This window comes from Macrotis lagotis, chromosome 1 (genome assembly GCF_037893015.1).
Source record: "Macrotis lagotis isolate mMagLag1 chromosome 1, bilby.v1.9.chrom.fasta, whole genome shotgun sequence".
Classification (NCBI taxonomy): domain Eukaryota; kingdom Metazoa; phylum Chordata; class Mammalia; order Peramelemorphia; family Peramelidae; genus Macrotis; species Macrotis lagotis.
Genome location: NC_133658.1, coordinates 281,424,477 through 281,496,565, shown reverse-complemented (window position 1 = coordinate 281,496,565; position 72,089 = coordinate 281,424,477). Strand labels below are relative to the sequence as shown.

Genomic DNA, 72,089 nt, shown 5'->3' with positions numbered 1-72,089 from the left:
CAGTGGAACAGTGTTTTTGAGATTAGAAGGGAACAGTCCTGAGAAGGACTAAATTAACACAATCACATCTCCAGAAGAAAATACATGTCATATCTCATGGGAAATAAGTGCATTGGGACTATCCTAATCAAATTATCAGAAGACATGGATGACCTTTCAGTGTTGGAAGCATACATTTCCCTCTACATATGTTTGCTGGCTACACATGTCCCCAATATTTGAATTCAGGGGATGCTGAAGTCAGCTTGTACTGGCTTACAAGAGAAAATTATTAAATTTTCAGTGAGCACATTTACATCTTAAAAATCAAAAACAGGGGCAGCTAGGTGGCACAGTGGATAGAGCACCAGCCCTGGAGTCAGGAGTACCTGAGTTCAAACCTGACCTTAGACACTTAATAATTACCCAGCTCTGTGGCCTTGGGCAACTCACTTAACCCCATTTGCCTTGCAAAATCCTAAAAAAAAAAAAAAAATCAAAAAACACCAGAAATCAAGGGTTGATTAATTGTTATGTTGATTGCTTAGACTTAAGAAAGTAAGAAAAAATGTGAATAATGCAGTATAAAATGTAAAAGTATGTTGGACATATATTTTCTGTAGATCTAGCTGTTTAACATATATCAGCACACCCTTGTGTGATCTCTTCTATACCTGAGTCTTAGTCTCTACATGTGTGCCTTCCATATGCTGCCCTGGTCACAGAATTTCATTATAAAAATATTTCTCCACATGTATTTCCTAGGTGTAACTACTTTTCTCACTGATGATCTGTGCATTTATGATAGAATAAGTTCTCTCATGATGTCCAAGTGTGACTTTTCTTACCATGCTATTTCATTAAATATCTTTGCTTTGAACTAACTGTGTCAGTAAACTAGTCAAAGTAAACACGTCAGTTGGTAAGCAATGTTTTTGTGAGTGGATAGAGACTTTCAGACTGAAGATATCTTTCGGGGGTGGGGAGCTCCCATGTAAGAAGAATATAGAAAAAAATGAAGTCTCCTCTGACTTTTTTGAATTCAAAGGGAATAGTGAAGATAGAGGATTTTTCAAACCCTTATTTTATGTCAAAGGACAAAAGATATTTACTGTGCCAGTCAGATAGACACTGGAACTTTTAGTGTTCTTTAGCATGTATGGTGTAATATCCCTGTCTCCCATTTCATGTAACTTTCTTCTCCCCTTGCCCCCCCCCTTCAAAACCCAAAGATTTAGCCTTAGAGTCCAAGAGCATTGAATTCTCTGGAGTCTAGTCAGAACTGGGACTCAGCAGAAGACAATGTAGGGAATTGCTTAAGCTATAATATACAGGCTAGAACAACAAAAAATTATTTTTTAAGATTGCATTTTATGAACACATAAATTTTCGATACCAGAAAATTCTGCTTTATGAGGTATAGAGGCATTTATTTTGTGATGTCAAGTCACATGTTAAGCAAAATTCAAATCTTCAGAGTTTAGTAATACATTGGATAAAAAGAGTGAGGGGTTTAAGAAAAGGGAATATATAATTTTTAAACTTTGATTTTCATAGTTGCCTTGTTCTGTCTCTGGGTCAAGTGATGGGAAGTGGAAGAGGAGTGAAAGAGAGTTTAGGGGACAGAGCCAAGATGGCAGTGTAAAGGCAGGAATTCCCAGAAATTTGTTCCCCAAAAGCTCCAAAAGTCATCAAATTATGACTTTAGCCAAAATTTAGAAGAGCAAAACTCACAGAAATACCGAGTGATACAATTTCCCAGTCGAAGACAACTTGGAAGTTCTGCAGGAAAGTTCTGTTGCACTGGGCTGGGGTGGGGGTGGGGGCGGGGGGCGGGTTGGAAAAAGCCACTGTGAGCACAATCGCAGTGCTGTGCAGCAGGGCCAGGTGCCTAGATCCCTGTGGACACCTTGGGTCCATGGCAGAGGGGGCAGTTTCCAGACCTCCTGGTCCATGGATCACCAGGAACAGCTTGAAGGGATGGTGAGAGAACTCTGCCACATCAGAGTGAATGTCGAGCAAGTGCTGGCCTCAGAGCAGTTCTGTAGAACCTGCAGCAGGAAACAGGGAAGCCAGCCTGCCCCTTCAGCGTGCATACCACAGGGACTGCAGAGGTCTCTCTGCTCTCTCTGGGGCAGGACACAGCAGTTTGTCCACACTCAGATTCAGGTTTCAGTTTGGGCTCCACACCACCATAGATGAGCAGGGACTCACCTCACAGCTGCAGGGCAGAGGGGTGGGCCTATGGTCATCTTCATACCAAAGCACAGGAAAGAGAACTTCTCATAAGACCTTGGAGTAATTAAGGTCCCTGTGGGTTGTCCTAAAAAACTCCAAAACCTTTGGAGTGCAGTAAATCAGTCATAGGCCGAGGAAATGAACAAACAAAAGACAAAGAAGAATTTGACTATAGAAAATTACTTTGGTCCCATGGAAGATTCAGAAGATAACAAAATCAAAGCTTCTGTACCCAAGACCTCCAAGAGAAATAGAAAATGGAAAATGGGCTCAGGCTGTGGATGAACTCAAAAAAGACTTTGAATAGCATTTAAGGGGGGCGCTAGGTGGCGTAGTGGATAAAGCACCGGCCCTGGAGTCAGGAGTACCTGGGTTTAAATCTGATCTAAGACACTTAATAATTACCTAGCTGTGTGGCCTTGGGCAAGCCACTTAACCCTGTTTGCGTTACAAAAAAAATTAAAAAAAAAAACAATTTAGGGAGGCAGAGGAAAAATTGGGAGTAGAATTGAGAGTGATTCAGATAAATCATGAAAACCAAATCAGTAGCTTGGTAAAAAAAAATACAAAAAAATACTGAAAAATAATATGTTAAAAACCAGTTTAGGCTAAATGGAAAAAGCAGCACAAAAGACAAATGAGAAGAATGCCTTAAAAAGCAGAATTGACCAGCTAGAAAAAAGAGATTAAAAAGCTCTCTGAAGAAAATAACTCCTTGGGGCTGCTAGTTGGCACAGTGCATAGAGCACTGGCCCTGGAGTCAGGAGTACCTAAGTTCAAATCTGATCTAAGACACTTAATAATTACCTAGCTGTGTGGCCTTGTGCAAGCCACTTAATCCCATTTACCTTGCAAAAACAAACAAACAAACAAAAAAACTAAAGAAAATAACTCCTTCAAATGCAGAATGGAACTAAAGGAAGCCAAAGACTTCTTAAGAAATCAGGAAGAAATAAAACTATTCCCAAAAACCCCACAAAAATTAGAAGAAAATGTGAAATAACTCATTGGAAAAACAACTGACCTTGAAAACAGATCCAGGAAAAATAATTTAAAAATTATTGGGTTACAAAGGGCAGCAAAAATGTGCATACCCTTTGATCCAGCAATACCAATACTGGGCCTATACTTTAAAGAGATGATGAAAAAGGGTAAAAACATCACTTGTACAAAAATATTCATAGCAGCCTTGTTTGTGGTAGCAAAGAATTTGGAAATCAAGTAAATGTCCTTCAATTGGGGAATGGCTTAGCAAACCGTGGTATATATGTATGTCATGGAACACTATTGTTCTATCAGAAACCAAGAGGGACAGGAATTCAGAGAAGCCTGGAGGGATTTGCATGAACTGATGCTGAGTGAGATGAACAGAACCAGAAAAACATTGTACACTCTAACAGCAGTATAGGGGCAATGATCAACCTTGATGGACTCGCTCATTCCATCAGTGCAACAATCAGGGACAATTTGGGGCTGTCTGTGATGGAGAAAACCATCTGTATCCAGAGGAAGAACTGTGGAGTTTGAACAAAAACCAAGGACTATTACTTTTAATTTAGAAAAAAAAAACTGATATCTTATTGTCTGATCTTGCCATCTCTTTTACTTTATGTTTCTTCCTTAAAGATATGATTTCTCTCTTATCACATTCAATTTGGATCAATATGTACCATGGAAGTGGTAAAGACTGGCAAATTGCCTTCTGTGGGGGATGGGGGAAGGGAAATACGATTGGGGGAAACTGTAAAACTCAAAATAAATAAAATCTTTTTTTAATAAAATCTTTTTTTCAAAAAAATTATTGGAAGGGGCGGCTAGGTGGAACAGTGGATAAAGCACCGGCCCTGGAGTCAGGAGTACCTAGGTTCAAATCTGGTCTCAGACACTTAATAATTACCTAGCTGTGTGGCCTTGGGCAAGCCACTTAACCCCATTTGCCTTGCAAAAAAAAACTAAAAAAAAAAATTATTGGACTACCTGAAAGTCATGACCAGGAAAAGAGCCTAGACTTCATTTTTTTTTTTTTAGTTTTTTGCAAGGCAATGGGGTTAAGTGGCTTGCCCAAGGCCACACAGCTAGGTAATTATTAAGTGTCTGAGGTCGAATTTGAACTCAGGTACTCCTGACTCCAGGGCCAGTGCTCTTATCCACTGCGCCACCTAGCCGTCCTAGACTTCATTTTTCAAGAAATAATACAACAAAATTTCCCTGAGTTCCTAGAAGCAGAAGGTAAAATAGAAATTGAGGGAATTCACTGATTTTCTCCTGAAAGTGATCCCAAAAGAAAACCTTCCAGGACCATTATAGCCAAATTCCCAAACTCCCAAGTCAAAGAGAACATACTAAAAAACTGCCAGAAACAAACAGTTCAACTACCATGGCTCTACAGTCAGGATTACACAGGATCTGGCAGCATCTACACTGGGGGCTTGGAGGGCTTGGAATATGATATTCTAGAAGACAAAAGATCTTGGTTTACAACCGAGAATCAACTACCCAGCAAAACTGGGGAAAAGATGGACTTTCACTGAAACAGGGGACTTTCAAACTTTCCTACTGAAACAACCAAGTTTGTTTTCCAAGTATAGGAACCATAAAGAGGGCAGAGGAGAAGGACTAACTATGAGGAACTTAATGATGTTGAACTGTTTGTATTCCTGCATGGGAAAAAGATACTGATAACTCATACAAACTTTCACATTTATAAGAGCATATATAGACAAGTCACAGAAAGGAGCTAAATACAGTAAAAAGATAGTCAATGGGTAATAAAGAATTGGGAGGAAGAGAAAGAAGAGGAATAAGGGGCTAAGATATTTCACATAAGAGTCAAGAAAAAGCTTTTTCAATGGAGTGGAATGGGGGAAGGTGGGGGGGAGGAAATGAGTGAGCCTTCATTCTCATCAGAAATGGCTCAGAAAGGAAATAGCATACACACTTAATAGGGTATAGAAATGTATCTTACCCTAGAGAAAAAGGAGAAGAAAAGGATGAGATAAGTGGAAATGGGGGGAGGGAAGGGGGGAAATAGATGATAAAAGAGAGGGAAGATCATGGGAGAGGGCACAACACACCACTTCTGAACAGAGACAAGGTGCAAGAAGAGAGAGAGAATAAAATGAAAGTGGGAAGGAATAGAGTGGAGAGAAATACAGCTAGAAATAGCAACTGTGGGGAAAATATTGAAGCAACTTCTTTGGTGGACTTATGATAAAGAAGGCAACTCATCCCAGAGACAGAGCCATTGTAATCTGAACAAAAACTGAAGTGCATTTTTTCCTTCTCTCACTATTATTGAGGTTTTTCATCTTTTTGTGGGGAGAGGGGGGTTTATGTTTACTCTCACAACAAGATTATTGTAATAATATAAAATAAATAAACTAAAAAAGAGAGAGTCTAGGCTGTCTATAATGTCACTTAAGAAATAAGGCAAATCCAGAACATCAGTTTCAGGAAAATTAATACTCTTTCATCATTTGACATTTACCCTATGCCAAGAACTCATGACCTTATTGATTGTTTTGGGGGGAGTAACTGATTCTGGTAATCTCTCTTATAATTCCCTTAAGATAAAATTTTTTGCAGCATCATAAAAATTATCCCAGATATCCATTTTGAAATTCAGAGGGCACCTGACATTTTTAAAAGTTAGAACAGTTATCATTGATTCCTATGGTACTTATGAATGACCTATGAATGTTCCTTTTGCCATTCTAGATTATCCTCATCCCTGATCCTTTAACAGTCCTCTTGATACAGTGGTATGTGAAAAAATGTTTTAACAAATGGATTTGGGAATAAGGGGGAAAGAAATGTATACACATATAACACTTTTATATTTAATCTGCACTATAAACATTTTCACCATAATTTTCCTTAGCAGTCAAACAACAAAAATATCAACCCCTGATTTGAGGCAAAAAGCTGTCTTTTGACTCTTTTTTGCAAATTCCAGAACTTAACATAGTATTCAGTTAACAAATATTTATTGGCTTATTGATTGGAACAGGAAGAAGGCCAGTATTACTGGATTGATGGGTATTTAGAAGAGAGTAAAGTGAAAGAAAGAGTACAAAGGCAGGAGGAAGCTAGGTTATAATGGGATTTGAACTCCAAACAGAAGATCTTGTTTTTGGTCCCAGAGACAAGAGGGAGTCACTGAAATTTATTGACACAGGGTGTGTGTGTGTGTGTGTGTGTGTGTGATTGAAAGGAGGATTAGAGTAAGGAGAGACTTGAGACAAGGAGACCCATCAATAGGCTATTGCAGTAATCTAAGTGCAAGGTAACAATGCCTGCACCAAAATGGTGGCAATGTCATAGGAGAGAAGGGGAAAAAATGTAAAAGATGTTGCAAAGGTGAAATCAATAGGACTTGGCAACAGATTGGATATGGAGAGAGGGATATGCATGGCATCTAAATTTCAGACCTCAGGGATTAGGACAATGTTGTCCTCTCAGTAACAGGGAGGTAGAAGGGAGGGAGGTTCTAGAGGAAAGGATAATGAGCTCAGTTTGGACATGTTGAGTTTAAGACATCTACTGGACATTCATTTGAAGATGTCTGAAAGGCAGTTGGACATAAGAGATTGAAGGTCAAAAGAGAATTTGAGATAGTAGATTTGAGGATCATCAATATAGGGGTGGTAACTAAATCCACAGGAGCTGAGGAGATACCCAAATAAAGTACTACATAGGGAGAAAAGAGAACCTGTGGGTTCTCTATGATCAGAGGGTATGATCTAGATAAGGATCCAGCAAAGGATCCTAAGAAGCAGTAGTCAGATAAGCAGGAGAACGTGGAGAAAATGATGTCCTGAAACCCTAGAGAGAAGAGAGAATCAAGGAAGTGAGACATGACCAATAGTTTCAAAGGCTGTAGAAATGTTGAGGAGAATGAGGAAGGGGAAAAGGTCATCGGATTTGGCAACCAGACATGATTAGCAACCTTGGAAAGACAGTTTGGTAGAAGGTTTGAAGCCAGATTGTAAGACACTAAGGAAATACTAAGATAAGATAGCCTTTTCAAGTAGTTAAGGCTCAAAGAGCAGAAAATAGATGTCATTAGTTAGCAGATAGAAAGATCAGTTGAAGGTTTCGTGTACACAGAAACAGAAGGATTTGTGATTATTTCTTAGTTCTCAACATAGCTTCTTTTTATAGACATTGGTGAATGTTGAAGAAGTATGAAGGACATGAATACATTTTTCATAAATCAAAGGATCACAGATTTAGGGTTGGAAAAGAACATTAGAAGCCATCTGGTCCAAGGCCCTTGATTTTAAACTCCATCTGGGACTGTAGCTTCTGTTTTCCACTAATCATGACTTTTCTTCACCTTAGTGGCCAACAGAAAATTCACCTACTGGGAGATTCAGTAGAGAAACTGTCACCTCACCTTCACCCCTCTGTTCTAATTCTCCTTCCTCCTTCCTCAGAAAATAGTCCAAAAAAAAATCACAGTGCTGTGGACTAGTCTTCTCACTACTAAAATGTTACTCTCTTGGACTCAAAGCTTTCCCTCTCTCTCTCTCTTCACATTAATACTTCCTTTCACGAACAATGGTTCTCTTAGGCATGGCAGCAGCAAATCTTTTTAAAAGTCACCTCAGGGGGCAGCTAGGTGGCGCAGTGAATAGAGCACTGGCCTTGGAGTCAGGAGTACATGGGTTCAAATCCGACCTCAGACACTTAATAATTACTTAGCCATGTGGCCTTGGGCAAGCCACTTAGCCCCATTGCCTTGAAAAATCTAAAAAATAAAATAAAATAAAAGTTACCTCAGGAAGAGGGATCACTCAGATCTGTTTTCTTAAAGGGACAGTTTTCTAGGTAAAATCAAAACTCTTAATGTGCTACTGGTGTGGTTGTTGTGTATTTCAACCATTCTGGAAATCAGTTTGGAATTGACTGAGAAAAAGGTACTGACCTTTCCACATTCTTAGAGACCAATGTATTCAGTGGGAGAGAGCCTTGAATTTGGAAACAGGATTTGGAGAGGACCTGAATCCTATCAGTGTCATTTGGAATCAATGAGACTTTGAACAATCACTCCATCTCTCCTGACCTCAGTTCCCTCACCTTAAAAATTAATGGTTAGATAAGATGACTAAATGACCTTCAAGTTCCTTCTAATTCCAAATCTATTATCCTAAAATTAATCAATCCCAACTGACTTCCAATGAAGTCAAGGATAAAAAAGTTTCATATATACCAAAATACTCATTGTAATCCTTTTTGTGTCAGTTAAAAAATTGAAAATAAAGTGAATTACCACCAATTGGAAAATAACTGAACAAATTGTATTATATAAATGTAAAGGAATAAAAAAGAACAAATATGAGGCATTCAGAGAAACATAGGAAGATGGAAGGAAAATGATGCTGAGCTGAGAGAGGGGAGAATAGAATTATAAGAAAATATGACATGATATATCAAATAGGAACTCAGTATATGAAATAAATAATTGTAATAATGTATCTGATGGGGGCGGCTAGGTGGCATAGTGGATAAAGCACCAGTCCTGGAGTCAGGAGTACCTGGGTTCAAATCCAGTCTCAGACACTTAATAATTACCTAGCTGTGTGGCCTTGGGCAAGCCACTTAACCCCATTTGCCTTACAAAAAAAAAATAATAATGTATCTGATGTCATCAGTAAAAGGCAACTCAACTCAACTAATTGCAATGCTGAGAAGAGTTGTCTATCAAAGTTGATCATTATGCAATGTTGCTGTTAACATGTACAGTAGAGACTTCTGGGGCAGAGCCAAGATGTAGGTGTGAAGCCAGCATGCTCCCAGAGCTTTTCCCTACTAAAGATAAATGAAGCTTCTGCAATGACATTCAAGCTATAGATCCCACCAAGAAAAAGAGAAGATCCAAAGAAGTTTTCAATGGTAGACATTGTGGAGGATCTTCAGTGAAGGTCTGTCTCTTTGGGGGGAAGGGGGAAGTAAAGACCAGGAGGCAGGAGAGCTAGAAAGCCAGTGGGAGGCTTTTAACCAGAGTACAATCCAGTCCCAATAGTTTGACAACATCAGAGGTCCCAGCAGCTAGATAGCAAGTCAGCAGGGAGGGCCCCAACCCCAAATAAAGTTTGAACCCTGGGAACATCAGGGCAAAATACAGGACTGGGTTTAGAACAAACCACTGCTAAGACAGAACCTGGACACAAAGAAGGAAATAAAGCTCTGCAAAGGCAAGGCTTAGGCAACATCTTGGCCCAACAACAAGCCAGGGATCAGCCCCCAGACCCAGAAAAAATAAAGGCTTGGATGTATATTCCCTCTGCCCCAGGAGCAGAGCTAAAATAACAGAGATGAGCAAAAAAGTTAAAAGAGCACTCCCTTTAGAAAACTACTTTTGCAGATAAAGATGATAACAATGCCATTTGGAAGAAGAAATCAGTGAAAAATCACTTACAGGGGAAGTCTCAAAACAGTCTATGAATTGGACTCAAATCTAAAAGCTCATAGAAGAGCTTAAAAAAGAATTTAAAGGGGGGCTGGGTGGCTCAGTGGATGGAGCACTGGCCCTGAAGTCAGGAGTATCTGAGTTCAAATTTGACCTCAGACACTTAATAATTACCTAGCTATGTGGCCTTGGGCAAGCCACTTAACCCCACTGGCTTGCAAAAAAAAAATCTAAAAAAGAATTTAAAAACCAAAGAAGAGAGAAACAAGAAAAATGAAAAAAAAAGAAATGAGAGTCAATGTAAGACAAGTATGAAAAATTGACCAGAAAATTGAACACATTTAAGAAGAAAACACAAAATAAAGAAGAAAATAAAACCTTAAAAATTAGAATTGAACAAATAAAAACCAGTGAATTTACAAGACTATAAGATTTCCATCAAACAAAATAAAAAGGTTGAAAAATTTGAAGTAAACATAAAGTACCTTTTTTTAGGAAATATGAACAACCTAAAATAGATCCAGAAGAGATAATCTATAAATCATCCAACTACCCGAAAACCTAGATCAAAAAAAAAAAACAGCCTGAAAAACATCATGCAGGAAATTATCAGGGAAAATTGTCCAAATCTGTTAGAATAAGAAGACAATATAACCATTAAAAGAATACTCAGAACTCCTACAGAAAGGGACTCCAGGATAAAATCTCCAATGGCTGTTATAGCCAAATTCCAGAACTCTCAAATAAAGGAGAAAATACTGCAAGCAGCAAAAAAGAAACAATTTAAATTTAAATACAAAGGAAACACAATTAGATACACAGGACCCATCTGCCTAACATTGAAGGACCAGTGGGCCTGGAATACCATGTATCGGAAGACAAAGGACCTGGAATTATAATCAAGAATTTACTATCCTGTAAAATTCAGCATATACTGTTAGAGGAAAAGATGGATGTTAAATAAAGTAAAGGAATTCCAGAATTTCCTGACACAAAAACCAGAACTAAACAGAGATTTCAATTGCCAAATACATAACTCAAGAGATGCATAAAAATCAATGTATGACTGTGAGAATTTGAATAAAGGAAAGTTGAGTAATGAGGAATCAATGCCTTCGAATTGTGGTGCTTTTGAGAATCACTTGGAAAGCAAGGAAATCAAAACAGTCAATATTTAAAGAAATTAATTCAGGCTTTTCACTAGAAGATCAAATATTTCAACTGAAACTTAAATGGTTCTGCCACAAAATGAGAAGATGTGACTCACTGGAAAAGACTTTAATGTTGGAGAAGACTGAAGGCAGGATTCAAAGGAGATGACATAGTATCATGAAAACAATGAATATGAAATTGAACAGACTTCAAGAGATAGTGGAAGACAGAAGAGCCTGGTATGCTACAATTTCCCTTGTAGGGTCATGAAGAGTTAGGCACAACTGAACAACTGAACAACAATGGAAATGTCCTAAATTTCTGAATTGCTAAGAGGAGCTGCATCCATTAAAGTTGATCAACTCACAGTGTTGTTAATGTGTACAATGTTCTTTTGGTTCTGCTCCCTTCCTTTAACATCAGTTCCTATAATTCTTTTCATACTTTTCTAGGGTCCAACCATTCATGGGTTTCTTATGGAACAATAGTACTCCATAATATTCATATACCATAAATTGTTCAATCATTCCCCAGCTGGTGGGCATACCCTCAAATTCCAATTCTTTGTCACTACAAAAAGAGCTGCTATGGATATTTTGGAACATGGGAGACTTTTCCCATTTTTATGATTTCTTCTGGATATAGGCCTAGTATTGGAATTGCTGAATCAAGTTGCTGATTTATTTCTCTTTGAGCATAGTTCCATATTGCTCTCCAGAATGAATGTATTAGTTCACAACTCCACCAACAATGTATTAATGTTCCAATCCTCCCACAAATTTTCCAACTTTGGTAATTTTCCCATTTTGTCATCTTAGATAGATGTGAGGTGGTACCACAGAGTTCTATTAATTTGCATTTCTCAAATCAGTAATGATTTGGAACATTTTTCACATGATTATATAAAGCCTTAATATCTTCATTTGAAAACTGTTCATATCCTTTGACCATTTATCAGTTGAGAAATGACTTGTAACTTTATTAATTTGATTGAATTCTTTTTTTTAGGGTTTTTTTTTTGCAAGGCAAATGGGGTTAAGTGGCTTGCCCAAGGCCACACAGCTAGGTAATTATTAAGTGTCTGAGACCGGATTTGAACACAGGTGCTCCTGACTCCAAGGCTGGTGCTTTATCCACTACACCACCTAGCTGCCCCGATTGAATTCTTTATAGATATTTTAGAAATGAGACCTTTATCAGAATCCCTAGATATGAAAATTGATTTCTACCTTTCTGTTTTCCTTCTAAACTTAGCAGTATTGGTTTTATTAGTACAAGATTTTTAAAATTTAATACAGCCAAAATCAACCATTTTTCAATTTTTAAACCAAAGTGTACAATGTTCTCCTGTTTCCGCTCATTTCACTTGGTTTCAGTTCATGTAAGTCTTTCCATGTTGTTCTGAAATCTGTCCACTATATTCAACATGTTTGGCCATTCCTCAATTAACAGGCATCCTCTCAATTTCCAATTCTTTGCCACAAAGAGCTACTATGAATTTTCTTGTACAGGTGGGTCTTTTCCCTTTTTTATGACCTCTTTGGGATATAGACAGTAGTAGTAGTAGTAGTAGTAGTAGTAGTAGTAGTAGTAGTAGTAGTAGTAGTAGTAGTAGTAGTATTTTCTGGTCAAAGGGACCTGCAGTAGAAAATGCCATCCACATCCAGAGAAAGATCTATCAAATCTAAATGCAGATCAAAACATATTATTTTCACCTTCTTAAATTTGTTTTTTTTGTGCTTTTTTTTCCTTCTCGTGTTTTTCCCTTTTGTCCAGATTCTTCTTTCACAGAATAACTAATGTGGAAATATGTGTAACATGATTGTACATGTATAACCTACATCAAATTACTTATTATCCTAGGTTGTGGCAGTGGATAGAGCACCAGCCTTGGATTCAGGAGGATGGGAGTTCCAATCTGGCCTCAGACACTTGCCACTTACTAGCTGTGTGATCTTGGATAAGTCACTTAACCCTGATTGCCTCAGGGCCATCTCCAGTCATCCTGATTCATATCTGGCCACTGGACCCAGATGATTCTATAGGATAAAATGAGGTTGGTGACCTAGTATAGTTCCCCCTCATTCAAATCCAATTCATGTACTGTCATGGCATCACCTCCCTGATGTCATGGTCTTTTTAACAAATGGAGGACAAACATTATCCTAGGGTATGAGAAGGGAAGGGTGAGAGGGAGAAAACTTTACCAAAAATGAATATTTAAAATTATCTTTACATATAATGGAAAAAAATTAAAAAAGAAAAAATTCTATTGCACTGATCAATCTTAGAGACAATAACAAATTATTCTAGGTAAAGAAATGTGAAAAATCATAGGATCATGGATCCAGAGTTGGAAGAAATTTTAGAAGTCAATTCAACTCCTTCTTTTTACAGATGAAGAAACTAAAGTCCACAGAAATTAAGTAGGCAGATAACATCAGATGTGGAATTTGAACTCAGGCCTTCTGACTTCAGAGTTAGGTCCATTGTCTCCCTAACTATTGTTGGAATGTTGATTCATTGTCTCATAGATATTTCCTATCACTATATCCAAAGAAGAAGTTATCTTTTCCTCTAACTCAACTTTCTCCCAAATCTCTTTATATCCATAGAGAGTAACACCATCCTTCCATTTATTAGGTTCATGACCTCAGAGTCATCCTAAACTCTTCCCTATCTTCCCAGTCCTTTCCTCTCCCTTCTTGATTCTTCTTTAATCATGTATTCTGCTTACATGAGTAGCACCCCACTCCATCCCCCCACCATTCTCCTGTAAAATGAATGGTGAGACAGAGAGACTAGTTAAGAAGCTATCCTATCTGGTCTCTATGACTCAAGTCTCTCCCCTCTCCAATCTATGTACCACACTGAAGCCAACATGAAAGTCCTGACTCACAGGTCAGAACATGTCCCTACTATCCATAACAAGCTCCAGAATTCTCTATTGCTCCCAGCAAAAAAATAGAAATTCCTCCATCTGCCATTTAAAGAATTTCACAACTTGACTCCAGCCTATCATCTTTCCAGGATTTATTGATCTTTACTCTTTTTTTTTTAGGTTTTTGCAAGGCAAATTGGCTTAAGTGGCTTTCCCAAGGCCACACAGCTAGGTAATTATTGAGTGTCTGAGACCGGATTTGAACTCAGGTACTCCTTACTCCAGGGCCGGTGCTTTATCCACTATGCCACCTAGCCGCCCGATCTTTACTCTTCTCATATATTCTATGCCTGTGCAAAACTAGCTTCCTTGTTCCTCCCTTGCAGGACTTTCCACCCCCTGCTTCTGGGATACTAATTAGAATACCCTCTTTCTTCCTCTTAGAATCCCTGTTGTTGGGAAATCTGGGACATTAGTACACTGTTGGTGGAGCTGTGAATTCATCCAACCTTTCTGGAGAGAAATTTGGAGCTATGCCCAAGGTCAACAAAAATGAGCATACCCTTTGATCTAGCAATACCACTATTGGCTCTATACCCTAAAGAGAAGATGAAAAAGGGTAAAAACATCACTTGTACAAAAATCTTCATAGCAGCCCTGTTGGTGGTGGCAAAGAATTGGAAATCAAATAAAGGTCCTTCAATTGGGGAATGGCTTAGCAAACTGTGGTATATGTATGTCATGGAACACTATTGTTCTATTAGAAACCAGGAGGGATGGGAATTCAGGAAAGCCTGGAGGGATTTGCATGAACTGATGCTGAAGTGAGATGAGCAGAACCAGAAAAACACTGTACACCCTATCAGCAACATGGGGGTGATGTTCAACCTTGATGGACTTGTTCATTCCATCAGTGCAACAACCAGGGACAATTTTGGGCTGTCTGAAATGGAGAATACCATCTGTATCCAGATAAAGAGCTGTGGAGTTTGAACAAAGTTCAAGGACTATTCCCCTTAATTTAGAAAAAAAGCAGATGTCTTATTGTCTGATCTTGTTATCTCTTAGACTTTTTGTTTCTTCCTTAAGGATGTGATTTCTCTCATCACACTCAATTTAGATCAATATACAACATGGAAATAGAATAAATACTGACAGATTGCTTTCCATGGTGGGTGGTAGGGGTGGTGGGAGGGAAGTAAGATTGGGAGAAAAATGTAAAACTCAAATAAAATCTTTAAAAATAAATAAAATAAAATAAAATAAAATAAATGAATAAATAAAAAGAATCCCTGTTGTTGATGTTGTCTGTCTTGTCAGATGCTTTTTTACCCCATGGACCACAGTACACCAATACTGTCCAAGGCGTTTGGGGGGACAAAAACACTAGACTGGTTTGCCATTTCCTTCCCCAGTAGATTAAGGGTAACAAGATTAAATGAGTTGTCAGGGTCATACAACTGCGAAATGTATGAAGCCAAATTTGAACTTGGGAAGTTCAATTATCCCAGTTTTTGTATTCTATCCACCACACCACCAAGCTACCTACCTTCAGAGCTCAGCTAGTGTAAACACATACATGCAACCTTTTCTAATTCCCAAACTTCTAGTGGCTCCTCACTTACAAAATTTTGTATTGGTCTCCCCCACAGTATTTGACACACACTAGGTGTTTAATAAAAGAATTGATTCTTTGGTTGGGAATTTAGGTGGCTTGGCTGGTCTATTTTATTTAGCTCTTTGTCTTTGTTCAACCTAGAGTTCAATAATTGTATGTTGAGGGGAGAAGAGAATGGGAGACTATCAGGAGACAATCCTGTAAAAAACAAACAAACAAAAAAGGATCAATAAAACTGTTTAAAGACACAATTTCCCAGAGCATGGTCCTTTAATTTGACCATTTAAACAGAATGTTCTAAGACTTTTAAACAAACATCTAAGTGGTTTTCCCCATGTTGGCTATGTACTTGTACCATTGTTGGTAAGAGATTTTTCCCCATCTAACAGTCACTGACCAAGAGGTTTGTAATTAAAAGTTTGTATTTGTTTATGTTTATTTCCTGAGGGGGAAAGGGGATAGATGTGCAAAATGGCCTCCCAAAAGTTGTGACCTATTTTTTCTTTTGTCTGTGGAATGAATTTTATTTTTTATCACTTTCTCTGGAGTTCTATTTTTTTAACCAGCAACATGAATGTTTTTCCTTATTTTAAACACCCACTCTTACACATTCCCACGCACCTTAACGCTTCCCTTTCCTTAGCTTCCTGACTGCTCTTCTTCTGCCCTGGATAGGCCTCCTTTCTCAGAGTACTGTGAAGTGATTTGAAAATTATCATATCCCCTGTTTCTTCTTGAGAAAAATGCTTGACCTAGCTCCTCTTATTCAATTCTGTGAGAGGTAACACAGTTTAACTCAAAAAATTTTAGGCTCCTTCTATGGTCTTGTCCTAGGACCTGGAAATTCAAAGTAGCTGCAACAAAGTCCTTCCTATCAAGAGGCTTAGGATCTAATGGGGGAAGAGGGGAAAAGGAGGTAAGGAGCAAGCATTTATAAGTTCATATAAATATATATTTTTCTTTTTTATAATATTTTATTTTCCTCCAATTATATGTCAAGACAATTTTTACAGTTTTCCCTCAGTCCCCTCCACTCTTCCTAAAATAGTAGAACAGCTAGATTTGCACAGTGGTGAGTAGGATAAAGTCTGAGATTTCTTCAGTAAAATATTGTAGATTGAATTTGGTTAACTATGTGCCCCTCCTCCCTTGACAAAGCAAACTTCTGGGATATTGTTGAAGAGTCAACTGACTTTATCTAATCTGTTGATGTCTGGAGAATCATTCAGTTCCTGGGACTAAAGAGATAATCTGGTTTTGGTTTGAATTTTATGCTCTTTTCCCTAGATTAGTTTGTTTTCTTTGAATTCTATGCCCCTTTCCCTAGGGTAGTTTTCGGGTTTAGAGTGTAAGGCCACATTCCTCATTAAAGAGGGTGGGTCAGTTGGGGGGGGAGGGGATCGAGTTGGGATAAATGTGATTCTTGGGCCTTTTGCTTTTGCCTCAATCTCTCTAATTGATTGTGGCCCATTTCTCGAGAAACTAATAAAGCCTTCTCTTCATACCTTGAGAGATCTCTGAAATTTATTTAAGTGGCATTTGTCCCACACAGTGGTTAGAGCACTGGTTTTGGAGTCAGGAGGATAGGAGTTCAAATTCAGCCTCTGTACTTGACACTATCTGTGTGATCTTGGGCATAAGATTGATCTGATTGCCTCACATCCACAGTCATCTCCAGTCATCCTGATTCAAATCTGACCACTGGACTCAGATGGCTCTGGAGGAGAAAGTGAGGCTGATGACTTAGCACAGCACCCCTCACTCAAATCCAGTTCATGGTCTACTTTGATAATGAATGACATCAGTAAGAAATTGGATATAGGTTATACATGTGCTATCATGTAAAATACATTTCCCTATTACATGGGAAGATGGCCACATTTCTCTCTCCCTCTCCCTCTCCCTCTCCCTCTCCCTCTCCCTCTCCCTCTCCCTCTCCCTCTCCCTCTCCCTCTCCCTCTCCCTCTCCCTCTCCCTCTCCCTCAAAAGGAAAAAACAAAAAAGAATAGGCTGGGTGGAAAAAGAATGTTTCAATCTGCATTCAGAATCCATTAGTTCTTTATCTAGATGTGGATAGCAATTGCCTTTGCACTTGTCTTAGATTATTGTAATGATGAGAAGATCTGTGTCATTCATAGTCGATCATCACACAATGTTGTTGATACTGTATATAATGTATTCCTGGTTCTACTTATCTTACCCGGCATCAAATTATACAAGTTTTTTCCAGATTTTTCTGAAATCTTTCTTACAATATTTCTTATTGCACAGTAGTATTCCATTACCACCACAACCTTGTTCAGTCATTCCCCAATTGATGGGCATCCCTTCAATTTCTAATATTTTGTCACCAGGAAAAGGACTACTATAAATATTTTTGCACATATAAGTCCTTTTTCCTTTTTTATAATTTCTTTGGGATATAGACCTAATAATAACAGATCAAAGGGTATGCACATAGGCATAGTTAATAAATTGCTCTCCAAAATAGATCAGTTCACAACTTCACCAACAGTGCATTAGTATCCCAGTTTTCCCACATCCTTTTTTTTATCATATTATCATTTTCCTTTTTTGTCATATTAATCAATCTGATAGGGGTATGGTGGTACCTCAGAGTTGTTTTAATTTGCATTTCTCTAATCAAAAGTGGTTTAGAGCACTTCTTCCTATGCCTATAGACAACTTTGACTTCTTCATCTGAAAACTGCCAGTTTATAACCTTTGACCATTTATCAATAGGGAAATGACTTGTACTCTTATTAATTTGATTTATTTCTCTATATATCTGAGAAATGAGGTCTTTATCAGAGACACTTGCTATAAAGATTGCTTCCCACCTTTCTGCTTCCTTCTAATCTTGGTAGCATTGGTGTTGATTATATAATAGCTTTTAAATTTAATAAAATCAAAATGATCTATTTTACATTTTGTTATGCTCTCTATTTCTTGTTTGGTCTTGAACCTGTAATCATCTAACTTCTCCTTTAAGAATTTGAATACCATACTATTTGGTACATATATGATTAGTATTGATATTACTTCATTGTCTATAGTACCTTTTAGCAAGATGTGGTTTCCTTCCTTTTGTCTTTTAATTTGTATTATATTTGCTTTTACTTCGTCTACGATCAGAATTGCTACTCCTGCTATTTTTACTTCTGCTGAAACATAATAGATTCTACTCCAGTGTCTCTCTGCTTTAAGTGTGATTCTTGAAACAACATATTGAAGGATTTTAGTTTTTGATCCACTGTGCTATACACTTCCATTTTGTGGGAGAGTTTAGCCCATTCACATACAAAGTTATGATTACCAACTGTATTTTCTTCTATTCTATTTTTCTTCCTGTTTGTCCTCTTCTTTTACCCTTTTCCTCCTTGACAGTGTTTTGTGTCTGTTTTCTGCCTTCCCTAATCTGCCCTCTCTTCTATCAGTCCCCCACCCCCTTTACTTAATTTCCTCCCCTCCTATTTTCCCAAGATAGATTTCTATATTCTACTAATTGTGGTTATTATTGCCTCTTTGAATCAAGATTGATGAGAGTAACTTTCAATAAATGCCCATCATCTCCCGTCCCATCTTCCCCTCCCCTATAATAGGTTTTTCCACATTTCTTCATATGAAATAACTTATCCCCATTCTCTCTCCCTTTCTTCTGCATCCATTGTCTTCCTCTTCTCATCCCCTAGTTTTTTTTTTTAATCATTTCTCAAATCTACCTTATACCCATACTGTCTATGTATATGCCTTCTAGTTGTACTATTGGTGGTACAATTGTTAAGAATTAAAAGTATCATCTTCCCATGTAGGTATGTAAACAGTTCAGCTCCATTAAATCCCATATGTTTTTGTTTGTTTGTTTTTGCTTTTTGCCTTTTTAAGTTTCTCTTGGGAGTGATATTGGGAGTGTCTGACTCTTTTGGAGGCCATGAGGCCTTGAAGCTTTTTGCTGATATCTGGTTTTGCTTGAGGCCAATGGGGTGATATCAGAGATCAAGTTCTTTATTCAATGCTGTTCTTTTCATTATGAAAGCTTGAAATTATTTCATTGAATGATAATTTTTCCTTGAGGTATGCTGCAGAATTCTACTGGGTAGAAGATTCTTGGTTGTATTCCTAGCTCTTTTGGTTTCTGGAATACTAAGTTCTACAACCTCCAATCTTTTAATGTTACAGTTACTAAATTCTTTATAATCCTGATTGTGGTTCCCCATAATTGAATTGTTTCTTTCTGATCACTTGTAGCAACTTTTCCTTGACCTAATTAGTTCTGTAATTTGGTTATACTATTCCTTGGAGTTTTTATTTTGGGATCTCTTTTCTGAGGTGATCAATGAAGTTTTTCAGGGCCTGTTTGCCCTCTGATTCTAGGATATCAGGGCAGATTTCCTTTTTTTTTTTTTTTTAGGTTTTTGCAAGGCAAATGGAGTTAAGTGGCTTGCCCAAGGCCACACAGCTAGGTAATTATTAAGTGTCTGAGGCTGGATTTGAACTCAGGTACTCCTGACTCCAGGGCCAGTGCTCTATCCACTGTACCACCTAGCTGCCCCTCCTTGATAATTTCTTAAAAGATGCTGTTCAGATCTTTCCTTTGATTGTGGGTTTCAGGTAACAATGATTCTGTTGTCTCTCCTGGTTCCAAGACAGTTGTTTCTTCTAATATTTTTTTCATTCTTTTGAAAAGGATTGATTCTTGATGTCTCATAAAGTCACTTGCCCAATTTTAATTTTTAAGGAGTTATTTTCCTTAGTTTATTTCCTTTCCCATTTGGCCAATTCTACTTTTTTAAGCAATTGGATTTTTTCACCAAGCTATTGTTTCTTTTTTGATAATTCTCTTGCATCATTCTCATTTCTTTTCCTAATTTTTCTTCTACCCCTCTTGTATGATTTTTATACTCCTTTTTGAGTTCTTCCATGAGTTTTCTCTGGGCTTGAGACCACTTCCTGTTTTTGTTTGGGGGTTTTACCCGTGTTTGACACTATTGACCTTTTGTGAAAATGTCTTAATCTTCCCTCTCATAATAATAACTCTCTGTGGTCAGATTCTTTTTTCTTGGTTTTTAATTATCCTTCCTGGCCTTTTTTAAATTTGAGCTCTGCTCCCAGGGTAGAAGGGGCACTGTCTCAGGTTTCTTCTGTCAAGGGCTACAGACCTTGACTGTTTAATGGTATTAGAAATGCCCTGAGGCCCAAAGGGATGTCATCTCTGGCATAGTCCTGAGGGGATGGGTTGGGGGTGTCTGGCTCTTTTGGAGGCCATGAGGCCTTGAAGCTTTTTGCTGATACTGTTTTTTCTTGAGGCCAGTGGGATGATTTTGCATTTCCCTGGAGCTACACTGAAGCATGTATTCATGTAACCACTTGTGGCTGCCTATTTGCCCTGGACAATGCCTGATGTTGGCTCTCAGAGCTGAAGTTTTTCCCTTTCCTTGGCAATGCTGTAGCACATGGGCAGGAAGGGAGCTGGCAATTGCCAGCTCCACCACAGTGGGGCTCAAAATAATCTCAATGTTTTGCTGAAGCAGGATTTGCTGCTAGCTTGTTGGGATGCTTTCTTTCTTGAACTGCATTCCCTTTTTACCTGAGTGAAACAGATCTTTTTTTGTGTATTTACCAAGTTTCTTGGACTGTAGACAATTTCATCCCATCTTTTTTTTTGTTAGTTCTGCTGTTCCAGTATTTATTTTGGTTCACTATTATATGGTTGTTTAAAGGTGAATATAGGGAAATTAAGGTAATTTACTACTTACTCCACCATCTTGGTTCCCAGAGTACTACCTCATTTGATCCCCTTAAAAACCATGGGAAGGGGGCAGCTAGGATGGCACAGTGGATAAAGCACTGGCCCTGGAGTCAGAACTACCTGGGTTCAAATCCAGGCTCAGACACTTAATAATTACCTAGCTGTGTGGCCTTGGGCAAGCCACTTAACCCCATTTGCCTTGCAAAATCCTAAAAAAAAAAAACCATGGGAAGTAGAGGTTATTCTTATCTCCATTTTACAGTTGAAGAAACTGAGGCAGACAGAGGTTAAGTGATTTGCCCACAATCCCATAGCTAGGAAGGGTGTAAGATCATATCTGAACTCAGATCTTCCTGTCTTCAGGAACAGGGTTCTATCTACTACGCCACTTGGTTGCCTAGTGTAATAAAGGCCTAGACTCTTTTTGTTTTTGTTTTTGTTTTTTTGTTGGGTTTTTTTTTTAGGTTTTTTGTAAGGCAAACGGGGTTAAGTGGCTTGCCCAAGGCCACACAGCTAGGTAATTATTAAGTGTCTGAGACCAGATGTGAACCCAGGTACTCCTGATTCCAGGGGCCAGTGCTTTATCCACTGTGCCACCCTAGCTGCTCCAAGGCCTAGACTCTTTTAGTAAGTTCCTTGAGATCACAGACTAACTTTTATCTTTGTACTATTGATGACTAACAGAGACTAGACTATGGTAGGTATTTATTTAATAAATGCTTGTTGATTATATCCCATTGTATTCCCAGCATCAAGGAGTAAACATATAATAAATATCTATCTACTCAAATTTCTTTGATTAGAGATCATGGGACTTAAGAGTTGGAAGGGACCTTAGAGATAAGTTAGACCAACCATCTGATTTTTAAGATCAGAAAGCTGAAGCCCAGGGAAATAAATCTTTGGAAGGCTCCTCCAGATCTCACATTCTAAAGGAATGTCAACCAACTTAATAAGTAGCAAAAGTAGGATAAGCACCATTGTCTTCTGACTTCAAAACCCCTGTAGAAAAAGCAAAAGATTTGGGATCAGAAGACTTGAATAATTTAAGTCCTGGTCCTGAAACTGACCAAGGACAAATCATCCAATCTCTCTGAGCTTCTACAAGTTGGAGAGTGAATGGTTAAAAAAAAGTAATAATAATTACAAAATACAATTATGGCAAAATTTAATTACCTTCTTAAGACCTCTCTCATAATTCAAAACTGCAAATTTTAAGAAACTGAAGAATGTTGAACTTTCCCTTCCCATTGAGAGAAAAAAGAACTCACTGTAATTTTTGTGCATTAAGAAAGAGCATTTCTTGATATTTTCCTCTAATGAGGAGGGTATGCAAGCTCTTTATTAAAGCTTACTGAATTCCCAATATGGAAAAAATAAACAATTCCCCAAGCATTTCCAGCTTCTGAATTTCCTGTTGTGTGATAGTTAACTCAAAACCCAAATATGGTAAGGTGACATTCAATTACCTAGAATATATTCTCCTTGGCAACGAGATTTCCTTTGCTATTCTTTTTGGAAACAGCTGCCCTGAAGCAGCATTATAATTTGGTAGAAGAGCCATTCTAACTGACTCTTGGGTTCAGTTGTGTTTGCTTTTTACAAAGTTTTTTTTTTCCTGCAGTCTTTCCCATGTAAATACATAAAGGAAGGTAATACATAAACAAGAATCTAGACAGGAATATTCTACTCAGCCCTTGGAAATATGTCAGTGCTCATCACACAATTCAGTTCTACCACTCCCTGGTTTAACTGGAGGAGGCAACAAAAGAGTTCACCTAACCCCTAAATATCTCCCTTACCTGGAAAGTCACTGTCAGAAATTCTTCTGTTAAATTTATTAGTAGACTAAATAAATAAATAAAGAGACAACAAACTCCAGTCAGGAGTACATACACCAAGTTTTATTGTTTCTGTAAACAGAAATCAGTGTTGGTGATGTCTGGTAGTCTATCTTGGCATTAAAGTCAGCTGGAATTATAAGTGTGTCCTCTTTCAATGTTGATGATGAGAGTCTCAAGGTCTTCATAAAATTTCTCTTTGTCCTCATCAGAGTTCATTATGGTAGGAATATATGCATGATGACATGATACTATTGCAAGTGACATCCCATTGTCATGAGTCTTGTCATTCACTCCTTTTGGTAAATTTACAAGATTGTGGAGTATATTAGCTATGATTTCAAAATTTATGCCAACTTCACAGCACTCCTCTTCACTGTAGCACTTCAGAAAAACAAGTATACAGCTCAAACTTCAGTAAGTTGACCTTCTTTTGCCAACTTTGTTTCACTCAGGGATGCTATTTCGATGTGACCCCTGCTGAGTTCTCCTTCAACAAGAGCTATCTGTCTTTAGGGTCTACTGGATTTGTGCTGTCCATAAACCTGCACACATCCCATGTACCAGTGGTGAGTAGAATTATCTTTACAAAAGGTTGGGGGTTTTTTTAGGTTTTTGCAAGGCAAATGGGGTTAAGTGGCTTGCCCAAGGCCACACAGCTAGGTAATTATTAAGTGTCTCAGATCAGATTTGAACCCAGGTACTCCTGACTCCAAGGCTGGTGCTTTATCCACTATGCCACCTAGCCACCCCTACAAAAGTTTTTGTACATTTCCACCTATTTTGACAATATGATGAGATCCCTATGTGCTGTATTAAGCAGGCCAAGGTGGGTGAAGCAGACAATTTTTAGGGCACTTTTTGTAGCCCCTTTCTCACACCAGGAGGTAAGCAGCGAGGTCTTTAAAAAAGGCTGCTCAGTTTATGACCAAGGAAGAGATGGAGAACATCATTAAAAACAAACTAGATAATTTTGATTACATTAAATTAAAAAACTTTTGCACAAACAAAACCACTGTAGCCAAGATCAAAAGAAATGTTGTAAATTGGGAAACAATTTTTACAACTAGTATTACTGACAAAGGGCTCATTTCTAAAATATATAGAGAGAACTGAGTCAAATTAAAAAAAAAAAGACAAGCCATTCCCCCATTGCATTCAATGATTAGGGCCAACTTTGGGCTATCTGTGATGGAGAATACCATCTGTATCCAGAGAAAGGATTGTGGAGTTTGAACAAAGACCAAAGACTATTATCATTAACTTAGAGGAAAAAAAAAACCTGTTATCTTTTTATATAATTTTGTTATCTTTTATGTTTTATTTTTCTCCCTTAAGGATATGATTTCTCTCTCATCACATTCAGCTTGGATTAATGTATACCATGGAAACAATGTCAAGACTAACAGAATACCTTCTGTGGGGGGGGGGGGGGGGTTGGAGGGAGGGAAGCAAGATTAGGGGAAAAACTGTAAAACTCAAAATAAATAAAATCTTTCTTGAATGACAAAAAAAGAAACCAGGAGGCATGGGAATTCAGAGAAGCCTGGAAGGATTTGCATGAACTGTTGCTGAGCGAGATGAGCAGAACTAAAAAAATGTTGTACACCCTAACAGCAACATGGGGGTGATGAACAACCTTAATGTACTTGCTCATTTCATCAGTGCAACATTTAGGGACAATTTTAGGGTATCTGTGATGAAGAATATCATCTATATCCAAAGACAAAAATTGTGGAGCTTAATACCTTTCATTTAAATTTTAAAATTTTAATTTAAATTTTTAAAAAAAAGGTAAATGATATAATTTTGCTATCTCATGTACATATATGTGTGTGTGTGTATATACATATATATATATATATATATATATATACATATATTTCCCCTTAAGGATATGATCTCTCTCTCTCAACACATTCAATTTTGATCAATGTATAGCATGGAAACAATGTAAAGACTATCAGACTGCCTTCTGTTGGGGGAGGGGGGAGGGAAGCAAGATGGGGAGAAAATTATAAAATTCAATAAATAAATAAATAAATTTTAAAAATTTAAAACAACGCTGAGATTGTAAATATCTGATCAAAACAGAAGAGTCTGGAGTGGGGCTTTCAGGGGGCAGAGAGTAGCTCTAATTTCATTAGTGAAGAGAACTCCCAAGTGAGGAAACTCTCTACCGACACTAGTTGATACCATATCTGCAATTTAATACTGAGTGCCTTAGAACAGAAGTGTTCAAATACCAAGTGTGACAGAACCAGATGAAAATGTAAGTTCTATCCAATTTTAATATGTTAATATAATAAAAATAAAAAAGAAATCTATAAAAAAAAGGCTGCTCAGACTTCTAGGGGACTGTCAAATTCCACTGCTGTTTCAGCCCAGTTAGAAGACTACTCTGCATTGCCTATATGCAATATTGTGACTACAACTCTCATTTTCCTTACGCCTGCTTCTTTATCATTTACCTATTGCCAGAGAATTTTGAAGTAGGTAAAAATGGTAAAATGGCATGGGTGATATCTCTTGCTTCATGTATAAATTGGATTTTAATGAGGGAGAGTTGTGCAAAGTCATCAGCCTCACTCTCTCTTCCACAATCATTGAGTCCAGTGGCAAAGAAGATAAAATCAAGTAGACTGCTGATGGCTTGGGATTCAGTGGATGACCTTAGCATTTTTATATCTAACCAAACTAAGTGCTCCACAGCACTTGCTTCAACTGCCTTCGTGACCCCTGGACCTAATTGTTCTCATCCACCATTCTGCCAAGGCAAGTCTTCACATGCCTAGAGTAGGTACCCTCTAATTAATCAAAGGGTTAGAGACTCCTCAGTTACCCTCAATCTGGTTCAGTCCATCTGCCGAAATAGTATGGCCATTGGATATTCTATAACTTCCTAGAACCACCAATGAGAATTGGTGAATCAGGTGGACACCAATGGTGAAAGCAGCCCTGAAAAGTGCTTGGCAGCCCTCACAGTCTTCTTTGAACACACCCTACATTCCATTTGCAAAAACTGAACTAAGGAAGGGGAGATTTTCTCATATACATTTATTCCCTACTCACTCTTTTCTGACCACTGATTAAGTAGGAGCCTTGGGAGATGGGAGGGGGAGGGGGAATAGAGGTGAAAACATTAAGGAAGGAAAAAAATGAAAAAGATAGTTTAAAAAGAGTAAAAATATTTAGCCTGAATACATTAAAAGAGTGAAGGGTATAAGTGGCAAATACAGAAAGTCTAAGTGAATGCAAATGAAATTAAAAGGGGAAATAGGGAATAGTTGCAAAGGGTATTGTCATTAAAGCATCATTTCTGTGAGTCAAATTATTGCTCTCTTCAGTTGGTTGGGAATTCATTCTAAGGAAAATGTAATGGGAATAACTACCTGGATGTGTCTTATCAGACTGCAAGACATTAATATTTTAAAATTTAAGTAAATATTTACAGTTTGAGGTACACCTAGAACTACTATGTATCTCCTTACAAGGAACACAAAGATGAATAGGGCATGTTCCTACCCTCAGGAATTCTATAGTTTAGTAGATTCTGAACATATGCTGATTATAAGTGGGGGTGATGCTACAATATCTAAAGAAACTAAATTGAATTCTGATTATATTGAAAAGCATAGTGGTATAGTTTTTCTCTGAGACAGGAAGATCTAGGCTCAAATTATGCTTCTAATATAAACTGACAGTGAACTGGACTTGCTCTAGGCAAGTCTCTAGGATTATAAAATGAAAAAAGAAAAAAGTGCTGACCTATATTGATAGGGTGAGTTCACTCACTTGAAAGTTCCTTATGCCCATGAAACCATATCTAATTCAACCTCCTATTCACCTATAATGTCATAAAATCTAAGCAACATTAGGGTATATTGTACATTAAAAATATCCTCTAGGTCAGCTAGGTGGCGTAGTGGATAAAGCACCGGCCTTGGAGTCAGGAGTACCTGGGTTCAAATCCGGTCTCGGACACTTAATAATTACCTAGCTGTGTGGCCTTGGGCAAGCCACTTAACCCCATTTGCCTTGCAAAAACCTAAAAAAAAAAAATATCCTCGAAAGTCTCAGCATGGACTAGAGGTACATTTTTCTTTTTATTTTTTAGAAGTACATTCTTAAAGACTTTGTCAGTGGTATCCAAATTTTGACAGGTCCTACCCAGTGGATAAATCTTTTTCATTATGATCCCACTGATAGTTTTGTGCCTGTCATCTCAATACTTACCTAGTCACCAGATGCTAATGACCAGAAAATTGCTCATTAAGCAAAAATAATGTTCACTGAGTATAAAGTAATGCTCATTTTTGAACTTATAAAGGTAAATGTGTTCAGGAGTATACTTAGTTTCAAATGAAACATGGTTTTGAAAATTATGTATGGGGGGGGCACCTAGGTGGTACAGTGGATAGAGCGCCAGCCCTGGAGTCAAAAGGACCTGAGTCCAAATTCAGCCTCAGACAATAATTACCTAGCTGTGTGACTTTGGGCAAGCCATTTAATTGCATTTCCCTGCCCTTTCAGAAGAACACAATTATACACCCATAAATAAATTAATTGTTATTTGGAAGCATGTTATTCAGTAAGGGTTCTTGGGTTAGTTGGTTCTTATCCTTCATTGTCGAAGACCAAAATGATATCACTAGGTTAGAGACAAGTTACAATATATCTAACTGGCTGATCAATATGAGCTTAGAATGCTCTAATAGGTCCAGCACAAATAGTCTTTGTGAAAACCTGGGGTGGGTACTCTAAACTTGTCCATCTCGCATTGCCTTTGAGCTGCTTCCATTCTGTCTTGCACAACAAGGGCATGCCTGATAAGGGCACGCCATGCCAGTATCTCCCACATTTGACAATCTATTCCAAAGTTTTTTAAGAGAGAGAGAGACCTTCTAAGTGTCCTTAAATTGCTTTTTTCTGACCTCCTATGACCGCCTGCCTGTGTGAGATCTCCAAAAATAGCCATTTTTAGGGGGCAGCTAGGTGGTACAGTATATTGAGCACAGACCCTGGAGTCAGGAGGACCTGAGTTCAAATCCTTCCTCAGACATTTAGTAATTATCTTGCTGTGTGACTGTGGACAAGTCACTTAACCTTGCCTTGCAAAAATTTTCTAAACCTAGGTTTGTTTTTTTTTAATTTTTGGCATTCGAACAATGTGGCCAGCCCATTGGAGCGACATTCTTCTGAAGTAATGCATGAATACTTGGCAGTTTAGTTCAAGAAAGGACCTCTGAGGGGTGGCTAGGTGACGCAGTGGATAAAGCACCAGCCTTGCAGTCAGGAGTACCTGGGTTCCAATCCGACCTCAGATACTTAATAATTATCTAGCTGTGTGGCCTTGGTCAAGCCACTTAATCCCATTGCCTTGAAAAATCTAAAAAAAGCAAAAACAAAAAAAAAAAGAAATCTGATGTCTTATCCTGCCAGGTGATCTTCATAATCTTCCTAAAACTATTTAAATGAAAGTGGCAAGGCACTGATAGACTGTCCAGGTTTCACAGGTATATAACAATGAGGTCAACATAAAGGCTCTGTGGACCTTCAGTCTGGTGGTCAGTCAAATACTTCTCTCCCACACTTTCCTTTGAAGCCTCCCAAACACTGAGCTCACTCTGGCAGTGCATGCATCAATCTCATTATCAATCTGTACCTCCCTAGAAAGTATACTGCCAAGGTAAGTGAACTTAACAACAGTATTCAGAACTTCTCTATCTTTTTTAAGAACTTCTCTATTTGCTGTAACCAATGGTTCCATTTATAAATGATGTGATACTGGCTAATGGAGAACCTGTATTTTCCTGGTGTTAATAATTGGACTTGGTGTCAAAGTTAGTGCAAGTAATAGAGAATCCATCCATGCATTTCAGTTTCAGAGACTGCATTGAATGTACAATCATTTGCAAACAAAAAATCAAGTACCAATACACCCTCCACTTTGATCTTCCATTTACCTAAACACATTAAAACTTCATGGATGCCCCCTTGCAGCAAACATCAGCATTTAATAGAGCATGTCATTCTAAAAAGGAAAATGATCAGTGTTGGAGGGAATGTGGAAAAAAAACTGGGACAATAATACACTGTTGGTGGAATTGTGAACTGATCCAACCTTTCTGGAGAGCAATTTGGAATTATGCCCCAAGGGCATTTAAAATGTGCATACTTTTGATTCATCAATACCACTATTGGGTACCAAAGAAATCACAAAAACGGGGTAAAAAATCCTACATATACAAAAATACTTATAGCAGATCTTTTCATGGTGGCAAAGAATTAGAAATTGTAGAGAAACCCATAATGTGGGGAATGGCTGAACAAATTGTGGTATATGAATGTGATGGAACACCATTGTTCTAGAAGAAATCATGAGGGACAGGACTTCAGAATGTCATGGAAAGACTTGCAAGAATTGATGCTGAGTGAAGTGAGCAGAACCAGAAGAACATTATACACCCACACTAACAGCAACATGGGATGATGATCAACTAAGATGGACTTGATTGTTTCTGCAGTACAATAATCAAAGAAAATACTAAAAGATTTGTAATGGAGACTACCATCCACATCCAGAGAAAGAACTATGGGTTCAAAAGAAGACCAAAGTTTACTATCTTTATTTTTAAAAAAAAGTTGTCTTAAGAATTATATTTTTTTCTCTCTAATTTTTTTCTTCCATTTGGAAATGATTCTTCTTTCACAAAATTATTAATATGGACCTATGTTTAGCATGCTTATAGCAGTAGAGCCTATATTACATTGCTTTCTGTCAGGGAAGCGGGGAGGGAAGGGAGTGAGGGAGAAAAATGTAAAAAAACTGAATGCTGAAAATTACTGTAGGGGGTAGCTAGGTGGCACAGTGGATAGAGAACCAGCACTGGAGACAGGAGGACCTGAGTTCAAATTTGGTCTTAGACACTTAATAATTGTCTAGTTGTGTAACCTTGGTCAAGTCACTTAACCCCATTGCCTTACACAAATAAATTTTTTTTAAAAAAGAAAACTACTGTTACATGTAATTGGAAAAAATAAATAAATAAATGAGGAAAAATAAGATTTGCACAAATTGATGTTGAGTGAAGTAAGAAGAACCACAAGGACATTATACACACTGATAGCAACATTAGGTGATAATCTACTATGATGGACCTGTTCATTTCAGCAGCACAATAATCAAAAACAATTCTAAAAGACTTGTGATGAAAAATATTCATATCCAGAGAAGAACCTGTGGAGTTTAAATGCAGACCAAAGTTTGCTATCTTCAGTTTTTAAAAATTGTCTTGGGTATTATTTTTTTTCTCTCTAATGGTTTTTTTCTGTTTCTATTTGATTCTTCTCTCACAACATGATTAATATGGATATGTTTAACATGATTGTACACAGATAAGCTATATTAGATTGCTTTTTGTCGGGGAGGGGGAAGGGAAAGGAGGGAAGAAGAAAAATGGGAAACCTAAAATCTTACAAAAAATGATTGTTGATAATATAAAAAAATTTAAAAAATAATAAAAAATGATTGTTGAAAACTATCTTTGCATGAAGTTGAAAAAATAAATAAATACAGTATTTATTTTTTTAAATAGACTATGTAATTGTAAGGAGAGGAGACAGGCAGGATGTGAGATTGACAAAGGCACTGTTTGGTGCAAGGTCTTGGACTGATCATAAATTTATCTTCTCTGAGCTAAATATTCACAATCAACAAAAGCAGCGACCCCAAACAAATTGACAACTAGAAGAATTAATGTCAAGAGATTAAGAATGAATTTCTAATCCAGAACAGTTTGTTACTAACTTGGAGGGAAAACTGAATTAACACACAGTTAGTAACAGTGAAGCAGAAAAGCAGTGGGCAACTTTCAGAGATTTGGTGTACAGTACTGCATTTGCTCCTCTGGATCAGAACACTCACAAACATCAAGACTGATTTGATGGAAAATGATAGGAAAATGCAGAAGCTGCTAAATGAAAAAATGAGAACTCCACAGGGTTTACCAGAAGGATAGTTCATCCACTTTTTTTTTTGCAAGGCAATGGAGTTAAGTGGCTTGCCCAAGGCCACACAGCTAGGTAATTATTAAGTATTTGAGACCGGATTTGAACTCAGGTCCTCCTGACTCCAGGGCCAGTGCTCTATCTACTGTGCCACCTAGCCACCACCTAGCTGCCCCCTAGTTCATCCACTTCTAAGAAGATAGCATTTAATTCCATCAAAAGTAAAATACAAATGAAGCCTTGAGAGATGCAGGATTCTTGGCTCAGTAAGAAGGCAGATGAAATTCAGCTTTTTGTAGATAATAACTTTTATTATGTCCTGAAGACTATGTTTTCAGCCATGTTGTCAAACTCTTTCAATGAGAACAAACACAGAATCAAGGTCAGCTACCACACTAAAGGTAAATTCTTCAACATGAAAAGCCTACAAGCCAAGATCAAAGTAGACAGAATATTGGTGTATGATTTTCTGTGTACAGATGATTGTATAGTCAATGCAATAAAGTATGGATTGATTCTCAACTTGTTTGTGCTAATTTTGGTCTAACAATTAACAACAAGAAAATACAGATGCTCCATTAGCCAGTATCACACCGTCTATATGATGGAATCATTGGTTACAGCAAATACAGAAATTCTGAATATTATGGATAAGTTCACTTACCTTGGCAGTATACTTTCCAGGGAGGTACACATTGATAATGAGGTTAACATATACATTAACTGAGCTAGTTCAGTATTTGGGAGGCTCCAAGGAAAAATATGGGAGTGAAAAACTATTAGATTAATTACCAAACTGAAGGTCCACAGAGTCATTGTACTGACCTCGTTGCTGTATACTGTGAAACCTGGACAATCTACAGTGCCATGCCAGAAAAATGAATCACTTTCATTTAAATAGTCTTAGGAAGATACTGAAGATCACCTGCAGGAGAAGATACTAGACACCAAGCTTCTTTCTTAAACTTAACTGCCAAGCATTTGAACATTACATCAGAAAGTATGTTCAAATGGCAAATGTAGACTTGTTAAAAAGTCTATTTTATGGAGAACTCACATAGGGTAAGTGCTCACGGTGTGGTCAGAAAAAACACTTACAAGGACGTTCCAAAGATCTCTCCTAAGAACTTTGGAATTGATTGTGCCATATGGGAGACACTGGCATAGGACCACACTGTATGGCATGCTCTCATCAAAGATGAGCAAAGCAGAATTGAAGTAACTCAAAGGAAACGTGAGATACACAAGTTTAGACTACCCTTTCCAGGGGTTCCCAATGGACTATTTGTGTCCAACCTATGGTAGAGCATCCCAAGCTTGTATTGGTCTGATCAGTCACAGTTAGACACACTATAAGATTCTAACATAGTCATGTCATTTTAGTTCTCTTCAAGAATGAAGAACAGGGGCATCTAGGTGGCACAGTGGATAAAGCACCGGCCCTGGAGTCAGGAGGACCTGAGTTCAAATCCAGCCTCAGACACTTAATAATTAGCTGGGTGGCCTTGGGCAAGCCACTTAACCCCATTGCCTTGCAAAAACCTAAAAAGAAAGAAAGAAAGAAAGAATGAAGGACAACAATCAACCATCAAATGTCTACTACATTTTTGCAAGTTGTTTGTTTTTATCATTTTGTTGCAGCAGTTCAATAGAATTTATGAATAAATTATCCTGGTTCTTGTTAAAATTGTGAATGTGAATTTGTTTTCTTTTATTTGATTCAATAATAAACGAATATCTGAATTGGTCTGAGATTCAAAGATTGGCATTCTTTGACCAAATATTCATTCATAATTTGATTTATTTCAAGTCTCTAGTTAAAGTGTAATCAATAGTACAGTGGTATAGTTCTCAGGATGTAATGATACCATTTGCAGTCTGGCAAATATGTTAGTGAACATTAAACCCTTAAAAATGCACAGATGTGGAATTATGCCCAAAAAGCAATAAAAATGTGCATACCCTTTCATCTAGCAATACCACTACTGATTCTATATGCTGAACAGATCATTAAAAAGGGTAAAAACATCACTTGTACAAAAATATTCAGAGCAACCCTGTTTATGGTAACAAAGAACTGGAAATCAAGTGAATGTCCATCAATTGGGGAATAGCTGAACAAATTATGGTATATGTATGTCATGGAACACTATTGTTCTATTGGAAACCAAGAGGGATGGAAATTCAGAGAAGCCTGGAAAGACTTGCATGAACTGATGTTGAGTGAGATGAGCAGCACCAGAAAAACATTGTACACCCTAATGGCAACATGGGGGTAATGATCAATCTTATTGGACTTGTTCATTCCATCAATGTAATAATCAGGGACAATTTTAGAGCACCTGAGACAGAGAATACCATTTGTACACAAAGAAAGAACTGTGGAATTTAAACAAAGACCAAAGTCTATTACCTTCAATTTTTTTAATAAAAAAAAAGTGTCTCGGGGCAGTTAGATAGTGTCTAGCTAAAAAGTGTCTTAGGGCGCAGTGGATAGAGCACCAGTCCTGGAGTCAGGAGGACCTGAGTTCAAATCTGACCTCAGACACCTAGCTATGTGACCTTGGGCAAGTCATTTAATGCGTTGCCTTAATAATTAAAAAAAGAAACAAAAAAAGTGTCTTATGTACTACATAATTTTGCTATCTCTAATATTTTGTTTTCTTCTCAAGGATATGATTTCTCTCCCAACACATTCTATTTCAATTAATGTATAGTATGGAAATAGTAAAGTAAAGATTACCAGATTGCTTTCTGTGGGAGGATGGAGGAGGGAAGGGAGGGTGGAGGAAAGATTGTAAAATTCAAAACCTTATAGAAAATGATGGATAGAAACTACTATTGTATAGAATAGGAAAACAAATACAATACTATTTTTTTTAAAAAATATACAAGTGCAAGTCCCTTGCATTCCTACTAGATGGTAATAAACTCAGAATCCAAATCACAAAATGTGCAAGTTAGGATGGTCCCCCTGAAGCCACTGAATCTATTCTATACCAGACTAAAAAAACCCTTCCTGACAAGAAGTCTTAGAACCTTAGAAATTTTGCTTGAAGAACCTTTGTCTCATCTCTCTTTCTAAGTCTGCCCTCCTTCAATTGAATTTTTCTCACATGTTAAATTTCCTACTTAATTTCTCTTCTCAAGAACCAAGTAGAAAACATCTAATTAATTATCCACATGACATTATTCCAAATTGAACAGCCCCAGTTTGTTCAAAGGATCCTCGAATGACATGACCTTGGAGTTCTTCATTGCCTTCCACTCAACTAGTCAGTTGCCCTGGATTCTCAGAGACTCTAGAATTCAAGCTCTAGCAGGTTCTACCTAGCTAGAAAGGTATCATCCAAAGGTCTTGTTGTGTATTGCATATCTGTCACCCAAGGACCATGCTACTTATATTCAAAGAACCTTATTATCACTAGGTATGTTACAATATGATAAATTTTTCAGCATGAGTAATTCTCAAAGTCCTTTTACCAAGAAATAAGAAGGATTAGGGTCTACCAGGGTGGAAAGCAAAGATTCTAGAAATCTCAAAGTACAAGTTAATAAACTATATCTCCCCTTGAGAAAGGAATGTTGTAAAAGCCTGAGGTTAGTCAGTATTTTTACCAGTTCTCCAAACTCTGATCATTTATTAAAGCAAATAAATAATAGTGATAATATTTGCCATAATAAATTCCCTGGTGCCACCACTAGATTTCTTTCAAAGCCAGCTCATGAAATGCAATTACCAAAAGGAATACATACTATTGAAGGAAAATTTACCATTTATTGATGAACTAGGCAAACAGATAAGCAAACTCTAAGAGATATAGGGAAAAAAAAGAATAGTATGCCTATGAAATCATTACAGCCAAAGCAAAAAATAAAGTTGGTCCCATTATAAGGATTTTCATGTCTGGCTAATTCAAACAACATAAATAAAGCCTGCCATATACCCTGTCAGGCAACATGCTAATCTAAATGTAAATAGTGGGCCTCTTTGACAGACAATCTTCTTTCTCCAATGGAATCACTAGACTCATGGGGAAAAAAGGGAAGAAATATATTCCCACATGAATTTTTTAAAAAAACGCTCTTGGCATCTTTTCTGATTGTGTGTACTTTTTTTATTCCCACAACCTAGGAAAGTATTTCTTGCATTCCTGTCTCAGTATACTACCTTAACATCCCTTAATGTGCAGCTTCATAGTAATTCATCATTACCCAGCCTCCAAATTATTCTAGTGTTGATTAAATTAGTAAATGCAATCACAATCTGAAGTGAGTTAATTGAGAGAATTTATTTGGGCCTGACAGTTTTATGCATGTTTGATTAAGTATTATAAGGTTTGTTTTTGATTTTGCATAATTTAACTTTAAATCCTGCACTGGGGGGCCCATCAACCATTAACGACCAAAATAAACTCTTTTAAGATGCATATATTTATAATTTATTTCTAAATGCAATGTCTTCCAGATTTTGTTTTATTTTATTTTTTGGGTGCCTTTGCCAAAGTGACAAATATGTTTAAAGTAACATTTTGAGCCATTGGTTTCACACTATAAATCTTCAGGAATGTATGCAATTCATTAAAAGTTTTGAAAAAAGTACAAGTTCACATTTATATTGCAACAAGTGACATATAAATGCGTATGTTTGTCTTCTCAGCTTGCCATAAAATATATCTGCAATTCCTGGCTGCTTTGACTAATACAAATAGCCCACTCTCTGGTGCAATGATAAGTTTCATCACAAATCTTCACTCCTGTCAACACAAAACTGTTCAATCAACAGGAATATGAGTTGTGTCTTTTGTGAAATTAGCACAGGAAAGAAATACAACCTATTTTCCTCGCCCAGGGATGCGTGGGCGGGTCCTGTAAGGCTTGAACTTATGATGTTTGCTTGGGACCTGATCTCTTATCTCTGAATGTCAAAGCTGCAATTCCCTCTTGGCCTCAAAGACATTTGTTTTATGAGGACACATTCATTAAAGAGCCCAGGAACCAGCTGCCTTGGGAGAAGGCGAGGGCTTCCGAGTCTGTCTATTGTTTGTGCTTCTTCTCAGAGGAGATCAGAATTTTAAGAAATATGGGTCATTTTTTCCATGATTGGTGATGTAGTTGTTTCTAAGTCCTACTAATTAGTGCTGTGATTTGCCTTTTGTTCTTTTCTTGATGTCAATGGTGGCCTTGAAACCAGGCAGATCTGCCTCCCACACACACATTGGTTGTGTGACCCTGTACACATTAAATTCTCAGTCTTCTGAGCTAGAAGATTATAAATTGGAAAGAAGGTGCCAAGCTGCATAGATAGAGGAGGAATTTCCTCGCCTCAGGGTTCTCTATACCAATCACAGTCCAGTCTGGAACTTTTTTTACTGTTCAACACCTAAAATGTCAGTAGGGGAATTAAATGGGGGGGGAGACACTATTAATAATCAAAAAAAAAACCTCTGAAGGATTTTCTACTAATTAACTGGAATCCCACAATACTCTATATCACTCCTCTTACACACACTGAGATCATAAAAATGATAAGAGTTAAAAGTAATTAGAGCTTGGTATCTAGAGGGTACTCAATAAATGCTTGATATTTGATTACTTAATTGACCTCCAACCATATATAGAAACCTCATTGTAGAAACTGAGTCTCAGAGTCAGAAAAGGACTTGACATGGGCAGGTAAGGCCAAGGTCATCCACTGCATCCCAGGAGGTTGAGGACTCTGTGTCACTTAAATTGAATTTATGAGCAAGTCAACACATCACATTGATATCATTGGTTCTCTTTGAAAACAAAGGATGTAAATTCACCTTAGATCAATGTATGCCATGGAAACAATGTAAAGACTAATAGATTGCCTTCTGTGGGGGGTGGGGGGAGGGAAGCAAGATTAGAGGAAAAAAATTGTAAAATTCAAAATAAATAAAATCTTTCTTTTATTAACCAAAAAAAAAAGAAAAAGGATGTACAAGAAATGATAGAGCCAGCATTAAAAAACCCTAGTTAGACCTTCTATTTCCAAATTCAGTGCCCCCCATCATCATTTCTAAGGGAAGATCACAGTCCCATTTTTACTGTTTCAGAGTCATTCAGCATTCTTTTCCATTCAATAAATATTGTTACTTATTGAATGCAGGGCACTATCTAATTGGCACTAAAGGAAATACAAAACTTAAATAAGATACAGTTCTGACGTTCATGGAACTGGCACTCTAGAATGGGGATAAAATATATACAAATACTATAACCTTATAACTCTAAAAATTCATTAGAGAGTTATAATCAAAGAGTTATAAGGAAATACTCACAAAGTTATTGTGAAGTTCAAAAGAGATGTGCCACCCTAATTTCAAAACAGAAGGCAAGGAACTCAAGGATGTTCATATTCTGCTACTGATTAAACAAAAGCTCCATGTTTTTCCTAAATTTTTTTTTGCATGTTATTGACTAGTAGAATTGTACTTCTCCCCTTTCCCAGTATAAGATGTTTCCCCAAAGACAATAAAAGAGGTTACTTCCTTTCCTAAACTCCCTAAGGAACTTTTCAATATTATCTTGGACTTTGATCCTCCTATTGTTTTTTTCTTCTTTTTTCCTGCTTCTCCCTCCAGAAAGCCTAGACTCAAAGGGTCTTAAGTCTGTGTTGGAATAAATGCTATTTTCTCACACAACTGCTGTTTAATATACAACTGCTGACTTGTTTGTTGAATTTATTAAATGCTTGTTATGAACAGAGCCCTATGCTAGACCTATGGGGGTATCATATATCAATAAAAGCTTGTCCCTGCCCACAAAACATTTTCAATCTGGTAATAGAAATGATAGATATACAAATCACTATAATATAAAGCAGTGTTCCATTTAATTCAATAAACATTAAGAATAAGAATAGCAATAGCAAATATTTATGTATTACTTTCAGGTTTGCAAAGGGCTTTGCATATATTATCTTATTTAATTCTTATAACAGGAGGAGGATGGAGCATTTATTTATTAAGCACCTACTATGTTCCAGTCACTGTCCTAAGCAGGTTATATTATCTCATATGATCCTCGCCACAACCTGGTGAAGTAGATATTATTATTATTATTATTATTATTATTATTCGCATTTTATAGTTGAGAAAACTGAGGCAAATAAGTTAAGTGACTTGCCCACAGTGACAGAGTGGATTGGAATTAATTCAAATATAAAAAAAGATGGACTCTTCCTGATTCCAGGACCAATACACTATTTACCATGTCACTTAGCTATCATTTACCCCCCAACCCCCAGTAGGTCTAGCTGTCATTTTCCCAATTTTACAGGCAAAACGAAAGGTCAGGGGTCTGGCCCAGGGTTAGACAATTAGTAAGGGCTTGAAGTAGGATTCAAATTCCTCTCTTCCTAAGTGGAAAGAATAAAGAGTCAGAGGGTTTGGGTTCAAATGCTACCGCTCTTACTATCTGTGTGACCCTGAGCATTTCACTACTCTAGGCTTCAGTTCCCTTATCTATGACATGAAGGAGTTGGATTGTATGATGCCTTCAGTCCCTTCCCAGTTTTGAATCTATGATTCTATAAATTATAGTTCACTGTTCTATCCACGCTACCTAACCACTTCTAGTTCAATGGAGTACCATGAAGTGCTCTGATTCTTAGGAATGGAAATTCACATTGGCTTCTTGCTAGGGAACAAATATTTTCATTTGCCCAGGTGATGCAGCAACTCCTAATTAGTACCTACATGTCTACATGATGCCCCTTCTCTCCCCCCCCAACTGAATCAGATGGAATCTCCCCTCTCAGTCAAGTTGCCAGAGCTCCCACTCTGACAGGCCTTATCTTCAGCATAATCCAGCACTAAACTTTCCTCTCTTAAAATTCTAAGAAAGGAAAGAAACAATTTTCACCCCCTCCAGCCTCCAGAAGAAAAGGCAGCTACAACTCAAGCACCTACCTGCCAAAACACATGCTTGACGAGAAAAGGATGAGGCCAGACTTCAAGGCCCCCAGATGCTTCTCCTGTTGTTTTTCTTTCCCTGAACCGGTCACTAAGCAATGATCCAGAGAAATGACCATTTCTGTTCCTAATGGAAACATCCCACTTTGGGGAGATGTAGCATTTCTGAGTCAGTATTGGCTGCCCATCAGGAGGTGCATGTTTCCTACAGTTGCCTCACTTCTTGGAAAAGAAGGCCACAGACCTGATCCTACTAAATCTGAAGGAATTAAAGAACCCTGCTTGGCTAAATAAAAGATCTAAAGATCTAAACAGTGTAGATCTGAAGTGAATGTGGCATATCAAGTTTGCAGTCTCTCCCAAGGGAATATAATAGGGGTGGCAGGTCATTTTATTGTTTAAGTATTTGTAAATGTGTATTTTTATGATTTAAGTATTTGTTAATGTTTAAGTAACTTGTTTAGGTGTTTCTGTATTTCTTAATGAGTTTTGTGTTTTGAGCCTTCTTTTTAAAGGAAGAGGGGGGATAAATAACTGCTCTATGCTTGATATTTATTTTGTACAATTGATTACCTTCTCCATTAAGGAATCTGTTAATAATTCTAGGAGGCCCTAGACATGAAGCGTACATAAGCTTTGTTTTAGAGACTTTTCCACTCCAAAAATCTTACTCTGAGTTGGAAGCACAATGACCTTGACAATGTGAGAAAAAAAAATTATTGCCTTCTTTGCAGGCAGGTTACCCCCCAAAACAATTGAGGCTCTATGTGAGTCCAGAGCAGAGACCCACTGTGGGAGAAAACCTCATCCCCAAGAATTGGTCAACATAACTATTTTTAATAGTATTTTATTTTTTCTAGTTGCATCTAAAGACAATTTTTCTTTTCTTTCTTTTTTTTTTTTTTAGATTTTTCAATGCAATGGGATTAAGTGGTTTGCCCAAGGCCACACAGCTAGGTAATTATTAAATGTCTGAGGTCGGATTTGAACCCAGGTACTTCTGACTCCAAGGCCAGTGTTCTATCCACTGCGCCTCCTAGCTGCCCCTAAAGACAATTTTTTAACATTCATTTTTATAAAATTTTGACTTCAAATTTTCCTTCTTTGGGGTGGCTAGGTGGCCCAGTAGATAGAGCACCGGCCCTGGAGTCAGGGGTACCTGAATTCAAATCCGACCTCAGACACCTAATAATAATTACCTAGCCGTGTGGCCTTGGGCAAGCTTAATCCCATTTGCCTTGCAAAAAACCTAAAAATAAAATAAAAATAAACAAATTTTCCTTCTTTTAGCCTTATCCCCCCTCCCTAAGATGGCAAACAATTTGATTTGTTATATATGTGCAATCATGTAAAGCCTATTTCCATATTAGTCATGTTGAAAAAGAAATAATTTATAAAAACAACTACAATTTGCAAAAGGAAAAAATTATGAAAAAACAAAGTGAAAATATCATGCTTTGTTCTTATCAGTTCTTTCTCTGTATGTGGATGGCATTTTTCATCACGAGTCTTTTGGAATTGAGGTGACACAGCTATTATGTGCAAGGTAGTCTGTTAGTGATGGAAAGACAGACATGACACAAAGGCTGCTTTCTAGAAATTTATAATTTAATAGCTGTTGATGAATGCCTAAGAGAGATACAAAGTTTAGAAAAGAAGAAAGAAGTTCTGGTTGGGGAAGTCTTATTGAAAAAAAAATTTAAACAGTATTGATCTGGGCTATAAAAGAAGAGTAATAGATTTTTAAAAGACAAAGGCAGAGTTGGGGTGGAAGGTAGTACTCAGGTACAAAACACTGACATGGAAAATGTGGAAGTATTCAAGGAATATAGAAAGAGTTTTCCAATTTAGATAAAATACCTCAGAGACCTGCCTTAGCCTAGTTAGTTCAATGATTTTATTAATTTCTTGGACAATAGCACTGATAACATGCTTATCAAATTTTCAGATAACGGGTTTCATAAGGAAAGCAACTGAAATTTCTAAAGCACAAATCTGACCATGCTGCTCCTCTGCTCAACAAGATTCAGTGGCTCCCAAATATGCTGGCCCTTTGCTTTGGATTTAAAGCCCCTCATAATCCAGATCAAGTTTACCTTTCTAAGATTACTGCACATTATATTCTCCTTCAAGCATGCTGCCTTTGAACCAAACTGGTATACTTGCTATTCTTCTTTTATTTTTTATTTTTCATCCATTTGTACATTCATATTTCCAAGTTACAAAATTCCCCTTCACCCCTCCTTCCCACCCTCCTCCCTTCAGTAGGGAACAGTCAATTTAGCATTTTACATACATATTTACAAATTAGTAATTTTTTTGGCATGAGGAATTAGGATTAAGGGAAAGAGATACATAAGAGATACTTTTCAATAGTGTTTAGTAGGGGTGCTCCCCCCACCCCGTGTGTTTTGTTTTGTTTTTCTTTCTCTGGTTGGAAATAATATAGTCCATAACCAGTCTAATACAGTTGTCCAATCTCTCTGGTCTGTTGAGAGGAGTTGCGTCCATCAAGGTTGTTCATCTCATAATATTGTGTATGTGAACATTGTTCTCTTGACTCTACTCCCTTCATTCAGCATCAGATCCCATAAGTCATTCCATGCTTCTCTAGAATCCAACTATTTATGGTTCATTATAGAACAATCATATTCCATAGTATTCATGTACCATAACTTGTTTAGCCATTCCTCAATTGATGAGCATCTCCTTGATTTCTAATTCTTTGCAATTACAAAAAGCTGCTATGAATATTTTGGAACATATAGGACTTTTCCTATTTTTTACAATTTCTTCTGAATAAAGTCCTAGAATTGGAATTGCTAGGTCAAAGGGTATGAACAGTTTTATTGCTCTTTAGGCATAGTTCCATATTGCTCTCCAGAAAGATTGGATCCATTCACAACTCCACCAGCAAAGCACCAATGTTCCAATACTCCCATAGCCCCTCCAATATTGATCATCTTCCCTTTTTCTCATCTGGTCTAATCTGATAGGTGTGAGATGATACCTCATTGTTGTTTTAATTTGCATTTCTCTTTTCAATGGTGATTTGGAGCATTTTTTCATATGATTATGTATATATTATATATATATTTAATGTCTTTATTTGAAAACTGTCTGTTCATATCCTTTGACTGTTTATCAACTGGGGAATTACTTGTGACCTTATAAATTTGATCCAATTCTCTATATATTTTAGAAATGAGACCTTTATCAGGACTCCTGGTTGTGAAGATTGTTTTCCAGTTTTCTGCTTTTCTTCTAATTTTGGCAGCATTGATTTTATTAGTGCAACAACTTTTTAATTTAATATAGCCAAAATTATTCATTTTGCAGTTTATAGTGTGCTCTAATTCTTGTTTGGTCATAAATTTATCCTTTTTCCATAGATCAGAGAGATAAGGTATTTTTTTTAGTTTTTTGCAAGGCAAATGAGGTTAAGTGGCTTGCCCAAGGCCATACAGCTAGGTAATTATTAAGTGTCTGAGACCAGATTTGAACCCAGGTACTCCTGACTCCAGGGCCAGTACTTTATCCACTACGCCACCTAGCCGCCCCGATAAGGTATTTTTTGGTCTATTCATTCATTTATGATATCGTTCTTTATGTCTAAATCTTGTATTCATTTTGACCTTATTTTGGTATAGGGTGTGAGATATAGATCTATACCTAGTTTTTGCCATGCTATTTTCCTCTTTTTCCCAACAATTTTTTGTCAAATAGTGAGTTCTTATCCCAGAGGCTAATGTCTTTTGAATTTGTCATAGAGTAGATTGCTGTGGTCATTTCCTGCAGGTTCTTTTTTTTTTTTGATAAGTCTTTCTCTTTTAATAACATTGCATCCATTTGTGGCCCAGCATCTAGAGAACCCAAGGTCCCAGTCCCCCAAACCTCTCAAACATTCTGCGAATGGCGGAGCTCAGGCCTGTGAGAGAGGGGCTGCAGCAGAGAGGGGTGAGGAAGAGGAAGACATCCTGTGTTCTCCAATCGGCCTCTGTGGAGGTAGTTGTCCCGATCTTCTCTCCAAGGGCAGTAAGCATGGCTGATCCCACCCCTGCCCCCCAGTATGGACCTGGCCAGGGAGAGGTGGAACAGCTAATGAGGGCGAGGAGGTGAGAGGACTGGATGCAGGGTGAGGCAGATGTGTGCAGGAGCTGAGGCAGATGTCAGGGAGGGACCATAGAACGGGGAGCCCCTCCCACAGATCCCAGCTGGGTTCCCCGCTACAGTTCCCATTTATGGCAAGGTCAGGCACTAGAGGCAGAGCCCATCAGGAAGCATAGGAAAGGAAGATACCCAAAGCCCAGGGAAATCCAAAGCCCCCAAATCACCACCGTCAGTGTTTCAGGGGAAGGTCTGATGTAGTTTGGTGTTTTGTTTTTTCCAAATTTGTTCCTGAAGGGCAGTTTAATGAAGGAAGTTAATAGTATGGACAAGGGAGGGATAAGACATGGGGGGGGGGGGGGGGAGTCATCCATAGTTCCTCCACCACTATCTAGGTGAGAGCAAAAGCCTGGTTAGAGGTGTACAGCCTCAGTAAATAGAGCTGTATGGGAGAAGTGCCTAGAAAGGGCTGAGGAAGGTGGAAGACTGCTTACTCAATGAGACAGGTCTGGGGAGGCAGGAAGCAGGTTCCTCAGAGTCCAGCAGATACTTGAGGTTTCCAGCCACATCCTGTTTCCAGAAGCACCCCCCATTCCTCTTTGGCTTGGGAGCAGCAGTTCAGAGGCTGGAGTCCGGGGCTCAGGAACAAATAGGAAGAGTGGGACTGGAGAGCTGGTGGTCCCCTAAGGCCCTCAAGGTCTCTTTGGACAAGGCAAGTGGCTTGAGAGCCAATGAAGCAGCAGAGTGGAGGGAACTCAGCCCTCCGGGCCTGGCAGGCAAATTCCTTGGGGTTCCAGGGTCAGAAAGACAAACAGGCAGCCAGAGTGAGTGAGGAGGAGAAGTGCCAACTTCCTAAGGGTCCTGGGATCAAAGGTAATAGGGTGGTGGGGAGACAGGTTGCGCCAAGTTTCACTCCCACCCAGTCTTGACAGGGGAGAACTTCCAGAGGTCTGGATGGCCCATATGCAACAGCTTGTCAAAGGGTGATGAGCTCCACTGGAAAGGCGGCAACTGGTCCCACATGGGGCCACTAACTGCTATAAGCTGGAAATCTTTAGCCATCTCATAAGAAGTCACCTTCATGTCGATGCCTCCATGGGATCTCTGGGATAGAGCAGGAAAAGGATATGTTCCATTAGCTGGGTTGAGGTCTGAGCGGGCTGAGATGGCATTCTCCCCATTCTGCATAGGGGTGCAGTTATGACATCGGGACAGGGGGTCATGAGGGAAGTTGTTGAACCTCATCAGGCGGATCATGGAGTCCAGGTCATGCACCAGTGACTGGTTCCGTTCAAAGATCCGGGCACTGGGGCTGTTTTTATAAGAGAACCAGTCTCCAAACTGCTTCACCAGGTCAGGCATCCCACTGGCATTGAACACTGACTCAAAATATGGTAAGTTGTAGCTGGCCCAGTAGCCTTTTTTGTACAGCTCTTGAGTCTTGTCAGCCACCACCACCATGCCTGGAATCTGCTCAAGAATAGTGAGCAGGTCATCCATGGCCTTGGGCTTTCCAGGAACGAAAGCTTTGTAATCTATGATCATCCATTGGTTGTTGTATGTGCCACTGTTGAACTTCTTAAAGATGGAGGACCACATGGACCCATTCTGGGCCAGCCGGTTGGCCACGATATTATGCAACCACTCAAAGACGCTGTTTTGAGGCTTAATGTACTTCCAAAGCTCTGTGTTGCTGTTGCCAACGGTCGTCTCCTGAGTCACCAACCCACTGCTCAAGATATAGAAGTCATCACAGGAGAAGATGGTCCCCAGGGAAGGATGAGAAAACCTGCACATTTCCAGGGATCAACGGTGCTTTACCACTGGGCAGCCTCTGGAAATGGAATGAGTATTTCTTGATGATGCGAAGCATGTGCTGGTAGGACATCCAGGTGTTGTGGGACACCAACAGCTCACTGTTGTTGGGCAGCAGCTTGATCAGGGCCGAGCAAGAGCCCGAGCCCTTGACCCGCCTCTGCTCCAACTTGTTCAGGGCCGGTTCTAGGTCCTCCAAATCACCCGACAACTTGAACAAGAGGAACCCAAAAGGGCTGATGGTGAAATTCTTAGATGGGAAAGCTATGTGTCCCTGGTAACTGTCCTCCAGTCCCTTCAGCTGCAGAAGAGTAAGCTCCACCTGGTGCCAGTGCTCCACATCCTTGTCTGATGCAATCTGCTTCTGCATCCAGGCCAGGTTCAGTTCAATGTAGTGTTTCAGTTTCTCACAGTAGATGGTCTCATACTTGAAGGGGCCACAGTAATCCACCACGTATTCATCCAGTGCATGTAGATGAGCTCAGCAGACACTGCTGCCTCCACCACCCCAGCCGCATAAGCCTGTAGGGCATTGCTGTATTGCCCATTGGTAGCCAAATCCAGGAAGGCCCACCCGGTACAGTTGATGGCGTTGCTGAGGTTGGCCCAGGCGATGGCCCCGGGCCGCCAGCCCTCCACCACCACCGGCTGGCCCGTGGCCGCGTCCAGCACCACCGAGCGGCTCCTGGAGGGCGGTGGTGGAATGGCGGGCCGGGGCGCACCGGGCCGCAGCCCCAGCCCCGGCCCCGGCCCCAGCGCCAGCGCCAGTCCCAGGGCCAGGAGGCCACCCGGATACCTACTGCAGTTTCTTTTGAAGCTATCCTAATCCACTGATCCATTACTTTATTTCTTAACCAGTATCAAGCATTTTTGATGATTGCTGCTTTATAATAAAGTTTGAGATCTGGTAGAGCTTCCTTTACATTTTTTTCATCAGTTCTTTTGCTATTCTTGCCCTTTTGTTGCTCCAGATGAATTTCGTTACTATTTTTTCTAGTTCAGTAAAGTAGTTATTTGGTAGTTTGATAGGTATGGCACTGAATAAGTAATTTAATTTGGGTAGTATTGTCATTTTATTATATTAGCTCGACCTAACCATGAGCATTTGACATTTTCCATTTATTTAAATCTGACTCTATTTGGTGAGGAAAGCTTTATAAATGAGTTCATGCAATTTCTAGGTTTGTCTTGGGAGGTAAATTCCCAAGTATTTGATGTTGTCTGCAGTTATTTCAAATGGAGTTTCTCTTTCTTTATTTTGTTCTTGGGTTTTGTTGTTCATATATAGAAATGCTGATGTAGTTTATTTTATAGCCTGCTACTTTGCTGAATTTGTTAATTGTTTCACGGAGTTTTTTAGATGATTTTCTTGGGTTCTCTAGGCATGCCATCATACCATCTGCAAAGAGTGAGTTTTGCTTACTCATTGTCTATTCTGATTCTTTCAATTTCTTTTTCTTCTCTTATTGCTACTGCTAGCATTTCCAATACTATATTGAATAGTAATGGAGATAATGGGCCTCCTTGTTTCACCCCTGAATTTATTGGAAATGATCTGAGTTTATTCCCATTAAATATCATATTTGTTGATAGTTTTAGATAGATACTATTTTTTATTTTAAGGAAAACTCCACTTATTCCTAAACTTTCTGGTGTTTTTTAATAAGAATGGATGTTGTATTTTATCAAAGACTTTTTCAGCATCTATTGAGATAATCATATAGTTTCTGTTGGTTTCACTATTGATATGTTTAATTATGTTGAACCATCCCTACCTGCCTGGCATAAATCCAACCTGATCATGGTATATATCCTGGTATTATCTTGCTGTAGCCTCACTGCTAAAATTTTATTTAAGATTTTTGCATCAATATTAATTAGGGAGATTGATTTACAATTTTCTTTATCTATTTTGGTTCTTACTGGTTTAGGTATCAACACCAAGTTGGTGTCATAAAAGCAGTACTCCTTCCTCTCCTATTTTTTAAATAGTTTATGTAGAATAGGAATTAATTGTTCCTTAAATATTTGGTAGAATTCACTTGTAAATCCATCTGGACCTGGAGATTTTTCTTAGGGAGTTTATTGGTAGTTTCTTCAATTTCTTTTTCTGAAATGGGGTTATTTCAGTAATTTATTTGCTCTTCTATTAATCTGGGGAGTTTGTATTTGTTGTAATATTCATCCATTTCATTCAAGTTGTCCAATTTATTGGCATATAGTTCAGCAAAGTAGTTCTGAGTTATCACTTTAATTTCCTCCTCATTGGTGGTTAGTTTTTTTCATTTTTGATACTGGTAATTTGGTCATCTCCTTTCTTTTTTAATATCAGATTGACCAGAGATTTGCCTATTTTTTAGGCTTTTCATAAAATCAACTCTTAGTTTTATTTATGAGATCAATGGTTTTCTTGCTTTCTATTAATCTCTCCTTTGATTTTCAGAATTTCTAATTTGGTCTTTAATTAGGGTTGTTTTAATTTGTTCTTTTTCTAGATTTTTTAGTTGTATACCCAATTCATTGATCTCCTCTTTCTCTATTTTATTCATATAGGCATTTAGAGATATAAAGTTTCAGGGGCAGTTAGGTGGTACAGTGAAAAGAGCACTGGACCTGGAGTCTAGAAGACTGAGTTCAAATCCAGTCTCAGATACATAATAATTACCTAGCTGTGTGAACTTGGATAAATCGTTTAACCCCACTCACTGCCTTGCAAAAAAAAAGATATAAAGTTTCCCCTCAAAACTGCCTTTGGGGCATCCCATAAATTTTGGTATGATGTCTCATTATTATCATTATCTTGGATATAATTTTTGATTATTTCTATTATTTGTTGTTTGATCCACCCATTATTTAAGATGAAGTTATTTAATTTCCAATTAGTTCTTGGTTTATCTTTCCCCTGACCCTTTAACACATGTAATTTTTATTGCATCATGGTCTGAGAAATGTGTATTTATTATTTCTGCCTTTCTGCATTTGATTTTAAGGTTTTTGTATACTGCCAAGAAAAAAGATGTATTCTATTCCCATTAAGTTTTCTCCAGAAATCTATCATATCTAAGTTTTCTAAGATTTCATTCACCTTCTTAATTTACTTCTTGTATATTTTGTTGTTAGAATTATCTAGTTCTAGGGGTGGCTAGGTGGGGCAGTGGATAAAACACTGGCCCTAGAGTCAGGAGTACCTGGGTTCAAATCTGGTCTCAGACACTTAATAATTACCTAGCTATGTGGCCTTGGGCAAGCCACTTAACCCCATTTGACTTGCAAAAACCTTAAAAAAAAAGAATTATCTAGTTCTGAGAGAGGGAGATTGAGGTCTTCCATAAATAAAGTTTTGCTATCTAGTTCTCCTTTTCCTCTAAGAATTTAGATGCTATACCATATACATGTTTAGTAATGATATAGCCACATTACCAATGGTGCCTTTTAAGAAGATGTAGTTTCCTTCCTTATCCCTTTTAATGAGATTGATATTTGCTTTTACTTGACTGAGATTAGGATTGCTGCCCCAGATTGTTTTACTTCCACTGAGGCATAATATATTTAACTCCAATCTTTTACCTTTACCCTGTGTGCATCTCTCTGCTTCAAATGTATTTCTTGTAAACAGCATATTGTAATTAGTTTTAATCCATTCTGCTATCCGTTTCCATTTTATGGGACAGTTCATCCCATTCATATTTACAGTTAAGATTGCCAATTCTGGGGCAGCTAGGTGGCACAGTGGATAGATCACTGGCCCTGGAGTCAGGAGTACCTGAGTTCAAATACAGCCTCAGACACTTAATAATTACCTAGCTGTGTGGCCTTGGGCAAGTCACTTAACCCCATTACCTTGTAAAATCTAAAAAAAAGATTACCAATTCTGTATTTCCCTCCATGCTATCTTTCTCCACTTATATTTATCTCTTTCCTTTTTTCTTATTCCTCCTCACCAAAATTTTACTACATTTCCCCTTTGACTTTTTTTGAATTTAACTTTCAGTTTATTTTCACTTATACTTTCCTTTCCCTTTTATCAGTCACTTTCTTCCCTTAACTTCCCAGTTCCCTGTCTCCTCCCTCCCCCCCCTTCTCTGAAGATTACATTAGATTTTTAAACCCAAGTGGGAATGTATCTTATTCCCTCACTAGGCTAAATCTATTGAATAGAATTTACTCAACATTCACATTCTCCCTTTTTCCCCCTCTAAAATTGTAAATCTTTGTACCTCTTCCCTTGGTGCTCTAATATTATTAATCAGTTCAATTATTTGATTGCTTGATAAACTATTGTTATCAGGATAGCATCACAGACTGTTTACTTGATTGCTTGATTAGCAGCATTGACTCAAATTGCATCAAATTGTAATTATGATCATCTTTTACCTTACCTTTTCAAGTATCTTTCAAGTACACACAGTCCTCCTCATGAGCCAAAGTATCATCCAAAGCCATATTATTTATTGAACTATTTGTGCCCCTCCCCCAGGCTTATTTTCTTTCACACTTTACCCCTCACCCAGGGTACTTGACACCTTGTTAAATAAACCAAGGCCAACTGTCTCTCCCCTTTTACCCTCCTCTATCCAGGGTAATTAACCCCTTGTTAAGTGAAACACCAGAGGCTGATCTAATTAACTGTAAGAATCTTAAAGATTTCTTAAATATTGGAAGGCTCTGGAGGTCTCACTGAGAGCTTTTCAAATGACAGTAAGTAACAGAGACATTGTCTCAGATCCTTGCAGCTTATGATGCCCTCATTAGACAAGCACCTTTGATTAAAGTGAGTCAAATTATAATCAGAATTTAAGTTAAAGTTAACATAGCTGCTTTTTTTTCAGGATTTTTTGTCTCAATCATATGGAAGTGATCTTGGACCTCTTCAATTGAGAGACAAGATCTAATTATACCTTTATCCTTTAGGTTCATTCTCTTCAATTATATTCTACCCTGTAGTTTTGCTTAGAGATATAAAGTTCTAAAGAATCAGAATTGTAATATCTTCCCTTGTAGGGACCAACATTTGTTTAAAACAATTTTATTTTTTCAGTCTCTTTTTTCATTTACCTTTTTTTATGTAACTCTTCAGTCATGTATTTGGCAATTGAATTCTCTGTTCTATTCTAGTCCTTGTGTCAGGAAGTTCTGGAAGTCCTGTATTTCATTGAACATCCATCTTTTCCCCTGACAATATATGCTGAATTTTGCAGGGTAGTACATTCTGGGTTGTAATTCCAGGTCCTTAGCTCTCTGAAATATGTTATTCCAGTTCTTCTAATCCTTCAGTGTTAATGCTGATAGATCCTCTGTTAGTTTGTTTGTGATCCCTGTTTTCGTTTTGCTGTTTGCAATATTCTCTCTTTTATTTGGGGGTTCTGGAATTTGGTTATTACAGCCCTTGGAGTTTTTATTCCAGTGTCTCTTTCCGGAGGGGTTCTGTGGATTCTTTCAATTGTTATATTGTTATCTTGTTCTAGCAAGTTGGGGTATTTTTCTCTTATAATGCCCTGCATGATGTTTTCCAGATTCTTCTGTTGGTCCAGGCTTTCTAGTAGTCCATTGATTTGTAGATTGTCTCTTCTAGATCTGTTTTCAAAGTCATTCATTTTCCCTGGAAGGTACTTTACATTTTCTTCAATTTTTTCAGCCTTTTTATTTTGTTTGATGGAAACTTGTAGCCCTATAGATTCATTAGTTTCTAACTTCAATTCTAATTTTTAGGATTTTATTTTCTTCAATTATCTTCTGTGTTTCCTTTTCCAGTTGGTTATTTTTCCTTTTAATAGAGTTGATTTCTTTGGTCAACATGTCACAATTTTCCTGAATGACTTTTATTTCCTTTTTCCATTTTCTCTTCTTCCTTTCCTCTTTGGTTTTTAAATTCTTTTTTAAATTCTTCAATAAGCTTTTGTATTTGAGTCCAATTTATAGACTGTTTTGATACTTCTCCTGTAAATTTTTTGCTGCTTTCTTCTTCAGACATGGCACTGCTGTCATCTTTATCTATAAAGTATTTTTCTATAGTGAGCACTCTCTTATCTTTTTTGTTCATTTTTTGTTGTAGTAGTTCAGCTCCTGGAGTATATGGAGAATAGAGGAAAGCTTTTATTTTGCTGGGGCTGGGGTCTGATCCCTAGCCTGATGTTGCCCAAGATGTTGCCTATGCAGTCCAGGCCTTGCCTTTTTAGAGGTTTGTTTCCTCCTTTATGTCCAGGTTCTGACAACAGAGGATTGTTCCCAACCCAGTCCTGTCTTTTACCCTGTGTTCTCAAGGTTCAGACTTTGTTTGGAGCTGGGATCCTCCCTGCCAGCTTGTTATCTAGCTGCCTGGAAATCTGTTATTATTAAGCTGTTGGGACCTGGATTGCACTGTGTCAAAAAGCCTCCTGTTGGCTTTCCTCCACTCTCCCACCTCCTGGACTTTACTTCCCCTTTTCCCTCAAAGAGACAGACCTACACAGAAGATCCTCCATGAGGTCTACAGTTGAAAACCTCTTTGAATCTTCTCTTTTTCTTGGTGGGATCTATAGTGTGAATGTCAGAGTAGAGGCTTCATTTATCTTTGGTAGGGAAAGGCAACAGGAGCAGGTTAGTTCCAAGCCACCATCTTATCTCTGCCCTGGAAGTATCCTTGCTATTCTTCTTCTTTTTTTTTTTAAGTTTATTTTATTTTTTGGTAAGGCAGTGAAGTTAAGCGACTTGCCCAAGATCACACCCCTAGGTAATTATTAAGTATCTGAGATCAGATTTGAACTCAGGACCTCCTGACTCCAGGGCCTATTCACTATGCCACCTAGTTGCCCCCTTGCTATTCTTCTTAAATTACAATCCATCTCACATTTCCCATTTCCATCTTTTGCACATTCCATGCCTGGAATGTGTTCCCATCTGACTTCTGACTTCTATAAGTTCCTTCAAAGATTAGCACAAGTGCTGACTCATAATGAGAACTGTAATGATCCCTCTTCTTACCCAGGTGTATTATCTGAGGTATACATCCTAGAGAGGGGAATACAAGAAGACATGTCAAAGAGTCATGGGGAATATTTTATAAGTAACCATATTGTCCTAGTGGACTATTACAAAAATAATAGTGTTGGTGGGAAAAACAATGAGGAAAAGAGAGATAATACTAAAACTGTTATGTACGAAAAAAGTTTTATTTATGAAAAAATTCATCTCTTACTTTTTTTATTCTATTTATTTATTTATTTTGAATTTTATAATTTTTTTCCCTAATCTTACTTCCTTCCCCCCCCCACCCCCTACAGAAGGCAGTCTGTTAGTCTTTACATTGTTTCCATGGTATACATTGATCTAAGTTGAATGTGATGAGAAGGAAATCATATCCTTAAGGAAAAAAAATAAAGTATAAGAGATAGCAAAATTACATAATATAATGGGCTTTTTTAATTAAAGGTAATAGTCATTGGTCTTTGTTCAAACTCCCCAATTCTTTCTCTGGATATGATGGTATTCTCCATTGCAGATACCCCAAAATTGTGCCTGATTGTTGCACTGATAGAATGAACAAATCCATTAAGATTGATCATCATCCTCATGTTGCTGTTAGGGTGTACAATGTTCTGGTTCTGATCATCTTGCTCAGAATCATTTCATGTGCAAAACCTTCCAGGCTTCCCTGAAATTCATCTCTTTCATTTCTGAAATGCCTCCAACATTCTATGTTTGTGCAGTTTTTAAAATACAACTCAAGTGTAGGACTCTGCATTAAGCTGCTATTAAATTTTAGTAACCCTGGACAAGTCACTTAACCCTGTTTGCCTCATTTTTCTCATCTGTAAAATGAGTTGGAGAAAGAAATGGCAAACCATTCCAGTATCTTTGTTAAGAATACCCCAATACAGAAAAGAGCAGAAAGGCTCTGCTCCCCAGGGTTGGAGGGGCGGCCCGCCAGAGAGGTGCCCTGACACAGCAAAAGAACTTCAGCCTCCCGGATGCAGTCCCAGGGTGTCAGGAGCCGTGGCTCACAGCAGTGGGGGAGTTTCCTGACCTACACCCTGGTGGAGCACTGGGGAACAACTTGGGGGATCAGCGGGGGGACCTCTGTCAGAGCCAGCACGTGAAGCCCAGCCCTCAGGGCACACAGCAAGCAGCATGGCCAAGGCAGTCCAGATCCAGGAAACAGAACCAGGCAGAGCAAGTAAGCAGGAGCCCCCAGGGCATGAGCCCATTGAGCTGAGGGAGGGGAGTGAAAAGAGAGACTGTAGAGCTCTGTTCCTGGAACAGGACTCTGGGGTTTTGACCACATTCAGGTCCTGATCGCAGTCTAGGCCTTCCCATAGAACAGCAGGGCCCCCCCACCTCAGCCCTGTGGCAGTGGGGGGCACATATGGTCATTCACAGACCAGGAGGGAGGACAGAGCCTCACACACTGAGACCCTTGTGGGAATGTCCCAAAAGCTCAGGAAGCACCCCAAAAACAGGCTAAGGCTGGGAAAATGAGCAAGCAGAGAAACAAGAGGAACACCATTGAGAAATATTTTGCCTGTGAGCCCAAGAAGAATCAAAACACTCAGTCTGAAGATGAGGAAGCACAAGCTCTGGCATCTAAAGACTCCAAGAAAAACAGAAATTGGGCTCAGGCTATGACAGAGCTCAAAAAAGACTTTGAAAATCAAAAGAGGGAGTTAGAAGAAAAACTGGGAAAAGAAATGAGAGAGATGCAGGAAAAATATGAAAATGAAGTCAGCAGCTTAGTCAAGGAAATTAAAAAAAATGCTGAAGCAAATAGCATGCTAAAAACCAGCTTAGGTCAAATGGATAAAACAGTTCAAAAAGTTATTGAGGAGAAGAATGCATTAAAAAGTAGAATGGGCCAGATGGAAAAGGAGATAAGAAAGCTCTCTGAGGAAAACAAATCCTTCAGACAAATAATAGAACTCAGGGAGATTGATGAATTTATGAGAAATCAGAACTAAATACTTGAAAACCAAAAGAATGAAAAATTAGAAGAGAATGTGAAACATCTCATTGAAAAATAAAACTGATATGGAAAACAGACTTAGGAAAGATAATTTTAAAATATTGGAATACCTTGAAAGTCATGATCAGGAAAAGAGCCTTGACATCATTTTCAAAGAATTACTACAGGAAAATTGCCCTAATATCCTAGAAGCAAAGGGCAAAAGTAGAAATGGAGAGAATCCACAGATCCCCCTAAGAAAGAGATCCCAAAAAACCAACCCCCAGGAATATTATAGCCAAGTTCCAGAACTCCCAAGTCAAAGAAAAAATATTACAAGCAGCCAGAAGGACACAATTCAAATACCATGGAGCTGCAATCAGTATCACACAGGACTTAGCAGCAACTACATTAAAAGCTCATAGGGCTTGGAATATAACATACTGGAAGGCAAAAGAACTTAAAAAGCAACCAAGAATCAACTACCCAGAAAAACTGAATGTCCTCTTCCAGGGAAAAAGATGGACTTTCAATGAATCAGGGGAATTCCAAATGTTCCTGTTGGAATGGCCAGAGCTGAACAGAAGGTTTGATCTTCAAATACAGGACTCAGGTGAAGCATAGAGATTGGAGAAGGGGAAAATATGAGGGACTTAATGATGATGAACTGCATATATTCCTGTATAGAAAAAGGACACTGATAATACTCATATGAAACTTCTCATTTAATAGAGCAGGTAGAAGGAGCTTTTATAGATGAAGCACAGGAGAAAGCTGAATTTGAAGATAAAATATGGTGTAAAAATGGAGTCAATAGAAAAAAGGGAAATGTAATGGGAGAAAGAAAAAGGAGAGGGGGAATAGGCCAAGATATTTCATATAATAAGATTTTTCTTTATTACATTGAGCTATTGCAATGATATGGAAGGGGGGAAGGCAAGGGGGAATGAGGGAATCTTCACTCTCATCAGAGGTGGTTAGGAGAGGAAACAGAATATATACTCAATGGGGTATAGGCATCTGGAGTAAGAAGGAGAAAGGGGGGGGATGGGGGAAGGGCAGGGATGTGAATGAAGGAGGAAAGGATGGACCATGAGAGGAGAGTGGTCAGATATAATACATTTTCTTTTTTACTTCTTGCAAGGGGCTGGAATTGGATGGCCTGTCTGGGACCATAGGGCCAGATGGATGCTGGGCCTAAGGGGTGGTATGGGGGCATGGGGCTTCTTGGCCCCAGGGCCGGGGATCTGTGTGCTGTGCCACTCAGCTACCCTACAGCAGAGTCAGTGAAAGGAGAGAGAAAATATAGTACGTGGTAGTGGAGAAATACGAAAGGAGGTAGTTGCAATCAGCAATGGCAGCGGTGGAAAAATATGGAAGTAACTTTTGTGATGGACTTATCATAAAGAATGTAATCCAAGGGCAGCTAGGTGGCACAGTGGATAGAGCACTGGCCCTGGAGTCAGGAGTACCTGGGTTCAAATCCAGTCTCAGACACTTAATAATTACCTAGCTGTGTGGCCTTGGGCAAGCCACTTAACCCCATTGCCTTGCAAAAACCTAAAAACAAAATAAAAATTAAAAAAAAGTTCAAATCTGGCCTCAAGCACTTATTACTTACTTAGTTGTGTGATCTTGGGCAAGTCACTTAACCCCATTGCCTTGCAAAAATAAATTTTAAAAAATATAAAAAATAGAAATGAATGAATAAATATTACAAGCATAGTTCTGTCAATTTTTATGCAGATGAACATTAAAAAAAAGAGTGAAGTATATAAATTTGTGATTTCCACATTGGGCAGTTGCCCAGCCACCCACCTTTGAGAGAACCCTGATTACAAGTGTCATTTTAATGACCAGTTCCCCGAACTCAACATAAAATTAGTAATCAGTTCTATCGAACTGGTGTGAACCTACTTTATTGCATCACTGGAATTGTTCCTTTTGAACATAATGTGATCATATATACAGGATAAAATGAAAGGTGGAAGGTGGAAGTGAGGACATGTCACCACCTAAGCTATTACAATAATCCATGTTCTGGGTTAGATATAAAGAAGGTTTTTTTTGCATGAGTCAAGAAAGAAAAGGACTGATACCAATGACAAAATAATTTTTTAGGCAGTCAACAAGCACTTACCTTAATAAGCTGACTATGTACACTAAACACTGAGACTACAAATTAGTCCCTGCCTTCAAGGAGCATTAGCGTTCTAATGGAGGAAACATTTAAATAACTAAATACTTATGTAATAAATACATAGTACATAGAAAGTAATCTCAGAAAGAAGACATTAGTGGTTGAAGATCAAATATTAGCCCCCTCCAGATAGTGGATTTAAAAGGATTCCTTTTTTTTTTTTAATTATTTTTTCAATTACATGTAAGATTTTTTTTTTTTTAGATTTTTGGCAAGGCAAATGGGGTTAAGTGGCTTGCCTAAGGCCACATGGCTAGGTACTTTATTATTAAGTGTCTGAGTCCGGATTTGAACCCAGGTACTCCTGACTCCAGGGCCGGTGCTTTATCCACTATGCTACCTAGCCTCCCCAGAACTCAAAATTTTTAAAAATGAATGTTAAAAGTCTTACATGTTGGGGCGGCTAGGTGGCACAGTGGATAAAGCACCGGCCCTGGAGTCAGGAGCACCTGGGTTCAAATCCGGTCTCAGACACTTAATAATTACCTAGCCGTGTGGCCTTGGGCAAGTCATTTAACCCTGTTTGCCTTACAAAAAAAAAAACCTAAAAAAAAATTTGGGGTTTCAAATTCTCTCCCTCTCTCCACTGAGAAGGCAGTGCAACATGTGCAGTTAGCCAAAACACATTTCCATATTAGCTATATTGTTAAAGAAAACATGGACCAAAAAAATTTAAAAAGTAAAAAAAAAGGTATACTTAATCTACATTCAGATTCCATCAGTTCTTTCTTTGGAGGTGGATAGTATTTTTCACCTTAAGTCTTTTGGAATTGGATTAGATCATTGTATTACTGAGAATAGCTAAGCCATTCACAGTTGATTTCATATTGCAGTTACTGTATATGGTGTTCTGGTTCTACTCTCCTTTCACTTTGTATCAGCTCATGTTTTTAGGTTTTTTTCCTTAAAGTATCTGGCTAACCATTTCTTGTAGAACAATAGTATTCTATCACAATCATATACCACAACTTCTTCAGTAATTCTCCAATTGATGGACATCACCTCAATTTCGAATTTTTTGCCATTTCAAAAAAGAGCAGCTACATGTCCTTGTAAAAATAGATTCTTTTTTCTTTTAAAAAAAATCTCTTCGGGTAATAGATCTAGTAGTAGTATTGCTATGTAAAAAGGGTACATAGTTTTATAATCCTTTGGTCTTAGTTCTAAATTGTTCTATGTATTGGCTGGATCAATTCACAACTCCACCAATTAGTGTCCACATTTTCTCACATTCTCTCTAACATTTGGGATTTAAGATGAGACATAAAGGAAGCCAGGAAAACTAAGAAAGTGAGGTGAAGAGGGAGAGCATTTCAGGAACAGAAAAAATTAAATATAAAAACATGGAGATGAGAGATGAAACAGTAGGTCAGTCAATGTAGCTGAGTTACAGGGGCAGCTAGGAGGCACAGTGGATAGAGCATCAGCCCTGGAGTCAGGAGGACCTGAGTTCAAATCTGACCTCAGACACAATAATTACCTAGCTGTGTGGCCTTGGGCCAGTCACTTAACCCCATTACCTTACCCCAAAAAAGTAGCTGAGTTACTGAGTACATGGGAGGGGAGTAAGGCATAAGAGACTGGAAAGAAAATTGTGAAGTTGTTAAAATGTAAGATTTAAAATGTAAGATGATGGTAAAAGGAGGGCCACTGGAGTTAGTTGATTATGGGAGCCTTAGGTGGGGGGGAGTGGGGTTTGACATAGACAAAACTACTCTAGGAAAATTACTTTAGCAGCTGAGTGGAGGGTGGGTTTGAATTGGGAGAGACTTGAGGCAAAGAGACCAACAATCAACAATTAATTATGACGGAAATAGGAACAATCAAAAATGGTATCAGTTTTCCTCCATCAGATTACAAATTCTTTGAAGGCATAGATAGTGTCTTATTTCATCTTTGAAAACCTATCTTCCTACACTACCTTGTATATATTTCAAAAGTTGATTTCCTCAATGGGGATACTTCCATCAGACATTGATTATAGTTTCATGAGTAGGTGCAGCTGAAAAAAATTCATCACTTGGTGATCAACCTTCCTGTGAATATAGGTAAGTTAACATGTGGACAGCAGACATATCTATTGTCAAGCCTCTACTCAAATGCTTATGTGGCAGGGCCTGTCAAAGTTTTTGTCTGCTGAGATAAATTTCAATGAAGCATTAGATAATGACTTTAGTGCTGACCTTTGTGGAGAAATATTTATTATATTGTTTGGAAAATTTGAATTTATTATATTGTTTGAACTTAGCTTCTTGGGACTAGAAATTGTCGTACTCAAAAGTTTCCTGTAGAGGTCAAGCTGATCTCAGAGACCGGGGGAGATGAGAGGGAAAACCAGGTTGCAGGACAAGATTCCACCCTGATCTTGTTTTGGGTCCATGTTTGTGCAAGGCTTATGTTTAGGGTTCCCCAAATTTGAATGCTTATGTTTACATCTCAATGGATTTTTGCCTAGGAATTGCTCTCTCTCTACAAAATTGCTTAATGGCTATATGCAGGTTCCTATGCTAGTAACTCTTCCTTGACCCCTGTAAAGCATAAACCCAAAGGACTTAGGAGGGAGTCACATCTTCCTGCTCTCTCCTCTGCCAAAGCATCAAATATATTTTGTTCTAAAACTATTTCAGGTTTAGGGACTTTTTCTGACAACTAATACTTTTCATACAGCAATGTTTTGAATATTAATAAATATTTGTTAAAGGTTTGGTGCCTCAGCAACTAGGAGAATGACAGTGCTGTTATAGAAGCAGAAAAATTAAAAGAGGAAACTTGGAGAGGACACTCCCAAACTCATCTCTTCTCAGAGGTGGGAAGTCCATAAGTTTCACATTTCACAAGTTTTTCAGACTTTTTCAATGTATTGAGTAATTGTACTGATTTCCTCCACCCCTTCTTTAATTCTTTTTTGTTTCTTTGTAAAAAAAAATCCAATTTTTTTATATGGGATGGCTTTCTGAGAAAAGGAAAAGGGATACAAGGGAAAACTTTGATGATGTTTAAAGATGAAAGACATCAATAAAAACAATTTTAAAATACAAGTAGGGAAGTCAACAGGAGGAGTGAATTTCAGATAAAGACAACGAATTCATAGAATAACAGGATCATAGATTTAGAGCAGGAGAGAACCTTAGAGGTCATCTATTGTAATCCCCTTATTTTCTAAAACTGAGGTTCAGAAGAGAGTAACATGCCCAAAGTAAACCAGATAGCAAATGGTAGAGGAAGGTCTTAAACCTAGACCCTCTGACTCAAATAAAGTACTAGGGGAATGAATATCCAGGTCAAGATGGTTAGCAAGTCAATAGAAATACAGGTCTGGGGACAGCTAGGTAGCACAGTGGATTGAGCACAAGCCCTGGAGTCAGGAGTACCTGAGTTCAAATCCGACCTCAGACACTTAATAATTACCTAGCTGTGTGGCCTTGGGCAAGCCACTTAACCCCCCCCCCCATTGCCTTGCAAAAATCTAAAAAAAGAAAAGAAATACAGGTCTGAAGCTCAAGAGAGAAAATAGATGAATTAGGTGAATGTTTTACATCCCATTAGCTTTTCATCATACTCTCTAGGTTTTTAAAGTTTTCTCTCTGAATATCTGAAAGTCATTATATTATGATCAGTACAGCAATATCATTACTAAGATAAAATAGATTTCTATATCCCAAAATAGTTATTATTCAACTGAAATATTATTTATATTCCAGGTAGATTGGGTAGTCCAATAGTTTGATCACTGGTATCAACTAAACTAATCTGATGTACACTTGAAAATTAAATATAAGCCCTAGGGACAATGGAAGAAGAAAGAATGAGTTATCATAGTTATCCTATTCCTCCACCTAAAGCTAGAATCAAAGAAAAGTATAACCTTGCATTGTCTTTATAGAGACCAGACAGTTATTCCTGATTTAGTGGAAAGACTACTGGTTCAAGAGTCATGATCTGGATCTCTAAACCCAACTCTCCTATTAGTCAATTTGGGTAATTCAGTTTAAGCCAACAAACATTTAAGACCCTAAAAAAAGTTGTTTAAACACTACATACCATAGTTTATTCATCTACCAAAATTGAGCCTCCCCTTCTTTTGGGATTATTCTATTAAACAAAAGAAGTTTAATACACTGAATTGTTTTGGACAAGTTAAAATCACTACACAAATGAAAATATCTATAACTGTTCAAGTTTGTAGAATTGTTCTGAGTGCAGCGGGTATATAAGTCTTTGACCCTTCTCTCTTTCAGAGTAATCTGGAGAAGCTTCCCAGAAACTGCCTAATTTGCTTGACTAAACCCAGCTGCTAAGGAGAATGATTAAAATGAAAAGGTAAAAATAAAGGGGTCTTTCCAACACCAAAATGGGAGGTAATGATGAAGAAAGAATCACACCTGGGCACTGAAAGACTAAGGGAATTAAAAGGGACTGATTCATCCTAACACCTTAAAACAAAGACTTTGAGCAAGGTGAGTAGAAGTGGTGCTCACAGCTATCTGGGAAGAGAAAGCATAGGAATATGGGAACTAGGAAAATGAGAGAAAGTATTATATAGTCTGGAAGCATTCTGTTCTGGGTGTGAAAGAACTGCACCCCTTCTGCTTTCCCTTCTGACCTCCAATCCAACAGCTCAAAAGTCTGACACCATCTTAGGTTTAAAAAAAAAAGTAACTTCCAGAATACAACTGTGAAGAGGAAAGACCTTGAGAAAATTTCTGAAAGTCTTATCTATGCTTTTGCCAGGATGCCATTCACAGAAGTATTGCAAGTCAAGAGGACTATAGAGGTCCCTAGGGGGAAGCAGAGACCCACAGAAGAGGCAAGGGGAACTTAACTCTGTGGTCAAGGGTATGACTTGTCCCAAACTGTGTAAATAAGACAATTTCTAAGCTTGATTCTTTGTGAGCCTCAGCACTTGTAGGAAAAGAATTGATGGCTATCTATGGTTGAAGGATTCCATGCACTAACCTACCTAGGCTGCAGATGGGAAGAGAAGATCAGGAAAGTCTTTATGGAAGAAGTAACATTTTGAGAGACTTTAAAAACAAAGGTAGCGATTCAACAGATGAAAAGAAGGGGAGCATTTTAGGCATAAGAAATAGCCATAAGTAAAAGCATGGAGGGGAAGGAGCAGAAGATAATCCAATTTGTGTTGAGCAAAGAGTGAAAATAAAACATTTTGTGCAGTCATTTCAATCATGTCCAACTTTTCATGACCCCATTTGGGGTTTTCTTTGCAAAAATACTGGAATATGTGTCATTTTCCTATCCAGTTCATTTTACATATGAGGAACTGAGGAAAACAGGTTAAGTGACTTGCCCAGGCTCACAAAACCAGTAAGAGTCTGAGATTACATTTGAACTCAGATCATTCTGACTCCAGGTACAATGCTCTATTGACTAGCTGCCCTCAAAAGATAATACTAGCTAAGTTGTTTGTTTTTTTTTAAATCACTGCTTGGGAAAAAAAATCACTGTTTGAAAATTTTTAGTGGCTTTCTACAGAGTAAATTTTATATTTTTGCCTCAAATTTAAGGACTTCCACATTCAGGTGCTATCCTATGATGATATATTTTTTTAAATAAGCTATTTAATACCTCTTTATAACAGGACAAGATGACCTACATTATGTTTTTACTATCAATGTTTTTTGAAAGATAGCATAATAGAGTAGTTAGAGGGTCAGGAGACTTTGGTTAAGAGGGGAAGCTAGGTGGCACAGTGTATAAAACACCAACCTGAGTTCAAATCTGACTTCAGACCCTTAATAATTACTTAGCTGTGTGACCTTGGGTGAGTCACTTAACCCCACTGCCTTAATTTTTTTTTAGGTTTTTGCAAGGCAAATAGGGTTAAGTGGCTCGCCCAAGGCCACACAGCTAGGTAATTATTAAGTGTCTGAGACCCGATTTGAACTCAGGTACTCCTGACTCCAGGGTCAGTGTTTTATCCACCCTGCCACCTAGCTGCCCCAATTTTTTTTTTTAAAGAGAGAGACTACCTCTAAAACATCAAGCTCTGTGACCAAGGGTATCACTTAACATTTCTTTCAGGTTTCCAGTATAACTTTCCAACATATAAGTTACAAATAAATTGATCTGCAATAGTAGAGGGAGCTTCTCGATGTAAACAAAATTTGGGTCTAAAAAACAGGTTTTTTTAGACAGACACCTATTTAAAATTATATCTTTTTTTTTAGGTTTTTGCAAGGCAAATGGGGTTAAGTGGCTTGCCCAAGGCCACACTGCTAGGTAATTATTAAGTGCCTGAGACTGGATTTGAACCCAGGTACTCCTGACTCCAGTGTCGGTGCTTTATCCATTGCGCCACCTAGCCACCCCTAAAATTATATCTTGTAAAATGAGCCCACAAAAAGGATTCTTAATATCATAACTCTTGAAGTTCCATTGTCTTCCAGTACATCTATGGAATATGGAAGTGGAACACTGGTTTTGACATAGTAGCTGTATGACCAACAAAGGCACTTACTGTCTCTACACCTGGGTTTTCTCCTGAGTAAAGGTACTAGATAAGATGCTCTCTGAGGTCCCTTTTATCTCTGAATTTTTGCTTTCTAGATTTCAAGTCCCTTCCAATTTGAACTTTCTATGTTCTAAGATGCATGCTTTCGAGTACATGAATCTAAACAATATAATGAAAACCATAGGACTAATACTCTACTATATTGCACTTTAAGTAGTGTCCCAGCAGGTGGTGCCCATCAGCTTCCTTTGGCTGTACTGAGGATGATGAGAGGTTGACATCCTCTTTTCCATCGGAGGGTGGGGTGGGGAGAAAGAGTCCTTGTCTGTTGGGTAGACAAACTGCTAAGAGTTGTAACCCTCCTCAAGCCAAACCTCCCCTCTAATTTTTCTCTATTTATGGGATCATCACCCTCTTAATCATCTTGACTCAAAAACTTCAATAATTGAAATTCTTCCTTCCATTTTTATCCCCCCATATTTAATCAGTTGCCTGGTCTTGCCCATTTCAACTCCACACCATCTCTCACATCTACTATCTTTTATTTATCCTACTAGTTCAAGGTCTTCATTGACTTTTCACCTGGATTATATTGTAACAACCTCGTCACTGGTCCGCCTATTTCTTTCCTCTTCAATGTGTCCTTATAAGGTTGTTAAAAGAATTTTCTAAGACATAAACCTTCACTGGCTTAGCATAAAGTACATGTTTCGTGGCCCAGCATTTAAGATCATCCACAATTTGACTTCAATCTATTTTTTCAAATCTCATTTCACTTTACTCTCTGTTTTCATGCAACTTATGTTCCTGGCAAAGAGAATCACTAGTTATTTCCCATAACTTGACATTCCATCTCATTCTATGCTTGTACCTATAGGTTATCCCTAGGCCCAGAACATACACTCTTGTTTCCTGCCTCTCAGAATTTCTCTTTCAAGTCTTAGTTTTAGATTCCATCTTCTTTTTTTTTTTTAGGTTTTTTTTTGCAAGGCAAACGGGGTTAAGTGGCTTGCCCAAGGCCACACAGCTAGGTAATTATTAAGGGTCTGAGATCAGATTTGAACTCAGGTATTCCTGACTCCAAGGCTGGTGCTTTATCCACTACATCACCTAGCTGCCCCATTCCATCTTCTTAATGGATTCCATTCTTCATCAAAAAGTGGTTAATTTTTCCTTTTCAAACTTTCCTAGATCACTTTGTCAGACTCCCTCTTTTGCCCCATCATTCCTTACCTTGAACTTAAATTTACTTAAATACAGATTCATTATAATACAATGTAAGCTTTTGGGGGAATGGGGGGAAGGAGAAAAACTATGACATTTTAAAACTTTGTATCCCCAGTGGACTTTACACATAGTAGGAACTATTATACATTTATCGAGTTAAGTTAACTAAGTGACAGCAATACTTTCCTTTGTTCCAGCAAGTAATAAAGGCCTTTAGTTTCCTTCTTTATTTTTATACTCATGTGTTAAAATGAATACTTGAAAGAACACTGGGTTTGAAGTCTAAAGATCCATTTTGGTCATTTTAGCCTGTCAACTGGAAGAACCTATGGAGGTCATTTAATTCAACTTCTCCCTGTTGAACAGACAAGTCTCAGATAAGATGACTTGCCCACAATCTCATACCTACTTAGTGACAGAACAAGGGTTTGAACCCACATTACTTGTAGTCCAATACATTATACTTCCTTTATCATCATGTTTTCTCATTAGCTATGTAACTCTAAAAAATCATCTAATCACTCCAAGCTTCTTTTGGCTATACTGAATACTTTGGGAGTTAAACTTTAATTTTAAATTTAAATCTTTAATATTTTTTGCTACTCTATAATTATATCTTGCTCCAAGATCTTTCCTTTGCTGTGCATAGAAAAGCAGCAAAAGTATAATAATAGCAATTCACACTTGGATAGGGTTTTAAGTTAGTTTTATGTCTGCCTTACTCCCTCTGACTAGTATTTTAAAGAGTGAAAATAAGGCTGAGTAGTGTAGCATTTATTAAGATATTATGTACCAGGCATTAAGAAGACAAATATAAGCAGAAAGAAAGACAGTCCCTGTCTGCAAAAAGTTTTTATTCTAATGGGGAAAGACAATACACAAAAAGAAGACAAGGGGTGAGGGGGCAAGTATGATGGAGAAAATGTGGAGTACAGCCAGAAAAGTAATGAATAGAATGAAATTATTTGAGCAACAAATTATTTCCTTGAACAGGACTGTTATGATCTCTTCATTGTACTTTGTTCTTTGACTTGTCAATCAGGATGTTCAAGAGGAAGGCTCAAAACTTTGTATATATATATAGTGTCTTATGGAATTCTAAATTTGGTCATCATTAACCAAACCATTCAAGTAAACAAATATGATTTATATAAAACCACAAATTCTAAGTTATTTGCAGTCTAAAATATCTATGTGCTTTGTAGTTTGCAAAAATTCAACACAAAAGTCACCTTAATGAAGCCTTCTTTCTCTGTCCTATCCTTTTCCCATCCCTAAATAAACATATACCAATGTTGTACTTGGGAAGATTCTTCCCAACTCAATGAATGAAATGAAACTTTGAGATAAGCACCCTCAAGTTCAAGAGAATGTGTGAAATCCTGCCTCAAGTCACTTAGTAATTACCTAGCTGTGTGACCTTGAGCAAGTCACTTAATGCAACTGCCTTGCAAAAAAAAAAAGAATATGTGGGTCTGCACAAACCCTCATCAATATATTCAAGCCAACCAAAGGATGTGATTAATTTCCTTGGGGTGAGGGAAAAGGAGAGGCAATCTGGATAAATTGACTTGTCTAGGGTCATATAGTTTGTCTGAAACCAAAGTTGAAACCAAAGTTCTTAACTTCAGGGTTAGTGCTCTATCTACCATGTCCCCTAAACTCTCTCAGAATTACCATATTTCCCCAAGTATAAGACACACTTTAATTTTGAGGGCCAAAATCTGAAAAAAAATGTATTATATAAAGTTATTGAACTCAAGTTTTATTCATCATAAAATTCATACAACTCCTCATCACTGTCAAAACTCCCATCCATTAGTTTGCCCTCATCTGTGTTTGATGACTAATCGCTGTCATAGGTGAGGCTCTAATTGCCATCCTACCTGTGCTCTGGTTTGTGGTTGACTACATGCACTCCCTGGGCAAGTCTGGTGCATGGATGCATGCTTAGCCCATTCCACTTCATGAACCTGAAGCACCAATTGTATCCTCCTTTGAAATCGGTCACTTCTTTTTCATCAGCATTCTTCTTGCCTCATGTTGAACCATCTTTGTGGACACAGAAATTCCAATAGTCCATCTCTTCAACTCCCTCTCAAACTCAGGCCATTTGGCTGCCTTACCTCTCATAGCCTTCTTCTGCTGCAGTGTTTTCAGGAGGGTTTCTTCTTCCTGTAACCAGAATCAGATTGTTTCTCAGTTGGAGGAAGACCAAACTAACATTCAGCAGTACAATTTCCATTTACTTTTGCTAACTGGGCCACTTTGAACTTGAATTCAGCACTGAACAGCAATCTTTTCTGAACCACTTCTGGACAGAACATGGCAAAACATAACCTAACATGCTGATAACAGATGTAAAACAATGAGCACAAAGACAAGTGTGAAAAAGTGGGAAATACAAGTAAAAAAATCTACAACCACTGTATAAGATGCTTCCAGTTTTTAGACCCCAAATTTTCCAAAAAGATGTGTCATATATTGTTGGGAGCCAGGGTCTCTAAGCTGTTTGACACAGTCACGGCAAGAAGACTCAGGGCAGTCACACTGCCTGATGGAATAATATTTCCTTCTTCAATATATATAGGGATTCCATGTATACCCATATTTATAGGTCTATTATTGATTGCAAAACTTACTCATCCTAATAGTGGAATGACTATAAAGGAAGGATTTCAGAGAAATTCCTTGAATAAAACAGATTGTGAACTCTGTCCAAATTTAACAGGACTACCTCTCCCTGAGACTTACAAAAGGCTTCAGCATTATGAAATCTTTGGAAGATACAGCACTGGGAGTTCCAGGGAGATGTCAGAATATATACAGAGAAACCAGATACAAGATGGGTCAGATAGAATTCCAGGGAAATTAACAGCTTTGCCCCCCCCTTATCATACACGGGAATATATGATAAAGATGGTGAGAGAATAGTTAGTATAGGTAACCAATATGTGAACTCTAACAGCTTTAGATTATTGGAAAAGAACAAAAAGTCATAGAAACCGTAGTGTCTACCAACAAGGGCTGAAAGGAAAATTAGTTATTGAAGGAGTCAATGGACAGGTGGACAAACATAACTACCCTCACGATAGGTTGTCAAGGGAGCATATTGAAAAACATTACATATGCAGTATAAAAACATAGAAGCATTCCATTAAACAAATTATATCAAAGATTATTATAAGGAAAGTTCTGTTTAATCAATAACTTTACTATGCAGCAACAAACTAGGCAACAGGCAGGTTGAGGTCATCACGGTCTGAGCAGGAACAAGAAAATTAACTACATGATTGATAATCACACTTGTAACCACTACATGATCAAACTTGTAACCATATGAACTATGTGATTAATGATGAAAATTGTATACTTTTGTAACTGAGGAAATGATTTTAGTTTGCTTGTTTCATATGATTCTAAGACTATAAAAATAAATCTAAGCAGCTGACAGTCAGTCAACCTGCTCCTGCCTTTACCCACTTGTTGATTCAACTCATTTAGCCAACTCTATCCCTCCTGTCAAGTTCCAAGGACCCCATGGAGGCTGGACCCCCGAAATATATGGGGAAATATGGTAATTCTCCATAAAGATAGGACACACACCCCAACAAACATTTGTACTATTCATACCAGGGTTGTCTAAAATGAGGCCCGGGTACGCATGCTCCTTGCAGTGTGGATTTTATGCAGCCCCCATTGGGTTTATTAAATGCTTTAGTAAATGAAGTTGAGCCGCAAAAGAGCTCTCACTAAAATGGCAAATCAAAATATATTGTCTATTGTTTCAATAAAAATTTTAAAAAGTAAGGTTGGACAGCCCTGAAATACAAAGAATACAAGAGGCATGTAGCACGCAGTCAGAGAATACATATGGGAAACATGTATGGAAAAAGCAATTCACATCTCTGGTGATATTGACCAACCTGTGTCTTCTAGTAATGTAAGCATGCTCCTCCCAGTAATTCCCTGTGGGTCGTAAATGGTCTGCCAACTCTGCCAGGTTTTGCTCCCTACTAGTTTTGTCCAGCTGACGCTCAGTGTTTTTCTCCACAAGTTCCGAGGTCATTCCTAGGCATTGCTTCACTGGATAAGTAATTGTAGAACTTTTCTCTGATTATTGTTTTAGCCAGGGTGATATCTTCCTCATTGAACCAGTAGGTTTTTTTATTAAAATTTTGAAATTTCCCTTGCTATATAGCTCTTTTAAAAAGGAGGGAAAAAATTCCTAGATTTTTTACCTTGACCTATATACTGTTTCTCAGAATTTTGGCTAGAATGTGCTTTTCTCAGAGAGAGAAGTAAGATCTAGATCTCACATAAATTTTATTAGCCTGGATGTGTGTCAGATTCAAGCTTGTTTCTGGTTGCTATTTCAAGTTGGGGAGGGGATTGGAGGTCCCCAAGCTCTATATCCAAAGAATGATCCTTTTCTCTCTAAATACAGTCCTACAGTGAATACAAAGAGCAAATAAAAAATAAAACCATTAATCTAAATGGTAGTAAAACATATCAAAATTATGCCCAAAGGGCAGCAAAAATGTGCATACCCTTTGATCCAGCAATACCACTACTGGGTCTATACCCTGAAGAGATTATGTAATTTTGCTATCTCTTATACTTTATTTTTCTTCCTTTAGGATCTGATTTCTCTCTCATCACATTCGACTTAGATCAATGTATACCATGGTAACAATGTAAAAACTAATAGACTGTCTTCTGGGAGTTGGGGAGAGGGAAACAAAATTAGGGGGAAAATTGTAAAAAATTCAAAATAAAAAAAAAGAAGTTTCACCAAAAAGGAGAGGAAAAATATAAGATAATAGCTAGAGGGGATGGAAGGATCAAGAAAGAACCTTTTGGCAAAAGCATCACTTGTACAAAAATATTTATAGCAGCCCTGTTTGTGGTGGCAAAGAATTGGAAATAAAGTGAATGTCCTTTAATTGGGGAATGGCTTAACAAAACTGTGATATATATATATATATATATATATATATATATATATATATATATATATACACATATATGTATGTATGTCATAGAACACTATTATTCTATTAGCAACCGGGAGGGATAGGAATTCAGGGAAGCCTGGAAGGATTTGCATGAACTGATGTTGAGCAAGATGAGCAGAAACAGAAAAACATTGTACACCCTAACAGCAACACAGAACACAGGGGTGATGATCAACCTTGATGGACCTGCTCATTCCATCAGTGCAACAATAAGGGACAATTTTGGGGTATCTGAGATGGAGAATACCATCTGTAACCATCTGTAACCAGAGAAAGAATTGTGGACTTTGAACAAAGACCAAAGACTATTACGTTTAATTTAAGGGGAAAAAACCTGTTGTCTTATTATGTAATTTTGCTATCTCTTATAATTTATTTTTCTTCCTTAAGGATATGATTTCTCTCTCATCACATTCAGCTTAGATCAATGTATACCATGGAAACAATGTAAAGACTAATAGACTGCCTTCTATGGGGGTGGGGGGAGGGAAGCAAGTTTAGGGGAAAAGTTGTAAAACTCAAAATAAATAAAACATTTCTTTTAAAAAAAAGCATATCCGAGAAAGTATTTGTAGGAAAATATATGCCAAACAATAAAGAGTGAAGGTTTTTTCCCAATGAGATTGAATTAACTCACCTCAACCAATCAATAGAGTTGTAGATCTCACGCAATTGGAAGTTTCTCAAATATTCCAGAGTAGCAAGTTGAATGTAGGGGCATGAAGGAGACTGCCAGCTCCTCTCATGTCTTCACATCCTTCAGCAATCTGAAGTGAGAATGGCCTTGTTCATCTCTCAAACTAGAAGTCAGAAGTGCCCAAAATCTGAAAAAGAAAAGAACTCTTCTCTTCTCTCCTCTTCTCTCTCTCTTTCTCCCCAACTCTATACCCAGTTCTTCACACAGACACTGTTCACTGATCTCCACCAACAAAGAAAGAGTTGAATAGTAATGGATTTGTAAAATAGAGATATATAGATAAATACACTTACATTGTATCTATGTGTGTGTTTGTGTGTGTGTGTGTGTGTGTGTGTGTGTGTGTGTCTGTGTTGGGGGGGTGTTTGTATGCACAAGCAAAAAGCACTGTGATCAAAACTAGAGGTACAAAAACAAAAATGGGATATTCTTTGCCTTTAAGAACTTTATATTTCATCAGAAGTCAGGCAGAAAATACCATTTCAACTGTTCTTTGACCCTTTGTGAAACCACTGGCTCTGTGATAGATGACCATCTACCAGGTGAAGGATCAACTTATTTTTTTTTGTAGGGTTTTTTTTTAAGGCAAACAGGGTTAAGTGGCTTGCCCAAGGCCACACAGCTAGGTAATTATTAAGTGTCTGAGACCGGATTTGAACCCAGGTACTCCTGACTCCAGGGCCGGTGCTTTATCCACTGCCACCTAGCCGCCCAAGGATCAACTTATTAAAGAGAACTCTACCAAGAATCTTGCTGGCAGTAACTAAAACAAACACCCTCCCTAGCCCTGACCTCCATTGTCACAGGATAACCTATCCTATTCCTTTATAAAGATGGATACTTAGAGGCATATTAATCTCCTGGAAGATAATCTTCTTTTGCCATATAGCCTGGAAGATTTCCATCAGCTTTTCTATTAGCAGTGGACCCCTCCCTCTGCTGTAATGGAATCAGGACCTGGCTCTTTGACAAACAAGAGACCCTAATAGAGGATTCAGAACCTCTTCTTCAGTTGGAAATTCAACCAGAGAGGGATTGACTTGAACTTGAAGTATATGGTCAATGGCTTTAGCAATGATTGACAACTGTTGAGCACACTATAAAAGTGTGCAGTCTATCTCTCTAAAATCCTGTTCTTATCACTGAGAAGTGAGGCTCTATTAATGCTGAGTAGCTGAGAAGCACCAAAATCTTTGGCCTATAAAGAGCATTCAGGGCATCATAAAATGCTTTGGATTATTACTATCTAAATAAAACTGAATTTCATCTGCCTTCTTACTATGCCAAGAATCCTACATTTATCTAAGTTTTGCTTGTACCTTTCTTTTGATTGAATTAAATATTGACTTTTTTAGAGATAAACAAAATATTCTGCTGGTAGATCCCTGTGGAGTTCTTGGTTTTCCTTTAGTAGTTTCTGAATTTCCCCATCATTTTCATCAATCCAGTCTTGATATTTGTGAGTTTTCTGACCTAGATGAATAAACACAGGACAATCTATCAAAGCTGTCTACTATTATCAAAAATGTGTTGGTTCAGTTTTCCACTCAAGTCAGAAACAAACTGTTCACATATGGAGAAACATTCCAATCAGCTGACACTGAGTGGTTTGATAGTGAAGTTGATACTTTTGTGTTAAATGCAAATATATAGCTTGGAGAAGATAAAATTATGAAAGGTATAGCACTTTGCACTTCATGACTCTCATCTTGAGCCTATGGACAGAACCAACTGTGTATAGGGTTAAAAATCACAGGTCCCAGTACATAATCAACTGATGTTTCTTCACTAGCCTACTGTCACAGGACTTTGAGGTAGGTGAAGTAGCACAATAGTAAAATATTAATTCCAACCGGTTCAATCCACTTCAAACTGGTTTTATCTAGTTCAAACAAATTTAAACCAATTTCATCCAGTCAAACATGTTCAACCCAATTAGACCAGTTTTAATCCATTTAATCCACCAGTGAAAACTAGTTTAATTCAGTAAAACCAGTTTAATGCAGTGCAAACCTGTTTTATCCAGTTCAAACCAGTAATTTATTAACCTCTGATTATGTTGTCTTGGCACTAAAGATCACAGCTGATTAAAAAAAAAACATTAATCTAATGCAGACCACTTTAATTCCATTTAAAACTGCATAAAGAAGTTCATAGAATGGGGTGGCTAGGTGGCGCAGTGGATAAAGCACCCGCCTTGGAGTCAGGAGTACCTGAGTTCAAATCCAGCCTCAGACACTTAATAATTACCTAGTTGAGTGGCCTTGGGCAAGCCACTTAATCCCATTTGCCTTGCAAAAACCCAAACAAAAAAAAAAAAGAAGTTCATAGCAGCATAAACCAGTATAAAACAGTTCACACAACTATAAAACATAATAAAACAGTTCAAATGAGTGTAAAACAATTCATACAAGCATAAGTCAGTAGAAACCATTTGGAACCAGTTGAAACCAGTTGAAATTACTTCAAAATAATTTTTAAAAGTATAAACCAGTATAATACATTAAAAAACCCATTCAAAGCAATTTAAATCAGTTTAATCCAGTTCAAATAAGTATAAACCAGTTAGTTCAACCAGTTCAAGCCAATATAAACCAGTTCAAATTGTTCATATTATTATAATAATATAGTATAATATATAATACTATATTATTATAAATTTGACAAAGTTCTTTATATGGTTGAAATATAAGACCTTTATCTGAGAAACTATCTATAAATATTTCCCCCCAATTTTCTGATCTTGGCTAATGTAATGCAATTGAAATTATTCATTTTATACCTCACAATGATCTCTGTCTCTTGCTTATTCATAAA

The 72,089-nt window shown here is 37.8% G+C and overlaps 1 pseudogene; it reads right to left on the bottom strand.

Moving 5' to 3' along the window:
• Positions 1 to 43,290: 43,290 nt before the first annotated feature.
• LOC141492785 (putative phospholipase B-like 2 pseudogene) lies at positions 43,291 to 67,626 on the bottom strand (annotated as a pseudogene).
• Positions 67,627 to 72,089: the final 4,463 nt, after the last annotated feature.